Source organism: Oryctolagus cuniculus, chromosome 16 (genome assembly GCF_964237555.1).
Source record: "Oryctolagus cuniculus chromosome 16, mOryCun1.1, whole genome shotgun sequence".
Lineage (NCBI taxonomy): Eukaryota > Metazoa > Chordata > Mammalia > Lagomorpha > Leporidae > Oryctolagus > Oryctolagus cuniculus.
The window spans coordinates 34,715,707-34,787,795 of NC_091447.1; the positions used below are offsets into that span (position 1 = coordinate 34,715,707).

At 41.2% G+C, this 72,089-nt stretch overlaps 1 long non-coding RNA gene across 1 annotated transcript; it reads left to right on the forward strand.

Moving 5' to 3' along the window:
* The first annotated feature begins 13,113 nt into the window (after positions 1–13,113).
* LOC127492621 (uncharacterized) lies at positions 13,114–28,423 on the forward strand. The gene is made up of 3 exons (XR_011382988.1): positions 13,114–13,821; positions 16,247–16,363; positions 27,991–28,423. It is a non-coding gene; the product is annotated as an uncharacterized lncRNA (long non-coding RNA).
* Positions 28,424–72,089: the final 43,666 nt, after the last annotated feature.

Here is a 72,089-nt window from a genome sequence, read left to right on the forward strand (position 1 = left end):
CATGGGGGAAAGAACCACTGTATTCCTAAAGTTGTATTTATATAAAAATGCATTCATTAAATAAAAAAAGAAAAAATTATGGGATATGTACTCTATAGAATACTATACAGTAGTAAAAAAAATAAAATCAGGTCATTTGTAACAAAATGGAGGAATCTGGAAAACATCATGCTGAGTGAAATAAGCCAGTCCCAAAGGGACAAATATCATATGTTCTCCCTGATTGGTGACAACTAACTGAGCACCTAAAAGGAATCCTGTTGAAGTGAAATGGACACTATGAGACACAATGACTTGATCAGCCCTTGTCCTGACTGTTGAGGAACAACTTTTATTCCTTTTAGTATTTTTTGTTCTACTTAATATCATTGGTTGAACTCTTTAACACACAATTATTCTTAGTCATTTAAATTTAACTGAAAAGTGATCCTTGTTAAATATAAGAGTGGGAATAAGAGAGGGAAGAGAATACAGTTTGGAACATGCTCACTCGGACTTACCCCTAATGGTAGAGCTAGAAACGTGTCAGGGGATTCCAATTCAATCCCATCAAGGTGGCATGTACCAATGCCATCTCACTAGTCAAAGTGATCAGTTTCAGTTCATAATTGATCATAATGATAGGATTAAGTGTCAAAGGGATCACATAAACAAGACTAGTGTCTGTTAATAATAACTGATAGAATTAAAAAGGAGAGAACTATCCAACATGGGACGTGGGATACACAGCAGACCCATAGAATGGCAGATGTCCTAAACAGCACTCTGGCCTCAGAATCAGCTCTTAAAGCATTTGGATCTGGCAAAAAAGCCCATGAGAGTATTTCAGGCATGGAAAGCCAAGACACTCTGGGAAAAAAAAAAAAAAAAAAAAAAAAAAAAAGACGTAAATGAAAGATCTCTGTGAGTGAGATCCCAGCAGAAAGAACAGGCCATCAAAGAAGGAAGTACCTTTCTCTGAAGGGAGGAGAGAACTTGCACTTTGACTATGGCCTTGTCTAAATAAGATTGGAGTTTGTAAACTCAAGAGGCTCCCATAGCTTTGGCAGCTCATGACAAGAGCCTTGGGTGATTACTGACGTCATAAACAAGAGTGTCAATTGTTAAATCAACAACAGGAGTCACTGTGTACTTACTTCCCATGTAGGATCTCTGTCCTTAATGTGTTGTACTATGTGAAATAATGGTAAAACTACTACTCAAACAGTACTCTATACTTTGTGTCTGTGTGGGTGCAGTCTGTTGAAATCTTTACTTAATATATGATCTTCTGTACATAAAGATAATTGGAAATGAATCTTGATGAAGAATGGGATGGGAGAGGGAGTGGGAGTTGGGATGGTTGCGTGTGGGAGGGATGTTATGGGGGGAAAAGACGTTATAATCCAAAAGTTGTACTTCGGAAATTTATACTTATTAAATAAAAGTTGAAAAAAATTAAATGTCATATCAAAATTTAAAAAAAAGTTTGTTTCAATTAAATCAAAATTGAACCTTAGACAATTTGTAATACTATAAACCTATGTAAAGCAATGTAATGGAAGGGAATGTTTGATCTCACAAAATCAGTATTTGTTTGCTTAATTAAGTGCTCTGAACAAAAAAATCCAATGTTTCAGTTTCCTGATATTACTGTAACAAATTACCACAAACTTCATGGCTTGAAACAACACACAGTTATTCTCTCACAGTGCTGGACTTCAGCAATCTGAACTGGAACTGACATTGACATAGCAGTTAAGACATTGCTTCAGACTTCTTCATCCCATACGGGAATGCCTGGCTTTGAGTTCATGCTCCACTCCCAATTCTAGCTCCTACTAATGCATACCCTGTGAGGCAGCAGGTGATGGATCAGATTACTTGGGTCCCTGCCACCCACATCGGAGATTCAAGTCGAGTTCGAGGCTCTTGGCTTTGGCCTGGTCCATCCCCAGCTGTTGTGGGTTTGAGCAGTGAATCAGTGAATAAAATATTTCTCTGACTTTCAAATAAATAATAATAATAATAAAAGCCTGCTGCAACTTCTATTTAATATTACTAAGAGCCACCACACTTCTTCCTGACAAGGCTGTTTGCATAAAGGTTGAGAGAGAGAGAGCATGAGCCATGGGATTAATTTACCTCTGCCACCGTGATTGACTGCAGAGCAGCTGTCAGGCAACTCAAGTGTCTCCAATCTCCATCACAAATTACCCTAAATGGCTCTGAAGATAAACTTGCCAAGTCTGTTCTGCCTAGCAGCTCCGACAGGAAAACATGCAATTGACTTAAGTGAAAAACAAGAGGACCCATTTGGGGTCTTCAAAATGAAACTGCTTTGGCGCCTTTGTTGATGCTGACAATTCCCCGGATATATCAGGTGCATGAACCCTTTACGTGCACCGTTCTTACAGATTTCATGATTTGGCAATGCAAAGTTGAGTTTGCCTAATAACAGATTAAAGTACAGCCACAAAGAGATTCATAGTGTCAATAAAAAAAATGGATCACATGTTGGAGTGAATGACTTCTTTAAAAAAAATGTATTTGAAAGGCACAGTTACAGAGAGAAGGGGAAAGAGGGCAAGAGAAATCTTCCATCTACTGGTTCACTCCCCTAAATAGCTGCAATAGCCGGGACTGGGCCAGGTTGAAGCCTGGAGCCTGAAACTCTATCCGGGTCTCCCACATGGGTCCAGAGGCCCAAGCACTTGGGCCATCTTCCACTGCTTTCACAGGCATGTTAGCAGGGAGCCAGATGGGAAGTGGAGCAGCCAGTACTGGAAACTGTGTTCACATGGGATGCTGGTGTTGCAGGCAGTGGGTTCACCCACAGCACCACAAAGCTGGCCTCTGTCTATCATTCTTAATGCAAAGTTATCCCCAGAACTGGTGCCCCACTTTTCCAGAGAGGTGCATTGTGCGGCCACCCTAAGACAATGTATGAATGATGGTAGACAACATAATTGCCTGGACCATGAGGAAGTTGCATAATAAGCATTTTGAAGTTGGGGCAAAAGGCATAAAGAAAAATACCAATGGGGTGGAGCTTTTTCTGTTGCTTTTCATTTTTATTTTTAATTTATATGGCTGTGGGGGCTTGCTAAGAGTAGCCTTTCATTGCTGACTATCTGTAATGATTGACAGTGTAAAAGAAGAATAAGAATGCTTTGAAGAACTGGAAGGGAACATGTGTTAGCAGTAACCTGAGCTGTTTATATGAAGAGTGCTTTATTTCCTGTTTATTATTTTCAGCTACTTGAAAGAGGGAGAGAGAGCAAGCAATCTTTCATCTGCTGGTTCACTCCCCAAATGCCTTCAGCAGCCAAGGCTGGGCCAGGCTGAAGCCAACAGCCAGGAACCCTAACCTGGCCCCCATCGTGAGTGGCGGGCACCCAAGTACTTCAGCAATCATCCACTACCTCCCAAGCACCTCAGCAGGAAGCTGGATCAGAAGCAGAGCAGCCGGTACTCAGATATGGGAGGCAGGTGTCCCCAGCAGCGGCTTTGCCCTTTGTACCACATGCTGGCCCCAGCAAGAGGACTTCACATGCTACTGCCAGAGAATGTAAATGATCCCATGTGCAGCCCCTACCAGAAGGGTCCTGTGAATGGACAACAGCAGAACAGAAAGACACAGTCGATCCCAATAGTGCTTCTGTTGTCAAGCACTGCAGGTGGTGCTGGGGATAAAATGGACATGACAAGGTCTCTCCTCTAGAGAGCTCAGAGTGGAGCAGGAGAAGAATCCAGATAAAGTCAGTGTAGCAAGAGTCCTGCAGTTCATCCACAGCAAGGGTTAGAGGAAGTACTCTGGTTTAGAAGCTAATACCAGAAAAGAAGAAAGGATCACGGTCAGCGACCTCAACTGCAACCGAAAAGATAAAAAGTATAAACCTGAGTTCTCTTTTAAAAATGAAATAGAGCAAATATCAAAGTATTAAAAAAAGTATCAACAAGAGAAAATTATTTTAAAATATCAATTGATAAAAACCTACCCACAGTAGATTAAGAAAGGAAAACACAAATTCAGAATATCAGACATGAAAGAGGACCCTTCATTACAGATCCTTTAGACATTAAAATGAAGCTCCAGTCAGTGCCTTGGATGAAAACGCTAGATGCTCTCAGGCCCCAGTCTCCCACTGTCTCCCGGTCTCCCTAGCTTAACAGTTCTTTGCTCTGCTCCTGTGATTGGAAATCAGCCTCTTACTAAAATTAACTCAATAAATTGAGAGTGTGGCAGCTAGCTCCACAGTGTCCCAAAAGACTCAGGATATCTCCTATTTTCTCCTCTAGAGATAGTATCTTTAAAAAAAAAAAAAGTTTTATGTGCTTACTGGAAAGGCAGAATCATAGTGAGGGAAAGAGACAGAGAGAGCAATCTTCCATCCACTGGTTCACTCCCCAAATGGCTACAACAGCCAGGGCTGGGCCAGACTGAATCCAGTAGCCAGGAACTCTGTTCCAGTCCCCTACAAGGGTGGAAGGGGCCTAAACACTTGGGCCATCTTCTGCTGCCTTCCCAGGCACATTAGCAGGAAAGTGGGGCAGTGAGGACTTGACCTGGCACTCTGATACTGGATGCCAGTATCACAGGTTGCAGCTTATCCCACTGTACCACAACAGCAGCCCCTGGAGATAACATCTTAATGTTCAATCTTGAGGGTGTCCCTAGGAACCCCAGGCACTGAGAAAGAAGTAACTACCACCAGACTGACATCCATTTTTTCCATCAAAATTCTCCAAAAAAACACAGTATCATTTGTTGCGGTGGATTCGTTCTGAGAGGAGGAGCGTGGTGGGGGCAAGAGGCGCGGCGTCACCACCCAGACCCCAGGAGTCAGGTGAAAGTGGGCCAGAGGTGAGCAGCCTGCAGACTTGTTTATCTCAGTTGGTACAACAGCTAATATAGCCAAGGTAGCCAATCAGGTCAAGGGGCGGTCTATGCCCTAACCATTCACAGCCTTTTGCCAGACAGTATCCGAAGCCATCCAATCACAGCCTGTTGCCAGGCAGGCTTCATTTGCCATGTGGTTTCCAAAACCATCCAATCACAGGCTGTAGCCAGGCAGGTTCCGTTGCCAGGTGGGTTTCAAAGCCATTCCTGAGTAACTGGCTTGCTTGCCAGCGGCCATCTTGGCATGGCCTTCTCCTTCCACCACAATCATTAACCAGTGAGAGGGGGCCACAAGCACTTGCACCAGCCAGAGACCTGCATATGCACTATACACATTTCTACAAACCCCAGCTTCAACCTGAAGAGCTTTTAGCTGCAAGCCCTCAAGCAGTAACAGCCCAAATCCTTGCTGTGCGCTCTGCAGATAAAGCCTATCTTCTCTCTCCACCCAGTGTCAGGGATAGACTTGCTATGCAGCAGCTGAATGAATCCAGGTTTGGGGGTTCTAACACAGGATAATCTGGGGCACATTATGCCAATAAATTCAACAACCTAAACATAATTAATAAATTCATTGGAGAACAAATATTTTCAAAGTTTATGAAAAAGAAAGCATAAATATCCTCCATATATTAAAGAAATTGACTTCGTAATTTGAAATTTTTCCACAGAGAAAGTTGTTGGCTCAATGGCTTCACTGGTCAATTCTAACAAATATTTAAGGGAGAAGTAAGGCCTGTTTTATACTAACCCTTTCCAAAAATATGTGAGGATGCGACAAATTAAATTAATTGTAGCAGGTCAAATTAAACTGACATAAAAATCTAAAATAGGCCAGCGCCACAGCTCAATAGGCTAATCCTCCACCTGCGGCACCAGCACCCCGGGTTCTAGTCCCAGTTGGGGCGCCGGATTCTGTCCCGATTGCTCTTCTTCCAGTCCAGCTCTCTGCTGTGGCCTGGGAAGGCAGTGGAGGATGGCCCAAGTGCTTGGGCCCTGCAGCCACATGGGAAACCAGGAAGAAGCACCTGGCTCCTGGCTTCAGATTGGCGCAGCACGGCAGCCGTAGCAGCCATTTAGGGGGTGAACCAACGGAAGGAAGACCTTTCTCTCTGTCTCTCTCTCACTGTCTAACTCTGCCTGTCAAAAAAATAAATAGAAATTTAAAAAATCTAAAATAACATTAAAGCTGAAAATCATTATAGAACTCTCTCATAATGTGTATGTCAAGACCCTTAAAAGTATTGAGACTCAAATATTAATAGAAAAAGAACATGCCATGGACAAATCAGTAGTACTCCATCTACATAAGGTGTCAAGCAATATTTGGTTAATCAATATTATTTGGTTAATCAATGTAATACATCATACTGACCAAACTGGATATGTGTATTCATTATGTCCATTAAGCATTGTATTGGAGGTCTTAGATATAGCAGGAAGAAGAAAAATGAATAAACATTAGAAAGGAAAAAGAGCTGTCTCTATTTTCAGATAAAATTGCTTACATAGAAATTCCCTGGAATTTTAGCTGAACTACAAAAATAGTTGAATTTGACAAGGTCACAAGACACAAGGTCAATCATGAATTTAATTGTATTTCTACAAGAAAGAAACAAATAAAAGGATAATTAAATTTAATAACTATATCATTGATAGTAGCATCAAAATAAAATATTTAGGAATAAATTCAGTGAAACAAGAACTCTACACTGAAAATTGCAAACCCTTACTAAGGAAATTTTTTTTAACTTTTATTTAATAAATATAAACTTCCAAAGTACAGCTTATGGATTACAATGGCTTTTTCCCCCCAAAAGTTCCCTCCTAAGGAAATTTTTAAAAGACAAAAACATATGGACAGATATACTAGATGCATGGCTCAGAAAAAATCAGAATTACTTATTAAGGTATAAGTCCTGTCCAAATTGATATATTAAGTCAATGTAACATCAACTAAAAGCTTACAGGTTTAAGGGGCCGGCACTGTGGCTTAGTGGGTATAGTTGCCCCCTACAGTTCCAGCATCCCATATGGGCACCAGTTCAAGTCCCTGCTGTTCCACTTCCAATTGAGCTCTCTGCTATGGCCTGGGAAAGCGGTAGAAGATGGCCCCTACACCCACATGGGAGACCTCCAAGAAGCTCTTGGTTCCTGGCTTCAGATAAGTGCAGCTCCAGCCTTTGCAGCCAAATGGGGAGTGAACCATTGGATGGAAGACCTCTCCCTCTCCCTCTCTCTCCCTCTTCCTCTCCCTCTCTCTCTCCCTCTCTGCCTCTCCTTCTGTGTAACTTTGACTTTCAAATAAATAAATCTTTAAAATAATAGCTTATGGGTTTAAGAAACTGATCATAAAATCAAAATCATTATGAATAATAAAAATTTCACAGACTTATACTACTTGATTTCAAGACTTACTATAAGAATTTCAATGTGAACACTTATCTGAAATAAGTCTTGTCATTTTCTGACTGATATGTAACAAAGCTCTGATTTCCAGGGTACATAAACAACTCCTATAACTCAGTATGAAAAAGAGTGCCCAAATTAAAAATAAATGAACAAGGCCAGCGCCGCGGCTCAATAGGCTAATCCTCCACCTAGCGGCGCCGGCACACCGGGTTCTAGTCCCAGTCAGGGCTCCGGATTCTGTCCCAGTCGCCCCTCTTCCAGGCCAGCTCTCTGCTGTGGCCCAGGAAGGCAGTGGAGGATGGCCCAAGTGCTTGGGCCCCTGCACCCACATGGGAGACCAGGATAAGCACCTGGCTCCTGTCTTCGGATTAGCGCAGTGCGCCGGCCGCAGCGCACCAGCCGTGGCAGCCATTGGAGGGTGAACCAACAGAAGGAAGACCTTTCTCTCTGTCTCTCTCTCTCACTGTCCACTCTGCCTGTCAATAAATAAATAAATAAATAAATAAACAAACAAATGACAAGGATAAGCATCCACATAACGTTGATGGGATTGGAAAATGCAGTTCATCAACTTTGGAGACTATTTGAAGTCATTTCTACACAACAAATGTATCGACCTTACTTCCTAGCAATTCTTCCTTAGATTTTCCCCTAGAAAAACAGAAGTGCATGTATAAGATTTGCACAAGAATTCCCAGGGTAATTTGTTCATAACGCCAACACTGAAAGCATCTCAAGTGTCCATGGAAAGGGGAAAGGATACATGAATGCTGGCGTGTTTGCACAGTGGAATACTACTAAGATCTGTTTTAAAGGAACAATTTACTCATACATATACCAACATAGATGAATCTCAGAAACCTCTAAGCAAAAGAATCTAGAAACAAAAAGAATCTGTATGGTATGATTTCATTCATATAAAAATTTCAGGACAAGAAAAGCTAATCTATGGTGACAAACATCAGAATTGTTTCTGAAAGGGATTGGGATAGTGGTTAATATGTAAGGAGCATAAAGGAATTTTCTAGAATAAATAACTTGATAGGAGTGTGGGTTTATAGAAATGTGTATTTGTCATACCTAATTTGAATGTACCTTTAAGATTGGTGCATTACTCTGTATGCAAATTTTACATCAGCTTTAAAAGGTCTTAAGCAAAATGGGAAACTTTGCCGTTTGTCAAATACAAGTGGTGGGCACGTGTTTATTAATCTCTATTCTGCACTTTTCAAATATAGGACTTTGTAAATGAGAGAAATGAACTGATTTTCAACCAGACTTCTGACAACACATTTTGCAGATTATCCTGAGAGCCTTGAGCACGCACAGGGTACACAGGGGGCTGAGGTTTGGGGAGGTTGAATTCAAGTGGGTGGGAGGTTGGAGAAAGCACACTGCTATTTTACCTGTTTCCAAGGGACTTGTGACTTTGAGCTGACATCAGTCCCTGACTGCAGTAAATACACATCTTACATAAGGTTTCTAAACCTCAGAGTCAGTATTTGCAGGATGAATTAAACCCATTAAATAAATCGTTTGTTCAGTATCAGCTACAAGAAGTGCAGTCTCATGAACAAGATTAACCCCAAAAGTTATATTAATAGTTCTCTTGACATTATTGTGACTAAAACGATAGTAAAGGGGGCCGGCATTGTGGCGTAGTAGACTAAGCCTCCGCCTGCGGCACCTGCAACCCATATGGGCGCCAGTTCCTGTCCCTGCTGCTGCTCTTCTGATCAAGCTCTTTGTGGCCTAGAAAAGCAGCAGAAGATGGCTCAAGTGCTTGGACCCCTGCACCCACATGAGAGACCTGGAAGAAGCTCCTGGCTCCTGGCTCCAGATTGACCCAGCTCTGGCTATTGAGATCATTTGGGGAGTGAACCAGCAAATAGAAGACCTTTCTCTCTGTCTCTCCCTCTCTCTGCCTGTAACTCTGCCTCTCAAAAAATAAATAAATAAACAGAATAGTAAAATGTGAATCTGCATCAACATGACTCACAGGTGTACTACTATGCCTTACCAATGGGCATGGTCTTGAAATGGCAACCTGCTCAAGTTCATTCACCTGCCACTTTACTGAATAAGGGCTGAAGAAAACCACACAAATGCAAATAATTACATAATAAATGCAGTATCTGATAAAAGAATTCATTCTAATAAAGAAATGCTAATTAGTATTCTATGAGATATTTATATCTCTGTTTCATCAAATTAAAATACTATCACCAAGGATGAGATGAATGAGGCTTCCATACAATGAGAGTTATGTAAAAGGTAACTTTGCCATTTAAATCTAGAGCCTTGAAATGCATTTAAATCTTGAACCCTTAAACTTCAAGGGAATTCATCTGCAGGAAAGAAGATCAAATTATCACAAGTAAGGACAAGGTTGGGGCTCCAGGCAGCAGCACTTATGAGAGCAAAATATCTGGAAATAGCCTATATGTTTAGCTGTTAGGATTGCTTATGTTGATCTTGCATAGAATTATCAAAAAGTACTCATCGTTTTTTGAACGAGGTGGGGGGAAATGCTCAACTTGTAATATTAAGGTAATGAGAACCATACCAGTTAAAATTTTGTCCAAAAAAAGTGTAACTACATTATGCCAACAAACAAATTAAAACTGAAATGAAATACGTCAAAATGATACAAAGTGGTTATCTTTTGTAGAGAAGTATGTGTCTTTTTCATTTTTTAAATATTTCTGAATTTTCTCAAATTCTCTATAACCAACTAGTGCTGCTTTTACAACCAGGAAATATATTTCAAAAGTCACAGATTGATAATAAAACTATTAAATGTATCTTTTTATTCATCTATTCAGAGAAAGATGAGTGATAAACAAAACTATTTGATACTGCCTTAGACCTTAGGAACACCTGTGCATTCTCTTTCTCTTTCAAAAAGTATCCGTCATAGCTAAAATACCCCAACCTAACACATTTAATGAGGTTATTGATATTTTTAAAATGTTCTTTTTTCTAGGACAAAATGGCCTTTGATCTTTGATAGTCCCCAGAACATACACCTGCTGTTAATTTTGGGCTTTCTTCTAAGGTCATTTCTTCCATTAGTTTCACCATTATACTTTTCACAGCGACCATCAGAAAGCTAGCTTTGGTTACTCAGCTCTTCAGAAGCTCTGCAAAATTTAATAAAACAGAGAACATAGCTATGGATCCAGCAGCCATCTTACACAATTAAATACAATTTCCAGTTTTGTTACACAAATCCGCTAAGCTGGATCCCAGATACTGCTTTGAACTCTGATGAAAGGGGTAATTTCTACTCCAAGCAACCCTGGCTGAGGAGTTTAGATCTCTATTTAAAAAAAAAAAAAAAAAAAAAAAAAAAGTTGCTTTAACCAACTTATTCCAGTAGATGGCAGACTTGGGCTACTGTAGGTACCACGTTCACTGCGGCCTGTGACGGACTTGGGCTCCGGCCTCCCTGCCGGCCTGGCTGGGAGATGGTGCACACGCGCGACCGAGACGTGGGAGGGCGGAGACACAGCGCCAGGCTCGCAGGGCGTTTCCGGACCGCACACCGGGCCGGTCCGAGTCTCCTCACCCTCCCAGCTATGCTAACCGCCCCTTTCTATCAGAGAGAATGACTTTTTCGGCGCAGCTCACGGAGCTTTGTGCCGCGGAAGCTGGGAGCAGAGTGCGGCCCTGCACGGAGTTGAAGCGGACAGGGAGAGGCGCAGGCAGCGCGCACCTGCAGGGCCGCCCAGGCCGCTGTTCCGCTGGGACCCCGGCTGCTGTCAGTGCGAGTTCTGAAACGGACTGAAGTCGCTAGACGCCCGTCACGGGTCCTCATCCTTCCAAGAAGCTCACACCCAGAGACGCAGTGGCCCTGCAGAGACTCAGCAGACGTCCGCCGAGGGCACTCCTGCTGGCTCCGGGGCAGTGGCTTCACCACTTGATCCTCCTCCGGAGCGCTGCAGTGCTCCGTCTTCTGCCGAGTTCGTCTGGCACGGCTGTTGCAGTAATTCCTGGTAGTGCACCTACACTCTACAGATAAAGAGTGGTGGTGGGACTGCCTCATCGTGAATGCCTGGACTGGAATTCAGGACGCGAATGTTTAATTTTAACAAGTAGTCGATCGGTGTGATCAAAAATGTAGATAAACCTTAACTGTCGATTTTTTTTTATATAAAAAGGGCGTTGAATAAGCACATCATTACCGACAAAGCAGAATAGAATAGAAACATAAGCACCTAACCTATTATAAAAATGTAGTGATTATGTATTTTTACCTAGCCATTCTTTTTTTTTTTTATAAGATTTTATTCATTTGAAAGACAGAGTTGCTGGGGTGGGAGGAGGGGAATACAGAGAGAAAGAGAGAGACATCTTTCATCAGCTGGTTCATTCCCCAAATGGCTGCAACAGCCAAGGCTGGGCAGGGTGAAGCCAGGAGCTTCGTCTGGGTCTCCCACATAGATGCAGGGCTCTAAGGATGTGGGCCATCCTCTGCTGCTTTCCCAGGCACACTAGCAGGGAGCTGGATTGGAAGTGGAGCAGCTGGGACTTGAACCAGGGCCCATATGGGATGCAGGCACTGCAGGAAAAGTCTTATTTCTTTTATCATCTAAATCGTCCTTCTGTGAGGCACTAAATGTGCACCTGAGTTTCCATTTCAAGATCTCTGTGGGTTTTTAAGTGTACTATAAGCTAATTCTAATGTAAAATAAATCTGTAATATACTTATAATGAACAGAGTTGTCAATACAAGCTTATGTTGCTATATTATCAGTGGAATGAATGGAACTGTTGAATTGAGTTTGGATATAGAGAATACAGAACAGATTTTTTTTTAAACTCTAATTTATTTGAAAGGGACCAGATTCCATGCATTTCATGGACACAGTTTTAAGAACATACTGTCCATCCTCTCCTCCCTCCTACCTCCCCTCCTACCTTTCTTTGTTGCAATGACATGACTTCTTACTTTATTATCACAAGCTTCACCCTCCACTAAAGAAAGAATCCAACAAGTAGAAAAACACTGTTCCTCAGAGGTATAGACAAGTGCTGTAAACAATCCAATCTCAACATGGCAATTTCACTCGCGTACCACCAATCAGGGAAAACATATGATGTTTGTCTTTTTGGGTTCTTCTTGGGGACAGGAAAGGCCTAAAAGCTGTAGCAAGAAATACGAATTGTTTTGACAATATCCACATTTAAAATTTTGCATAGGGCAAAGGTTGTTAAAGTGTTACAAAAGGTGTCATAGCAAAATTAAAATATAATTTACAGGTTGAGTGAAAATATGTTATACAGATGAGACAAAGAGTAAGAATTCTAGATGTGTATATAAAGAATACAAATTGCCCTGTGGAAAACGGGTAAAAAATGCAGAGGGCGGCACCCAGGTATGGGGAGAGGGGTCTGAGTCCCTGCCCCTTCCTGAGTGACAGGACAGCGCAGGAGCCAGGGCTGAAGTGAGAGGAAGCTGAAGGCAGAGTGCGGATGGGGAAGACCCTTTCATTGCATTCCTGTCTTTAGCCGCTGGCTCCGTTTTCCATCAACTTTTATTTGCCTACTGGTTTTCCAACTTTTATATGTGAGTTTCACTTTAAAAATAAACCTGGGAAAGTCTGTAGTTGCCTATTTTACTCAGGGAGCCATAACCTCTTTTCACAATAAATAGGGGCTCAGAGACACCAAAGGCAGTAGGAGAGGAAGCCATTGGAGAAATGCACACTCTTCAGGGAAAGCTGTGTGCAGGATTTTTGTTCTTTAAGGAAAAATACAGAAATACACCTCGCTTTTAGGTGTAGACTTTTACAAATTTATTTTATTTATTTGAAATAAACAGAGACAGGTAAGAAGGACAGAGGGCTCCCATCTACTGGCTCACTCCCCAAATGCCTACAATAGAGAGGCCAAAGCCAGGAGCAGGGAACTCAATCCTATTCCCATCTCCCACGTGGGCAACAGGGACCCAGCTCTCTGAGTCATCAGCTGCTGCCTCCAGGATGCGCATTAGCAGGCAGCGGTATCAGAAACAGATCCGAGACTCTAACCCAGGTACTCCAGTGTGGGCTGTGGGAGTCCCGAGAGGCACCAACTTCTGCGCCCAGTGCCTGCCCCTTGGGTGCAGATTTGACCCTGGGCATCGAGCAAATGGGCAGAAAGTCACAGAGCATGGATGCCACCACACTGTTCAGATGCTGTTCTGAGATCATCATAAAATGAAGCGTTTCAAACTATGTGGTAATTTAAGGGGGGGTGGGAAGCAACTTCAGATAGGCTGCACGTGTCAGTACCTCAGATGTCCACAAGAGGGCAGCATGCATTCAGTTTTGAGAAGGGCGTTGGCAATGCTTTTTTTTCCCTTTTCTGTTAGAGAGTCCCTTTCTCAGGCCAAAGGCTGCTCAACACCAAAGCGTTTGGCTTTATCTGGGAACGCTGATGTGAGCATAATGCATCCTCCCCATGCAGGCACAGGTGCGAGTCTATTGGGCACATGCTCACCATGTGCAGGAACACAGACCTGACACCGCGTAAAGAACTTGGTAAGAGACAATAGGGGCGGAGAGAAGCTGTTTGAGATTGTGTAATCTACTCCGCACAAGCTGGTAGAATCTTCCTTTTAAACAAGCCTGGTCTACCTCCTGAAAACCTCGCTTCCTTTCTGGGGGGAGTCCATAGGCACTGGAACTACAGCGACATGTCCTGCTTACTGCTGCCAACCCTAAGAATAGTTTACAGGATGTCTGGGAACTTGCTTCCTGTGAGAGGATTGTATCACAGCATTTTAAGCTTTACTAACTACCAGGAGTGCTTATCTTCCCTAGGTGCTATGCAACCTTCTAGATACAAAGTAAGAACTCGGTTTTCATTAATTCTGTAATTTTAATACACAAAAAGAACCAGCACAATGTTTCAGTGGATGTCTTTTCCAAATGAGTGAAAGTCATTTTAATCTCACACATTAATGTGATAAGAACAGAAAGGTTTTATTGGCTGTAGACGACTGGGGCATTTTGTGATTTAAATAACGGACTTGAAGGAACAAAGAACTTAAAACCTTCTGGTTTAGTGTAGCCTCATGAACTAGGAGGCAGACTTGCTTTGTTGGAGTTTGCTTTCTTTTTAGCTTTTTCTGAAGCTTGGGTTGTTTTCCCAGAGTGGATTATTTACTAACACAGATAATCCTGAAAATAGCAGATTTCCCTTCAAACTGGTGGCATCCACCATTCATGACCCATGAATTCCGCTGTGCAGAGAAACTCCCCCACGCGTCCAGGAATGGATCACTGGCCCCACAGCTAACTCCACATCCGCACAAAGGCAACCGAGGGAGGGGCGCTGCCTTGTTCTTTAGACAATGGGTAGCAGAGACCGGCCCCTCTTTCTGCCCTGCCTGCTCGAGGGATGAAGATGGAAATTGAACGCAAAGCATCCTGGTCCTGGCTCATTACAATTCTGTGAAGCCCTGCCATTTAGGGAACGTGTCTCAATTTCCGTGGAGATGAGGCAGGAAGGTCAGCCTGAGCTTTAATCAAGCCATCTCCCCGCGGGGGTGGAGGATGCTTCCCTCACCTCCTGGATGTGGCTTTAATCTGGGTTGTGTTTTTTATTTTTATTTTTTTAAGGTGCCTGAGGCCATGTCAGTGGCTGGGCCCGGCAGTGGCTGCTGTTCACTTAATTCCCAGAGTTGGGCGAGTGCACTGATGTTGTCACTGACAATTTACACCTGCCGTATTTTTCTGCTGACCTGGGAAGGATTTTGTCACAGGTGCACGATCAAAAGTACATGAAGGGCCGGCGCCGCAGCTCACTAGGCTAATCCTCCGCCTTGCAGCGCCAGCATACCGGGTTCTAGTCCCGGTCTGGGCACCAGATTCTGTCCCGGTTGCGCCTCTTCCAGGCCAGCTCTCTGCTGTGGCTTGGGAGTGCAGTGGAGGATGGCCAAAGTGCTTGGGCCCTGCACCCCATGGGAGACCAGGAAAAGCACCTGGCTCCTGCCATCAGATCAGTGCGGTGCGCCGGCCGCAGCGCACCGGCCGCGGTGGCCATGGGAGGGTGAACCAACGGCAAAGGAAGACCTTTCTCTCTGTCTCTCTCACTGTCTACTCTGCCTGTCAAAAAAAAAAAAAAAAAAAAAAAAAGTACGTGAAGGACTCGCGCCGTACTAGGAGACAGCGTGTTAGGCGAGCTGGCATTCATGATGGCACCCTGGCATGAGCAAGGGGACCCTGGGGAGGCAACACGCTGCTGCAGCCCAGCCTTCTGCTGGGAGATGCTTGTGCCCGCAGTGCCATTGCCTTCAGGGGTCCCGCTTCCCCCACCCTTACTCAGTTTCCTCCCTTACCGCACCAGTCCTGCACTCCCACTCCTCAGGTGGACCCTGGCCCCCCCAGTCCCTCCTGTCACCTTGAACCCTTTGTTTCATAAATGAAATATCTTGGGTTTTAAAATTATCATTTGAGAGTCAGACATAAATGCAGGCAGAGAAGGTTCCCACCCACTGGTTCCCTCCCCTAGATGTCTGCACCGACCAGGGCTGGACTGCCCAAAGCTAGGTACAGAGGATGCAGAAGTCAGTCCAGGTCCCCTACTTGGGTGGCAGGAACCCAAACCCTTGAGCCATCACCACAGCCATAGGAAGCTGTAACTGGAGCTGGAGGTGAGTTCTGAGCTCAGGTGCAGTAATATCTGGCATATGGGACACGATACCTTAGCCAGTGTCTTAGCCACCAGGCCAAATGCCTACTTCCAACCCACATATTGCTTGACACAGAATTCCTTTTTCCCATCCACTTTAGAAGCCAAAATTGATTCAGCCTTTGGTGGAAACTGTTGAGTGCTTCCTGAGAAGTCAGAAGAGTTGATACACTGGGTAGTCTCAGGTTAGGACTGGGGTCACGCCTGGTAAGATATGTCTTTTCCCACACGATACTGGGCATACCATCTAAGTTTTTTCCTTTATTTTAGAAGTATCTCAAATGCCATGATTGATGTCTACTCAAAAAGTCTGAAAAGAATGCTGTAGGTTCCCATTCTGGTGCAGAACACAGATGTGACCATTGGGAATCGCACAGCAGACCCCAGGTGAGACCATGAGGCGGGGCATAGGGGCACGGTAGGGGGTCTGTCATTGCGCCATCCCCACACTCTCCAGCCACCTCACCTTCCTCTGCTGCCACCCCAGGGATCACTCAGATCAGCTGAAATGGGGGCCATTTCTAATGAACCTGGTGATTAAAAAGTGGGAATGAGACAGAGCTGCTTGGTGACCCTGGAAGACTGCTTACCCGTGTTCTGAATCAAGTCTGCCAAGCCTCCCTGAGGACGCCCAAGTTCAGGGACTTACAAGGGGACAAAAGCCTTCTCCATGCCCTCTTCTCCCTCTGCTTTAATAGCCTTTTCCTAATGAAATGCCTGTCCTTTTGCTAAAATACTTTGAACCATGGATTCTTCCAGAGATTAAGTAACAGGTCTTTAGGGAATAGAAAGAACGATTCTTTTAATGCCACAAATCTCTCCCTACTTTTTGTCCCAAATACCACCTGCTTTCACTCTACAACACCTAGACCTTTTAAAACCACTTACCAGAGCCCGAATATTACACTGACAAAGTATCCTGGAAGCTCTTTCTCTCCTACGCCCCAGTGGTCAGTCCTCTAGCCACCCCATGTCCAAAGTGGCCAACTCAATGTCAGATTCCTAGTGACAAGTCCTGACCTCTCTAACCGGAAACAGCCATGCTGTCTCTGTGTCTCTATCTTCTTGTAAAGACTGTTAACAGCAAAGAGTGTCAAAAACAGACTCAAGGGAAGGAAAGGGCATTTGTCAAGATATGAGGGTGTCCCATGGAAACCCAGGAGCAGCGGAGTGGCAGAGTGAGGGCAGGCACTCAGAGGGGCCTTAGGAATGGAACTAAGGCTCATGGTGGGGCTCCCACCCTTTCTCTGCTGTATGCTCCCTCTCCCTCTCCCTCCCCCTCTCCACTCTCCCTTCCCCCACCCTTCTTCTCTCTCTCCTTCTCTCTCCCTCTCTCCCCCCCTCCCTCTCCATGATTTTCTTGGTTCCTTCTGGCAGAGACCAAGTCACTATGTGGTCTGAATTTTACCCAGTATAAGCTCTGCCATCTGGACAAGGGCAGAATCATATTCCTCAGAACAAATGTTGACATGCGGGCAAATACTCTGGCCCACATAAGTTCTTACATCTTGGGGCATGAACCATATTCAGAAGACGGACTCGTGTGTCCCCACTCACTGTAACCAAGCAGCCAGGTGGAGGCCATGAGAAGAGCGAGCATTCGCAATAGGCTGAATAGTCACGCCCAGAGACAGCATGGCCCTCATCTCTGGCACCTGCAAGTTACATCATGTGGCCAAAGTGACTCTGCAAGTGTGAGTCAGTTAAGGATCCTGAGAGATGAAGAGGACGCTGGAGAACAGGGCGGGCCCCAGATGGAATCCCAAGTGTCGTAAGAGATGGACAGAAGGTTCAGGATTTAGATTTGGAGGAGATCAGTGCAGAGGTTGTAGTGGTTTGTTTTGAAGATGGAGCTCTAGACCCAAGTAAGGAGTCTGGGCAGCCACTCGGGAACCGGAATGCAGGAAACAGACTCTCCCTGGAGCCTACGAGGTTGCTCTGCCTGTGGGCACCTTGATTTCAGCCCTGTGAAAACCACTGCAGACTTCCTCCCCATAGCGCTGCACAAGCTTAAATTTGTGTTTTAACTCAGCAGTGTGTGGAATCTGATTACAGCAGCCATAGGACACTAGTAGAGTGGTTCATAAAATACCGGGAGCGGCAGCAGTGCCAAGAAGGGGATTCTCTGTGAGACTGTGAGCCCCCAGTGCAAAAGGCTGCGGGCACACAGATGAGACGGCACAGCCCAGGGAGGGGCCTCATCACCTCCTAGGGCCAGCCAGCTTCTGCCTTCCGATCAGTCCTCTGCAGAGGCATGCCAAGACAACACATGTTTGAAAATTCAAAGGATGTAGGACTGCATAGAAGTGGCCACATGGAAGTTCAAGAGAAACAAAGTGTAAGGAGAAAGACCTGAATAGGGAAGGGAAGAGAGGTAGGTGCAAGGGCCCACCAGGATCACTTAGCTGGAATTTAGGGCTCTTTTTCCATTGCCTGTGCTCTACTGACACCGTAGGGTAGGTGCTCTGACTTCCGGGCACCTTTAACACGGAGGGTTAAGTGACGTGGCCCTGCAGCTCTCTTCCAGTTCTTGGATTCTCTGGTGCTCAAACCTTTATCTAGATTGAGCCTAGATTGTGCAGTGCTAGCTCCCAGAGCTCTTCAAGTTTACATTCCTGTGCTATGATATGGTAGATAACTGATACAAAATCCTATATGATTAGAACAGAAACCTTCTAGCTGGTCATATAAAAAAAGACTCAAAGATTATTAAGAAAGAGCACAAGAGAAACTAAAGGCAAACCTTAGAGTCAGCTCAGAAACAATCTTCATCATAGACTAACAACTCCTTATAAAATGCTACGTGGACATTCCTCAAGGAAATTGAGACAGTTCCACAGAGTTGAAGGCAAAAAACAAATCCAGCAGCTGACTCGATGGAAAGACATTTCCTGGTGATAGCAGCACTTGTAGGTCACAGAAAAGATAGTACTTGTTTGTATATCAGGGAAATAAAGATAAGCAGTGATGCCTGCAATCAGCTCACCAAAGTTTTCTTTATTCTAAATTCCTCATTTGTGTGTTTGTAAGCTGAAGTCATAGCAACCCTGACAAAAGTTATCAATTAAACAGTTCTTGAACTGTTAAGTATGGTCACAAATTGTGCTTTAAATATCCTCAAATCATCCACTTAGTTCTGTCATCCATATGGAAATAGAATGATTTTTCTTCTGGTGTGAAACTAACAGAAAATAAGTTGCGGAGTTTTGAGCTTTTTATCACTAAAAAAAAAAAAAAAAACCTGGGAGAAGCTGCTAGTAAAAGAAGTATCTCAGTTCACATCTCAGGGGATCCTGAAGGTCAGGTGTCTGAAAGTGGCAGAACTACTGGAGAAGCAGGATCAGAAAGAGAACCAGGAAGCAGGGAGGCCTGGGGGCGTGCCCACTGTCCACCCTCTGTGGTCTCCCCTGAGAGAGCTACAGGCAGCTGCCACCCCAACAGCCTAATCCAATCTCATCACTTCCCAAGGCCTCACCTTCAGAAAGGATAATTGGATCAAGTTCCATCCTTAATCCCTTAACCTGAGACTCTAGGTATCAAACCCTTTAACACATGGTCTTCTGGGGGCTACCCAAACTAGTATAACAAGCTGTATGTACAACATGTAGTATAAAAAGATGTATGTATCAGTTTAGTATTGCTTTCTGTTAAGCACAACAGAACCCAACCTATACTGGTTTAATCGTAAAGGGATAAACTGGTTAGAATAAGTCAGTCATATGTGATCCCAGGTTAGCCCCAGGACTTCACAATGGCATCAAGATCTCAACTCCTCTCCTTCTGCAGTGTCGCCCTTAATAAGCTGTTTCCTTACATTGCTGATCCATGAGCACAAGAGAGCTGCCCCGATTTCAACTCCCTCTGCCCTCCAGGAAGGAAACAAAAGCAAATGCAAGAGGTTTATTATTGTCTTGCAAAAGTTTTTCTGAAAGCAACATGTACTTACATTACACTGACAGAATTGTCTTTCTCTAGCCATCTCTAGCTGTGAAAGAGACCGTATAATTTTTTTAGGCTAAATGCCTTACTCTTGAATATCAGATTTTCTTTTTAAAATAAAGTAGAAGAGACAAATATGATTGACAACAAAATTTTTCTAAACTCTTGAAAAATTATCAATTACTTCCTTTGCCTTCCTGAAAATGATCATGGGGATGTATCTTGTGGCTGTTTTTTTTTTTTTTTTTCAAGAGCATTTTAGTAGAGTGTTCATTAAGAATCATTTAGTTGCAAGCAACTAGAAAACAACTGACAACCTTATACAACAAAGACATGGGAAGTTTATCGGACATGAGCTAAGGTATTTCATAAAAGTCTGAAAAGCCTACTCTCAGGACAAAGGGAACTAGTGATGCTCTAGGGACATATTGGACTTTTATACAAATCTGTCAATACCAGGTACAGACTACATAGCACCTTTTACAAAACAGCACACTAAAATTGAGGAGTGATAACTGCCAGCTCGTGTCATGGTTGGGTTTTTATTAGGTCACTGAATCATCCTATAGGGCCAGCATTTTATGAATGATGGGATGCATGACAGTACCCATTAATCCCTTGGGTATCATCCTATCACTTTGCCATTTTTGCTATGAAGCGAATTTGGAGGTAATACGTTTACTCTGACAGTGTACATGACCTTCAGTAAACTCATAGTTGGTGATGCTGACAAATAAAAGGAAGAATAGGAAAACCCGAACCCAGAGAATGCATATCCATTCTAATAGTGAAAAATCCGATTCCTTTACTGAAGGCAGGGGCCCAGCTTCGTTGAACTAATTGACGGGTACCTAGAAGGCATCGTTGAGTTTTGATGCCACATTGTGGTTCATGACTGGATGTTTTTCTTGGAAAATTGGGCACTTATCAATAATAGTAGATAAGTAAGATCCAACAAATAGAAATGCATACATTTGAGCCACAGTAAACTTAGCATCTGTCTCTGCCACAATACCTGCTACAATGTTCCTGGCCCCAGAGCTTAAATGAAATACTGGCTGGTAAAGGAACATGACTGACATCTACGGGTCATTCCGTCTATCTGATTAGTAAGCCCCTCCTATATAATGAGAGCCTTCTGTCTTACAAGAGATAATGGTTCTCATCTTCTAAACCCATTCTGAGACATCATTCAGAGTAACTCATTCTTTAGCCTCCTTGTTACCAGTATTTTAATCTTACGCTTCCTCTGTGAGACCTTGACAATGACCACATCCTGGAAGGCAGTATAGACCACAGTTTCAGGCCAAGTCCCCTTTAAGGCCAAGTAAACCACAAACTGCTATGCTTGTTGTTCTGGCCATGAAGAGCCTTACTTTTCTCTGATCTCTTTCAGGACACTCTAGTCTGGAGCTGGAACATTGCAGACCACTTACTGTTTAATTTCCTGTTCCACATTTTATAGAAAACCAGGCATGAGTGTTGATCATATTTTGTCATTCTGTCAAGTGGTCATGGGAAACCATTGGGTTATCAATAGGCTTTTTACTAAGGAATGCTATATAAGCAATGGGAGTCTGTGTGACTCAATTGTGCAAATAGTTTGTAAGTTCAGGGTCTAGTTTCATGATAGAATAATACTTCTTAAAGATAGGTCTATCAAAACAGCTTTTGTCATTTATGAGTAGCTCAATACAGAAGGCTGGGTATTCTGTCTTCACCAAAGCTCATTCGAAAGCTGTTGTTTTTGCTGTTTTTTGTTTTTTTTTGTTTTGTTTTGTTTTGAGGGAGAGAGGGAGAGAGCAAGCTCCCATTTGCTGGTTCACTCCTCAGGCAACCACAACAGCTGGGCCAGGAACTCAAACCAGGTCTCCTATGTGAGTGGCAGGTAACCAATCCCCACTGCCTTCAAGAACCTGTTTTGTCCGGAATCTACAGACAAGAACAGGAGCTGGGAATCAAACCCAGTTACTCCAATATGGGCTGTCATCTTCTTAACTCCTTGGCCAAATGCCTGTTTCTGGGAGTTTATTCTAAAATAGAGTTACACGAACGCGGTTCTGTTCTCAAGCTCTGGAGACCTCCACTCAAATATCCCACTAGGGTTTATCATTGACTCCATAGCAAATGAAACTGCTGGGCCATAAGGGCTGAGTGAAAGCCCAGATGAAATATTCCTTCAAAGAGGTAGAGATGCTGACCTTGCTCTGGGAGAGTTTCAGGAGCCCAGAGTGACAGATGCAAGACTGTTCTCCTTTCTCTCTTTTTATGATTCACTGTGAACAGAGTGCATTTTCCTGTTCTTTACACTTTTGGGTTCAGCACTATGAGACTTGCTTTGATTAGTGAAATGTGGGTGGATACAGCAGTTCTCCAGTTTCTAAAGGAGACTTAAAGAGGTGATGTGTGTTTCCAATTGCCCTATTGCTCTCCTCATTCCACCAAAGAACATCACATCCCAAGTATGTAGGCCTCCTTCAATTTGGGCCCTGGAAATGAGAAGATACATCAACAAACCTGAACTCTGTCTGAAGCCTGCGTCAGAGCTGCAGGGACAAGGTACGATGTATAAGGAAGAAGTGAATGCTTCCTTTGGTAAACTACTGAGACTCCTGAATTATGGCAAAGCCTAATGGGGTCAGACAAAGATGACAAGCACAGAGATCAGAGTCATTGCACAACATGTGTCTCCAAATTTGGGATGAAAGCTGCCTCCATGGGTCAAAAAGAGCACCATGCCATGTGTTGTGTCTTCAGGGAAGCAGACACCAGGTACTGAAATTCTTTCTTCACTTTGGACATCATATCTCATCATACTCCACACCACTGAAGTCTTGTCAACTTCATAGTATCCAACTCCAGAATTTGTGTACAAGTTAGCTGCTACTCCTTAAACCAAAAAATGGTGGGGTACCTCTGATTTCCTATTCTTTTGGGTCCCTCAGTTTGACATCATCAGTATAATGAACCCATGGAGTACATACTCTTGGGAGCTTTCCCAAGCTGTGTGGCAGCCCCACCTCCTTTCAAGTCTTACCTGCTAAGGACTCACAACTGCAGCATTTTGCTCAAGGCTATAAGCAGGAAGAAACTTATTGAACAGGGTCCCCAGTGGCCAACTAAATACACCAGGCTGATAAGTTTATCCTAGAATATGCAGGGCTGAATGGGGGACATATGCAATCCAATGACCTATTCCAAACACCTAGCCTTCTATGGCAATCTCCCCAGTATGATGACTGTACTGGTTGAAGCGGAGACAATTGTGAGCAATAGAAATGAACTCTGGCTATCTTAATTCAACATCTTAATGGGTGGTTATAGGAGTAGCTCAAAAATAAATAATGAGAGTTGAAGAATGAACATTTGAGATGGAAAGAAACCCCAGAAGTTCCGGGGACACTGGCATCAGAGATTCAAGACCTTCACTTTCTCAAAGTGGTTCTCAGGTTTGATTGCATATTGCATGACAGTGTTAATTATCACACAAGAGTGGTAGAATCCTGTTACTGATACTCAACTCATAGCTGGGTGAGCAAAAGTGAAATCTTTTGAAATCACTGGTAGCCTTCAAAATCCCATAAGGTATTCCAGTTGACAGCCATGGTTGACATTGGAACTTCATTAGAGTCACCAGGACATCTTGTAAAACATGTTGCTGGGCTCCCCCTGCAAATATTTTATGTCTGGTTTACACAAAATCAGTTAAAAATGATTTGTATTGATAATAAATTTCTGGGTGCTGCTGAACCTGGGTCGTGGAATTCTGTATTCCTAAGAGGATGTCATAGGATCTGAGGCCATTGAGCCTCGAATCACATTTAGAGTAGCAAAGTTCTAGAGCAGGGGTCCCCAAACTTTAGCATACACAACAGGCATTGCAAACGTGAGAAAGCACACATTTTTGGACCTCATCACCAGATTGTGATTCAAGTGCTCCCAGGTGGTGCTGATGCTGCCAGCTCATCAACCACACTTTTTATGGCACCCATCAGAGCGATGGTTGGCACTGATCAGAGCGACAGCTCTGAAGCAGAAGCTAGCCTTCCTCCAAGGGGATATTTGGCAAGATATGGATATATTTTTCATCATTACACTGGGGCAATGTGGGAGGTGGATAGAAACAGAGTGCTACTGGCATGTAATGGGCAGTGGGCAGGGATGTAGCTAGACAGACTAAAATGTATGCAATATATTACATACACCACAAAGGATTATGCAATTTAAAATGTTGATGGTGCTAAGGTTAAAAAATCTTGCTCTACAGAGTGACTATTAAAATTCAGAAGCTCCTCCCCCAGAGTCTGTTTTGATATTACAAGCACTGTGAGAAAGAATAATACTGGTAAAGTGTGCATCCCAGGACCACTCAGCTCCGCCAAGGAGGCAGAGTCTTGTGGCACAGACATGACTGCTGGAGACCTGGCCTGTGGGGAGAAGCAAGGGTAGGCAAAGGCTGAGATTTCCTGAACTCAAGAGGAGGAGGGAAAGGTATCGATGAGTGATGGCAATCGTGTTCACAGGGGCAGGATGGCGTGCACAGTAGGCAGATCTTTGAGGGGTGAAATGCTTGCTGAGTCTGCGAATCCACAACAGTGGCTGCAGCACCTTCTGGGCCCTGAACAGCTGTGAGCCTCATTCCAGGCTCTTGAGGTCCAGCGTGGCTATGGCTGTATTGACTCACTGCTCATGTTTCCTTGATGTCACTGGGTCCTGTCTCTTCACCTCTCAGATTGATGTGCACATGCACACTGACAGGCTCATCTATGCACACCCCAGTGCTAGTGTTGCTTCAATGTCAGCTTTCAGTCTGCCCCCCACAGAAAATGGTGAAACACCCTACCAGTTGATGCTGAGGGAAATGCCTGACCATTCTCTCGGGATCACTGTTTATTTTAGTTGCTCAATACTGTGTCACAGCACTCACTTCTGCATACTGCCCAAGATGCTCTGAAATTGCTACTTTCTTGAAGACAGCAATGATAGTTACTTTCTACCAAGCACCCATTCCAACTCTGTACTGAATATCTATCCATCATATACACAAATATGAGGCTCATGAAAAACGGAGTTAAAATTTATTTCAATGGAAAAAAATTGAAATCTGTGCATACAAGTGAGTCTTCAAAAAGTTTATGAAATTATGCTATGAGGAGACTATGCATGGATTTCAAAAATTGTTTTTACCAAAATATATTATCTGTAATTCCATTTTCCTCAAACATTGTCAAGTCCCCTCATATACATATATTAAATCTTATAAGATTCTTATGAGGTAGTAGCATTATTATCAATGTAGTTTTAGTCTTCAAGAGGCTACATAACTTGCCTTCAGTAATATATTCCAGGAGCCAGCACTGGTGTAGTGGGTTAAGCTGCCACCAGCAACACTGGAATTCCCCACATGGGTGCTGGTTCAAGTCCCAGATGCTCTACTTCTGATCCAGTTCCCTGCTAACATGCCTGGGAAAGCAGCAGAGGATGGCTCAAGTGCTTGGGCTCTTGCACCCATATGGGAGACCTAGAAGAAAGTCCTGGCTTTGGCCTACCTTAGCCCTAGCTGTTGTGGCTATTTGGGGAGTAAACCAGTGGATGGAAGCTCACTCAGTCGCTCTCTCTCTCTCTCTCCCTCTATCAGCCCTTTGAATTAATTAATCTTCAATGAAAAGTAACCCATTTCAAAAGTAGTAGAACTAGGATACAAATGCAGAGCTATAAAACACCAAAACCTTGCCCTTAACCACTACTTTCTCCTTCTTCCCCCACGTTTCTTGCCTTCATCCTACCAACCATCTGTCTTAGGTACAGTAGTATAAGCTTTCATCATTTGATGCATAGCATTTTCATGTTACATGTTAGCTAGAATATAAATGCATGAGTGCACATCTTACCCACAGTCCTAGAGCAGAACCTGGCCAGAGAGCAAGTTCTCATTCCACAAATACTTTTAATTTTAGAATAGTTTTAGATTTGTAGAAAATCTACTAACAGTCCAGTTCCTGTATACTCCTCACCCAGTTTGCCCTTTTGTGATTTCAAACAGATGATAAAGTAAACTCAGAACTAGACATCCCTCATTGCAAACATTTTCTGAACAAAGACACCAGATAGGAGCTGTAGGTCGCCCAGCAACATGTTGTCAGATCGGCCCAGCTGGAATGAGACCTGGGTGTCAAAGAATGTACCAGGAATTTCCCAGTGCTTTGTCGATTTCAGCCCCAGTGCTTCCCTGGCTCTTGTATCAGAGGGTAAATGAGCAGAGAATGCATGACCATGCCAGCTTTCTCGGAAGGCTGTGTCTCACTTAGATCATCAGAACCCTTGGCCAGACATCCTGCCATCCCCTGTGCTTTGTACAATGCCAAGCAGAGTGCAGATGGTCTCCCAAGTGCTCAGCAGCCACAGTGCGAGCTTGCATGGGCTGCTCTCTGCAGCACAGTCATTCTTTCTACTCATTCTACTAACTGCCACTGTCTCAGCTTTTGGTGAGGAAGTGTTATGGGTGACAAGATAGACAGTTGTTTACAAGACATCCTCAGGAATACAACTCCTTGCTCCCAGCCATCTCAGACTCTTACAGCATTTGACTGTGACAAAGCATAAAAAGTTTTAGTGGCTTGTCCTTTATGCCAGTAGCAGGATTTACAACCACCTCTCCCACCTGCATCTTCTCTGAGACCCTATCTGTCTTTGAGGACTAATGTGACATAATTCTACTCAACTATAATAACGTAATGGTGAACAGGAATTTTCTGCTTGGAAGAGACCATCTCATTTCAATATGCTGTGACATCTTTTGGAAACCAATATCCTCTATAATGGGGAATGGCTGCAGATCAAGGGCAATCATTTCTGTGATTTATGAGCAGAGCAAGCAGATGGTTTTTTGAATATTTGGCCTTTTCCCAAAATCTCATGCAAGCTAAGCTGTTGTATCATATTGCATGAAAAACCTTTGCTTCCAGGTAAAAGGATGGGCTGACTCAGAATCTGTCTTTGTACTTGAAAACAGTAGCAGAAGAGGCTTTTGACCCAGAGAAAGCCAAAGAAACCATTCTTCCTACAGCTAGCAGCAATCAAGCTACAGAATCAAGCTGTGTCAGCCAAATAAGAGCGAGCCAGGTACCTGGTCTGGAAGGTGAAGATGTCTCACTTTGCCATGGTTATTAGATTATCAATTTTCTCCCCTCAAGACCTGTGCGATTCACAGGAACACTATTAGCCTGGCAAGAATTAATTACAGTCCTGATAAAGGTGACCTTCCAAACAAAAGCAAAAAAGGCAAACCAGTCTTCTGTGATACACCAGAGAGGTTAGGCGGTTTGGCTAGGGTTCTAAATTGAGAAAAACTGTCCAATTTAGTAGAAGCATGTTGTGTTGCTTCAAGTGGGAAACCAGAGTGAGGGTAAGTGTAGCATGAGGCATGACATGAGATACTAGTTATTGGTATTATCCAATATTTTGAAATGTGAAGACTTCCATTTCAATTCAGTTGCTCTTTTACAGGACAAAAATGTGTTTTTTTTTTTTCTTTAGACAAAGGATAGACAGCAGAGAGAGGTAGATCGTTTCATTTCAGCATCAAAAGACTTGGGATGTTGCACATTGTCCTAACATACTGCCATAAACCAGACAGCTGATACACAACAAGAATTTGTTTCTCACAGTTCTGAAGGCTTGGTAGCCCAGGATCCAGATGCTGGCAGATTCCGTGTGTGGGGAGGGATTGCTTTTTGGTTCATGGATGGAATGTCCTCCTCATATAGGTAGAAGGCACAAGGCAGCACTCCAGCTACTTTTTATCAAAAGTGCTAATCCCATTTATGGGGGTCCTGTCCTCACGGTCAAACCATCTTCCAAAGCCCTACCTCTAATTCCCTGATACTTTCACACTGGTGATTAGATTTCAACAGAGGAATTGGGGGGGGGGGGTGGTAGGCATTCAAACCACAGTATACATAGAAAGGAGGAAAGCCAGAGTACCTAAAAAAGACCCATACAAAGTGACTTTCTCTGCAGATAATAAGTCAAACAATGTATCCTTATAAGCTGTTTATTCTGTCTTTGTTCTCCAGAAAAAAATGGTAAAATGTGTCCAGTCATCAAAATGCATCTTCAAGGATCTATACTTTTTCCTGTAGCAATGAACTCTCTCTCCCCTAAGTTCTCAGCACCCAGGTAGGCAGCAACCTCCTACATAAAACTGCATTCAGGAAACAAAAACAAACTTTGAAGTGAATGTAACTCACTCTGTAACTACAAAGGTTTTATTCTGGAGTTGAACTGGAGGGATTTGGTGCCAGTTCAAAGGATTCCAAGGATAAAACAGTAAGAGAGGACTTTATGATTAGTGTTGTCTCTCGTTGCCACGCAGGCAATCATCTCTTCTGTGAAGAGTTTTACCCCCATCTAGAAAGGGGCAGTTGAACAGGCCATTCCCATCAGGGTGTTCTGAGATGGTACTTGACTCAGCTTCCAGCCCCCTCCATAAGCAGATGTTTGCACCAATCTGATCTGACCATCACAGCTCCAGGAGCCAATGGTATCATCTTAACAAGTTAGCCCTGGGCATCCCGAGAGTCCTAAAACTGTCAGTTTCATCGGTATTGTTTCTATTCAATTCTGGTTCTACTCATGTCCTTATTTAATCATTTCCATACCAATTTAACACACGCTGGTTAACTTCTCATCTTAGGCTCAGGAGATGGCCCCATGTTCACTGCTCCAAACAGAGTAGCAAAGGCCTGTGTGCTCTTAGACTTACATAAACTCACCTCGGAAACCCGGAAACGCATACCTCAGCTAAGAGTGCTTGAATTGGGGGCCTGGCTCTGATCCTAATTCCAGTTGCCTACCAATGCCCTAGAAGGCAGCAGGTGATGGCTCAAGTACTTGGGTCCCTGCCACCCATGTAGGAGACTCAGGTCGAGTTTTAGGCTCCTGGCTTCAGCCTGGCCCAGCTCATGTTATTGCGGGCATTTGGAGAATAAACCAGCAGGTGGGAGATCTCTGTCTCTGTCTCATTCCCTCTCTCTCAGCCTTTCAAATAAAAAAAAAAAAAAACCTGAGATTTAAAGTGTATGTAATGCTTATGTTATTTGATTTTACCTTTAATTATTTCTTGAGTTAATTCATTATATTTTTCTGAGTTAATTTTTTGAAGCAAAATACCTCTAACCATTTCATATTAAGCAAATATTAATGCAAACCAGTTTCTCAAAACCTCTTTCAGAGAAATTCAAAGCAGTTATTGGAAAATAATAGCAAGGAAAACATTAATTAACAGTACAATAGCAATCTGTACTGACAGACAAGTTCACAATTTTAAATTTGATGCTGCCACTGTTTCTTAGTCATTCTGATACATGTTTATTTGTTTCAAGAAAACCTGGTATATGAGACCCAGCTGCCAAGAATATAAGGGATGAGCTAGAAGAAAGGAGTAAACACAGGCAGGATATACAAAATGTCACTTATTAGGGAATTACAGACATGCAGTCACAAGGTAGGAGAAAAAAAGGCTTTGTAGAAAAGAGTGGCCTGGGGCTGGCCAAATGCACTTGTACTTTCTCAAGAACAGTTAACACACATAAGCACCTCCCTCACCCCAGGCATCTAAGACAAGACATTTCAGGCATCAGATGACAAAGGTATCTTAGCCTCATTCGAAATGTCCATCAGGAGGGCAAGATGGCGGTTACCATGGAGATGGGTGTGGTCATTTCAAGCTCCATCCCTAAAATAATTTCTTTAAATTTTCCTAATGTCTAGTGTTGAGAATCTTTTCACATGGGTCTTTTCCATCCACATATCATTTTCAGTGAAATGTTTCTTCCTGACTTTTGCCCATTTTCTAGTTGGAGTAGTTTTGTTTAACTGTTGGGTTTTGAGAATTCTTTGTATGAAAACATTCATTGTTATCAGACAAGTGGTTTCTAAATTTTTCTTCCAGCCAATACAAATGCACATCATCAATCCAACAACATAGTCTATTAAATCCAAACTGCTGGTGCCATAGTCAGAGATATTAGCATGGATCCATCAATTTAAGAGGAAAGCAAAGTTTCTGGTGGTCACAAATGTCTAGCCAGACTCCCAGGAATGAAAATGCCTCGGATTAAATGTTTCTCAAACCCGTGGTTTGATTGTCCCTCAGTTTTTTACGATGTACACATTCAGTTCTGATCCCACAAGACAAAGGTGATGGTACAAAGTAGAGGAGAGTGAACTTTTCTAGTAAGGGAAGATCTTAGTATTTTAGGCCTTACAAGCTGTACACTCACTATAGAAGCAGCTATAGTGGATGTATAAACAAATGGGCATGGCTATGCTACTACAAAGAAGTGGCAGACTTGACCTGGGTGGAAAGCTGTGGTCTCCTATCCCTTACATAAGCCAGGCAAGCTTTTATCACTTCACAAAGAACCCAATTGTACTTCAATTAACATATTCTTCAAAAATGTGAAAAATTTCATCAATAAATAAAATAGTAGGGGCAGGCTTGTGGTACAATGGGTTAAGCTGCCGCTTGAGATGGCCACGTCCCATGTTGGAATGCCTGGGATCCATCCCCAACTCCCCTTCCAATCCAGCTTCCTGCTGAGGCCCTGGTAGGCAGCAGATGATGACCTACGTGCCTAGGTTCCTGCCACCCATGCGGGAGACACAGTCTGAGTTCCGGGCTCCTGGCTTTGAGCTAGTCCAGCCTTGGTTGTTGCAGGCATCTGGAGTGTGAGTCAGCTATGGAAGATTTCCTTCTTCTCCCTCATTTTGTCTTTCAAACAAACAATAAAACTTTAGAAAATATATAGGTAAAATATTAGACTATCCAAAAATTTTCAAAAATTTTATTTGCTCTTAAGACTAGTTTTCTCCTCTTTATTTCCAGGAAAAAAAATAAGACTGGAAAATTACTCTAATTGATCATATTTATTTGTTTTCATCTCATAAAGCACTCCACATTAAACCTTAAATTCCATTCTCAAAAAATGAGATTGAAAGCACAAGGCCTGGACACCTATCATGAAAGTCCATCAACTTAAATACACTAAATTGAACGAAAGAAAAATACATTTGTTCAAAGGCAATCACATAACTAAACCAAAAAGTAGTCTCCTGGAGATAGCCTTATGTTAAAAGATTTTCATGTTTTCTTGAGAGCTTTTCATGCTGAAATTTCTAAGAGCCCACTGGTTACACACAGTGGCAAAATGCAACAGTGATTGAACAACCCCAGGCTAAACTACATAACAAAGCTGAGATATGAGGAAGTTAATTTCTTATCCAGTAGTAAAGTAATCTGCAATTGCACAAATCAGAATTTGGTCAGAGCCCAGATGCTAATTGCAATACCAGGCAGAATGTACTCATGGTTTAATTTATATCAAATAGAGAAGAAGCTTCTAGTACCAGGCATTGAACCCATGTTGGAATGCTTGCTTTTCCTAAAGCAAAATAACAACTACCAACATCATTGTTCATCAGCACCATAGGTATCTCTGTGGGAATTTTCTAACAAATGACTGCCAAGAGTTGGCTCTATTTAATCCATAATCACGAATGCCATCAGTGCCTATGGTTAGAGGCTGTAAAGCCAAAGAATAGCACACACTCGGGTCTTGTTCAGACTAAATTACTACAGAGCAAGGGCCAAATACCAAAATAACTGTGACTGTATCATTATATTGTCTTGAGGATTTAATGGAAAAATAAGCAATTCCTCTGAGGTTAGGAATATCTATTTTTCTGGTAAACAAATGTTTAAGTTCCCATCAAGTGACTATTTCTTTTTCTTATCACTCACACTTTCTATCAAAGAGTACAAAATAGTTCTGGGCATCTTCCTTAGATATTCTATAAAAGAATTGGTTTATCATGTATAGGTAGCTATACTATCTAGCCATAAAGTATTCAATATGAATAAGTTATATGGATTTGATCAGATGCATAAAGAACATACAAACCACTATCCAAAAGCTGAAGTAATTGGGAGGTGATAACAAATGACAGCAGCTAGGGGTGTGGGGAGCAAGACTCCCACAGACTTCCATTTCACCACAGAAACCTCCCAAGAGGGTGTTGTAGAAAGGAGTGCAACAGCACGGCTTGGAGAGCTGAGAGATAAAACCCAAAAGACGAAACAGAGGGGGAATTTCAATCTAAAAAAACACCTGTAAGACTGCTTGGGCATGACTTTCAGCTGAGTGACCAAAATTGTCTGAGCATTACAGAGGTAGTTAAATTGTTAATCTTTTCTACACGTGTTGCATTCAATAAATTAATCTGGACTGGAATGAGTTTCCAAAAGACGAGCATAGGAGGAATAAGTAGAGGATAAAAAAATTACAACAGCCCTAAAGAGACAGGATTGACATCAGCTAAGGCTGCTGTTAAGTGATGGGTAAGACATTAGGGATCAAAAGAAAGGGATCTGACCTGTCACTCACAGTGCTATACAAAGGATGCCATGTACACTGAGTTTATCCTGATAAAGGTCCTATGAAGTAGATATGTGAGAATTATCCTCTTTCCCAATAAAGAAGTGCAGGAGTGGTGAATGTAAGATAAAAATATAAAGTCAGGTCTTTTTGCTATCTACCTAGTGCTGCTTCCACTCTGTCACAGCACTCTTTTTATGAGTGCACAGTACATGCACTCCTGGACAGAAGGTGTTACAAGTTCAAAGTCAAGTTGAAATGCTTCACAGTTTCATAGGACTCTCTGCTTCCTCAGGCCTTGCCAGTCAGTGGCTGGCTGTGGGAGCAATCCATGGTGATGACCCAAATGTCACAGGTCCTACCCCGACTCACACCACACAGTCTCAGCCCTTGGGAAACCTCCCCACAGGCTTCCAGCAAGTTCTCGGGAACTTTTTCCTCACAGGCCACAGGCTGACTTTCCAGTGATGACCACAGCCTTGTAACCATTTGAGAGCAAGGCCTCCCAGTGCTACCATGACAGCTGTCTTCCATGAGAACAGTAATGTCTGACCCACACAGCCTTAATGACCCTTCAGCCTGACTAATTCCAGACAGGCTTCTTCCCAAATATAAACCCCCAGCATCCCTTTAGTAACAGCATTTACTGTAGAAAATTTAAGATGGCAAGTTACTTTTCTCTGAACCTTGGAAAGGTATATCTTCTCCCAGTCTCTTGCAGGTTGTACAACCTAAGAATGATTTTCTCCAGGATCTGGAATCTCCCCCTTTGAAATGCAATCAAGAAAGATGGCATCCGTACCTCCTGGTCCCTGAGGGGATGATAGGACCCAACCTTCCATCAGCGCTGGCTAGCAGAGACACAGGCCTGGCACATCGGCCAACACTTCCTTAACATCCGCTAGCTCCTTTCCACTGTGGACCCTATCTTTTAAAAATCCCCTGTTTCAGCAGAGTTGAATGTTCTCTCTCTTCCCGGTTGCAGGAGTCCGCAATGAAGTCTTCTTGCTTGCCCACCTCTACCAGGTACGATTTTTGCTGCCAAAAGTATCGTTGCCAAAAACTTTCCAGAGTCATAATCCCTCAGAGACTCAATGAGACTTCAGGGGGTGAAAATCTCCCTTCCTGAGCTGTGTACCCTGAGTGAAGCCAGAGCCTTCTGCCTTTTCCCGTATCTAACAGTCCTTCTTGGAGGAGGTGCTCTAATTTGTGGGTGAACTTCTACAAATATCTCAAGTGTGGACAGTGATGGGCAGATTCCATGCTGACCTGTGCATCTCCATCCTTCTTTAAGGAGCTGAAAAAACACTTTATGTGAAGCCCCTTCAAGAAAATTTTTTTAACTCAAAACTTCCTATCACTCACCTATCTCGATAGCAAACATCCCACACATAAGTGATTTCCAGTTTAGTATAAAACCGAGATCTCTATTTCACTTAGATGAATGAGATAGTATAATGGGGGTTCTTAAAATTAGGAGGAAAAACCAGAAGAGGAAATGAAGTATCCTCATTTTTGTCTTCACTACTTATGCACTTTTGAAAGATCCTATTCAAATGAACATTCATAAAGTTTCAATACTCATTTGCCTTATGCCACATGCTGCCTTTTCAACTCAATTTTAAATGCTATCCCAGTAAGTTTTGAGTAGCTTAACTCAAAGGAAAAAGAGGGTACTAACATAGGAGAAACCTAGTGGGTGTGGATTCCGGTTCAATATTAGGAGGAGCTGTAGCAATTACAATGGTCTCAGACCAAACTGGTTATTGTTTAAAAAAAGGTTTTGGTAGATGGGCGTTTGGCATAGCAATTGGAATGCGGCATACAATAACAGGTGTTTGAATTAAAGTCCTGGTTCTGCTTTGGTTTCCAGCAGTATCCTGCTAATGCATTGCCGGGATGCAGCAGATAATGGCTCAAGTGTTTGCATCCCCACCACTCACATGGGAGACCCAGATTGAGTTCCTGGCTCCAGACTTCCACCTGGTCCTGTTCCCAACCACTACAGTCAGCAGATGGGAGAGGTCTCTCTCTCTCTCTCTCCTCCCCCTACCTCTTTACTCTCAAATTTTCAAAAGTAAAACTTAGTTTTTGTCCATGTTGGGATCTGGGTAGAAGCTGGAGATAGTGCATTTGGGATGTTGTAGAGGGACATAAGGTAGAACACTGAAATCCAAGGACCTTTCAATTATGATACTATTTCATGATATTACTATTGATAAAATATTATTTTGAATTCCTTAATGAGATTTTCTTAATTTATATACACATCATTAACTAAATAGAAAATATTCTAAAAATATAGAACATTTGTTTCTGAAATAAGTATCCAATATCTGAAAGCTATTTTTAATCAGCACATCAACTAAAAGGCAGGGTAGGCAGTAGCATTATGTATTGTATTTAGTAGGATGCTGCATGCTGACACTGTCTTTGCATTTTGGCATTTTGTATGCCTGTGACACTCCTCATGGCAGTCTCCACACACTGGGCTTGACTTCCAGCTGAGTGACCCAAATTACCTGACCATTACAGACATAAGTAAATTGTACTTTCTCCTTTTCTACACGTGTTACATTCGACAGCTACCAGAACCTTGTGCAGACACACAGACGCATAAGAGAATCTCTTCTCTCAAGTGGCCTGTGCTAAAGGACAGAGGCAGAACACTCCACACCAGAGTTGGATGTTTCAGCTATTCCTTTCCTTGCCCAGGTTGGTGAGTGAGCAGCTGGGCTCAACCAATGCTGGAAACCAAGCCAGCTGGCCTGGCATCTTGGGCCTTGGCCCTGCTTTATTTCTGGAGGTCATCCAACCTTGTAAGTTTAGAAAACCCAATGATATTAATGCAACAAGCAGAGAGCACAGATTTTAGGGCACTGTAGTTTGGCCACTGGGTGTTCTAGACTTGTGGGTAAGTCATGTAACCTCTTCAACTCATGCAATAGCAAATCCATCTGCAAAATAGCAATAATGCCACACACTCTGATTACACTAAGATGTTATTCTGAGGATTTGAAGAAGAATTTTTTTTGTTTTTTATTTATTTATTTATTTATTTATTTATTTTGCCAGGCATAGTTAGACAGTGAGAGACAGAGAGAGAGTTATAGACAATGAGAGACAGACAGAGAGAAAAGTCTTCTTTCTGTGGTTCACTCCCCTAATGGTTGCTATGGCTGGCGCTGCGCCAATCCGAAGCCAGGAGCTGGGTACTTCCTCCCAATTTCCCATGCGGGTGCAGGGACCCAAGCACTTGGGCCATCCTCCACTGCTTTCTCAGGCCACAGCAGAGAGCTGGACTGGAAGAGGAGCAACTGGGACTAGTACCCGGCACCCCAACCAGGACTAGAACCTGGGGTGCCGGCAGCGCAAGCAGAGGATTAGCCAAGTGAGCCACAGTGCTGGCCTGAAGACAGAAATTTTAAGTATTGAAGAGTTATTTTTGAAGAAAAATTATTTATGCAGAAAAAGGCCACCTTGATGCTATTGTAGAAGGCCCCAAACTATGATTCCCATATGCCTGATGCCTAAGGCAGGAAGAAAAAAGACAGATAATAGGCTAAGGCAGCATTTCCTGATTGGCTCCAACAAAGTAGAATAACTTTATGAAATTCTAAATTTCCCCTCAATGTCAACTGCAAACCAGGATTCCAGATAGAGAATCATAAGAATTTTGTTCAGGGGCCAGCACTGTGGTGCAGCAGGCTAAGCCTCTGCTTGCAACTCTGGCATACCATACTGGTGCCTGTTTGAATCCAGGCTGCTCTGCTTCTGATGCAGCTCCCTGCTGATGTGCCTCAGAGGACAGTGGGAGATGGCCCAAGCTCTTGGCCCCCTGCCACCCATGCAGGAGACCTTGATGGAGTTCTGGGCTCCCAGCTTCAGCCTGGCCCAGCCCTGGCTGTTACAGCCGTTTGGGTAGTAAACTAGCAGATGGCAGATCTCTCTTTTCTCTCCCCTAACCTCTATCACTCTGCTTTTTAAATAAATAAAATATTTTAAAAAAGAATTTTGTTTATAATGAACATAAATGTTTGCTTCTTCATTCATAACTTAGTAAATAAAGTTCTTAGGTATGTGCTAAACATAAAACTTAAGTCCCTAAAGATTAACAACATTTATCCTGGTATAAAAAAACGTAATTTCCTTAAAAACTATTTGCTTTAAAGCTTTTAATTGTAATGGAATAGAATGCTGAAAATAACAGTGGCTTTTCTCCTTGGCTACAACCACTTCTGCTGTAACTACTATTATTTATCTCTCAGATTATGTTACCAAAAAGAGTAAAAGCCCATTACATAAGAAAACCATTTACAGAATTTATCGGTATTGTGTGAATTGCTCTACCCATCAAAACAAATGGAGAGCAAAGTTGTCTGTGATTGTTGGAACCCAACACTCTTGGAATTGCGTCAAGAAGACTATAAACAGGCAGACTCCCATCCACCAGGAGCTCATGTATATCCCTGGCTCAGAGAATATTCTCAGAGTCTGAAGGTTGCAGGAACTAACCAGCATCACACTATTCTGGTTTCTGTTCAAAATGAAACATTTGACTACTATTTTCTTCTGCAGTGACAATGCTATTTTTTCTGAAGGTGGGGGGGGGGACACTTAAATGGTATGAGTGAAAAGACGAATATTTTTTCCTTCAAGATATAGCCCCAAAGGGAATAATTCTGTTTCTTTTTTTCCTAGTCATTGCCTTCCTTTTATTTTTTATCCACAATATTTTAGGGAAGCTTCACTTTATCAAATATTACTTTGAAAGGTTCTGTGGTGCTTCCTGCTGCTCTAGTTAGAGCTCGGAGAATTATAGCCTGAGCCTATCTTTAAAATCGTGTGTTGGCGTAGAGTCTGGCCAGCTCTCACAAAAAGATGCTTTATGAATCGTGAATCAAGTGAATAGCATAATAAAAGCACATCTAGGGAAGTATCCAATCAATGCGTTTTGGAGGAAGAATGTCCAGCCTCTTCCTTCTGAAACTATGGAAGTAAAATAGAAAAGGTTTATATGTATCCAAATTTATACTTGTTTGCTTCCTTTTTAGGGGGCATTACTCATTTACAATGTGTTCTTCCTAGAGAAACCTGTGAAAGGTAACATCTTGTTTGGCCATCTTTCTCAAGAAAAGTGAGCACAAAACTTGGATTACCACAAGCCCCACGACCAAAGTACAAAAACAACAACTTTGATAACAATTTAAATCAAGAGTAATGGGAAACTCTCAAGCAGACACAGAGGTTAACAGCAGTGATGTCATCCCCAAAGTTGTCTATAATTTTAAGTACACTTATAGTGAGTAGTTGGTGGAAAACCTTGAATTCACTGCTATCTTTAGTTCAAGTACAACCTTATCTGAAAATTCCTGTTCATTTCCTTTCCATTCTCTCTCCAAATTCTATCATCTATGAAATTTTCCTTAAAAATAAATTTGGATCTATGAAGGATTCAAGAAGGGATGCTTAAAGATGGAAGAGATAGTCTGTAACATTTGTGCATGAAGAATGAATGGGAGGGCTGGCGCCGCGGCTCACTAGGCTAATCCTCTGCCTGCGGTGCCAGCACCCTGGGTTTTAGTCCCGGTTGGGGTGCCGGATTCTGTCCCGGTTGCCCCTCTTCCAGGCCAGCTCTCTGCTGTGGCTTGGGAGTGCAGTGGAGGATGGCCCATGTCCTTGGGCCCTGCACCCACATGGGAGACCAGGAGGAAGCACAGCGCGCCAGCCATAGTGGCCATTTAGGGGATGAACCAACAGAAGGAAGACCTTTCTCTCTGTCTCTCTCTCTCTCTCTCTCACTGTCTAACTCTGCCTGTCAGAAAGGAAGGAAGGAAGGAAGGAAGGAAGGAAGGAAGGAAGGAAGGAAGGAAGGAAGGAAGGAAGGGAGAAAGAGAGAAAGAGAGAAAGAGAGAAAGAGAGAAAGAGCAGGGCATGGAATCAGAAATTCTGTGCCCTGAAAAAAAAAATAAAAATAAATAAATAAATAAATAAGAATGAATGGGAAGATATTTTATTCCTGTTCAACTCAGCTCCAGGGTCAAAGCTATGAGTTTTCCATTCTATCTTGCCTGCATCTGCCCACCTTCTGCTCCTGGGGCTTTGTGTTTTTGTCCACTGAAAACACTAGTTCCAAAGGGGACATTTCAAGTAGTACATCTCCTAAGAACTATAAGGCAGGTGTCAATGGAAGACCCTTCCTGGATGCAGAAAGAAAAAAATTGTGATTCTCACACAGACTACGTGAAGCTCATGACACTGACATGGTGACATCCACTCAGCTTCAGTCTATGTGGTATCCTCAGCAAGGACTCACATTGCAGGGCTCACCAACCACCCTCTAATTGATTGATTTATTTTACACCTAAGCTTATATCTCCCTACCCCCAACCTGATACTTTTCTTTTCCAGGGGAAGCCCCATTTAATAAATAAAAACATACATACACGCATTTCTTACACTCCTGTGCAATAGGTATGGCAGAGTCAATGCTGGTTTTTAGCACTAGCACACTTCTGGGTGTGTTTTTTTTCTGTCTGGCTCATTGCCTCCTCTTTCTTTTCTGTCCTCCCAGAACATGAGATAGAGGACTGGAACAGCCATCCTGGTCACCCGGTCAATGAGAGCCAAAGAGATAGCTGCATAATGGACAAGACAGAGCCCCGGGTGTTGAAATAGCTGCTGTGCTAGCCAAGAATGGTTCCTTCTGAAGTAAGCAGGCATACAGGTTAAAATTGATTAGGTTTGTGAGCTAGAAGACCACACCTTCGCCATGCCCCTGTGTGACCTCATGCCCCTACCTGGCCACACCTGGGTGCCCACCAGCCAATCAGGTTAATTAACCACTCCCCTTGGAAGTGGGTTAAAAGCCTGGGACAAGGCGTGTCTGCCCTTCTCTTCCTTTCCCTGGCCTCTTGCCAGGAGGGGGCTGGCTGTAGCCCTGCGTCTCCAGGGCACGTGGCCTTCCTGGCCTAGATGCTCCTCCACGTGGCTGGTTCCTGGTGCTCGGTATGAACCCAGATTTACCCCTCTCTCTTAGATAAAGCTCTCATTCTCCTATGCATCTTTCTCACTAAATAACAGCTTAAAATGTACCATGCTGCCTTGTTTATTTATGCCGGTATTTAGAATTCTTCTCTAAATATTAGGCAAGAACCCTCTCAGGCTTATTCATATTGGGGATTTATTAATAAGCATATGGTGATATCATATGGCACCCCAAATTTTGATAGCATATGTGGCACCCCAGATGGCACTTCTGGGGAATTTTAAAGGGCCACATTTTGGCACATATTTTAGGGGGTTCATTTCCAATATCACTTCTGGACCTCTTTTTAATTAACTCATGGCTAGTTTAGTCATGTGTCGTTGGTTTCTGTTACATGCAACCAATCACTATTCCTTAATGATAACTCTGGTTACTCATCCATTGTCCTAGGGGTTGAAGTAGTTGGATCTTTATTGTTTTCTATTATCATACTCTTAGAATCTATGCCTGCTTCTTTAGAGTCTTCCAGTTTCAAGAGACTTGTTTTCAAACAACCACAAAGCTTACAAAGCAAAATCTTTGGCTTTTGAAAATACTGGTTTTGATTTGGCTTTCAAGAGCCTATTTTGGAAATCAAAAACTGAACAGCTACTGAATATTTACCTTTGCATTCTAATTTTAACAACCAGAGCTCTCCTCAAGACAATGTGGAAATCACTGGCTACCATGGGGATGATCATAAACTGGGAACTGTGGATAAGAAAATACAGATTTTTTCAAGATATTATAAATTAATAAGAAAGAGAAAACAGACTTATAAATTTTCCTTATATACAAACTCTTCAACAAGTCATTGGATATAGGTTTCCTGAAAGAGGTCATAAGCCTGGGCTAGATTTGGAAGATGAGACAATCCCAAAAACAGCTGACAGTTGAGTTGTCCATCAGCAGCATAGTCTGTGGTTGGATGAATAAATGCTTCATTCCTAATGAAGAATTTGAGCAATGAATCAACTTCTACATAAACACCTAAGTTCCAAATAAACACTCCACTATCTACTGCTTTCTACCTCAATATGACACTTTGGTCAGCTTTTCTTCTAATAGGTAATTTTCTCATCCCCTTCTTACAAATTCTACCTATCCTGTAAGTCTAACTCGATTGCACAACTGCTTCATCCAGCACAGCATTAAAGCGTACCTCAGCTGCTTCCTAAGTATGTAAAAACTGTCACAAAATCTATTAAATAAGGCTATAAAATACTTGAAGCTTCTACTACTCTTTTTATAGAGCTCTTAGAACAAAGTGCACTACCAAGACTTCTCTATAGCACTTTTCCAAATGTTTGTTTAATCGAGAGCAATTATCAACCACCACACACAAACAAGCATGTGGAGACGATTAGCTAGCAGAAATGTGAATGTTTCATATAGAAATATAATTCATTAATACCTTAAAAGATTGAATGAGAACTGAATAAAGTGGAAGTACATTAAAGAACAAAGAATGTACTAGAATTTCTTCCAACAGCACTAACTTAATGGCAGGAAATGAACATATATTCATTTCAGAATATGTTTTTCTAACAGTCCCTCAAAGTTTAACCACTACTTATTAGTCTTTCTGGATTTATCAATATTTACAATAATATCCTATTTTCATAACTTTTATGAAGACTACCATGTATTTCTGAAAAATGTTATAGAGTAATTTCTCATGTTTTAGGATAATGGGGCCCTTACCCATACTGGATGTCACAACATCTTAATGACTTAAGAGTTTTGTGACCTTTCCTTTCCATCAAGCATCATTTAAATGTGCTAGCAGCCTCCCAGATGCTGGATTCCTCGTCTCCAGGATTTGTTAAAATATGAAAAGAAAAAAAAAGACACTGCTGTAAATACTTTTGCTCAAAAAATTTGCCAATAACATGTTTCATAAATTCTCTTATTGAGGTATAACATATTTAAGAACATCAATGTTAAATATAATCACTACACAGATGAAAATCTAGAATGTTTCCAGCATCCAGGAAGACTCTATCACATACCCCTCCTAACAGCCCCACCCAGATGTTCACAAGATTATATGTGGTTAGGATCTTCTATATTCTCATAAGTGTCTGTTCATTCCATCAGTTAGTTAAAGTAAATATTAGTAGAAGACATAACTATGATTGTGAATTTGCCTGTTTTTTATTTTAATCTTGTCATCACTATATAATATATTTTTTATGTATCTTCTTTCATTCCCTCAATTGCTATCAATATCTTTAGCTCCATCTAGGGAACACATATTTGAATTTCATCTTTATTTAATTTTAAATGCCCTTAATCTAATCACAATATTTGCAATAACTCATGTGGTTGAATTTCAGAACATTTCAATAACTGTTCCATCTTCATTCTTTTTTTTTTCTTTTCCTTGCCTTCTTTGGAATTACAAAATATTTACACTCATTTCATCTTTCAGCTTTTTTTATACCTTTTTGATTATCTTTAGTGTGTGCCACAGAGATTCCCATATGTGTATCTGCATTCATACCATTCATCTAAAATTAGTACTATTATCACTTTCAAGCAATGAAAAAAAACTTAATTTAGCTCCAGTTACACGTTTCTTAACATTGATGTCATATTAGTCACATATTTTACATATACATGTTATAAACCCCAAAGTTATCTATATTTTTGTTTAAAATGATGTCCTGAAAATGACCCAGCAAAAGTGCACATGAAAATCCAAGATACATAAACAGGACTATTTATGGAAACATAGCAGGGCAAAGTCAATACTTAACAGTAGTCACACTGAATGTAAATGGTCTCAACTCCCCAGTTAAAGACACAGACTGGCTGAATGGATTAAAAAATAAAACACATCTATTTGCTGCCTACAAGAAACACATGTTACAAACAAAGATGCATGCAGACTGAAAATGAAAGGATAGAAAAAGATAATCCATTATAACAGAAACCAAAAAAGAGCTGGTGTGGCCATCCTAATATCAGGCAAAATATACTTTAACACAAAAACTATTAAGAGACAAAGAAGGACACTATATAATGATTAAAGGATCAATTCAAAAGGAAGATGTGACTATTATAAATGTATATGCACCTAATTACAGGGTACCTGCTATTTAAAAGAAATGTTAAGGGATTTAAAGGAAGATATAGACTCAAATTCAATAGTAATAGGGGATTTCAATACCCTACTTTAAGCAATGGTCAGATCAACAAGACAGAAAATCAACAAGGAAACAACAGAGTTAATCAATACCATAGACCAAATAGACCTAGCAGATATATAGAGCCTTTCACACTACAGCTACAGAGTACACATTTTTTTCTAAAGTACATGGAACTATGGAACTTTCTCTAGGATTTACTACATATTAGACCATAAAGCAAGTCTCAGCAAATTCAAAAAAATCTAAACATACCATGCATTTTCTCGGACCACAATGCAATGACTAGAAATCAACAATCCAAGAATCTCTACATCATATGCAAACATATGGAGACTGAACAACATGTTCCTGAATAAACTTTGGGTCATAGAAGAAATCAAAAGAGAAATAAAAAACTTTCTAGAAACAAATTAAGATGACAATACCACATACTAAAATTTGTGGGATACAACAAAAGCAGTTAAGAGGAAAGTTCATAGCAATTGGTGCCTACATCAAGAAACTAGAAAGGCACCAAATAAATGAACTACATATGCACCTCAAGCATCTAGAAAAACAACAGCAAACCAAACCCAAAACCAGTGGAATAAAAGAAATAATTTAAATTAGAGATGAAATAAAATAAATGGTACTAAAGAAACAATACAAAATATCAGCAAAAAAAAAAGAGCTGGCTTTTTGAAAAAATAAACAAAATTGACACAAAATTGGCCCAACTATCCAAAAAAAGGAAAGAGAAGAGCCAAATCAATCAAATTAGAGATGAAAAAGAAAATGTAACAACAGACACAACAGAAATAAAAAGAATCAGAAATTACTACAAAGAACTACATGCCAACAAAATGGGAAACCTAGAAGAAATGGATAGATTCCTAGACACATAAAACCTACATAAACTGAGTCACAGAGACACAGGAAACCTAAACAGACTGATAAACAAGACAAAATTTGAATCAGTAATAAAGACCTTCCCAATAAAGAAAAGCCCAGCACTGGATGTCTTCACTGCTGAATTCTACCAGATATTTAAAGAACAAACTCTAATTCTTCTCAAGTTATTCAAAACAATTGAAAGATAGGGAATCCTCCCAAATTCCTTCTATGAAGCCAGCATCACCTTAATTCCTAAACTTGGAAAAGATGCATCAGAGAAAGAAAATTACAGACCATAGATGCAAAAATACCAATCAAAATACCAAAGACATTCTTCTCAGATCTGGAAAAAATTATGCTGAAAGGAGACTTCGATTAGCTAAAGCCATCTTATACAACAAAAACAAAGCTGGAGGCATCACAATATCAGATTTCAAGACATACTACAGGGCAGTTATAATCAAAACAGCCTGGTACTGGTACAAAAACAGATGGATAGACCAATGGAACAGAATAGAAACACAAGAAATCAATCCAAACATCTACAGCTAACTTATATTTGATCAAGGATCCAAAACCAATCCCTGGAGTAAGGACAGTCTTTTCAATAAATGGTACTGGGAAAACTGGATTTCCGTATGCAAAATCATGAATCAAGACCCCTACCTTACACCTTACACAAAAATCCACTCAAACTGGATTAAAGATCTAAATCTATGACCTGATACCATCAAATTATTAGAGAACATCGAAGAAACCCTGCAAGATATTGGCACAAAGACTTCTTGGAAAAGACCCCAGAGGCACAGGCAGCCAAAGCCAAAATTAACAACTGGGATTACATCAAATTGAGAAGCTTCTGTACTGCAAAAGAAACACTCAGAAAATTAAAGAGGCAACCTACTGATTGGGAGAAATTACTTGCAAACCACGCAAGTGATAAAGGATTAGTAACCAGAATATATGAAGAGATGAAAAAACTCAACAACAGCAAAACAACCCAGTCAAGTAATGGTCAAAGGACTTAAACAGGAGTGTCAATTTGTAAAGTCAACAACAGGAGTCACTGTGCACTTACTCCTCATGTAGGATCTCTGTCCTTAATGTGCTGTACATTGAGATTTAATGCTATAACGAGTACTCAAACAGTATATTTCACTTTGTGTTTCTATGGGGGTGCAAACTGTTGAAATCTTTACTTAATGTATACTAAACTGATCTTCTGTAAAAAAAAAAAAAAAAAAAAAAAGAAATTATCAATTCCCAACTTGACTCTCACTGGGATTAAACATGACAATAGATCTGATCTGATTTCATCATTATTTAAAAAATCATCTATTATTTTTCACTTTATGTTTCTGTGTGGGAGCAAACTGTTGAAATCCTTACTTAATGTATGCTAAACTGATCTTCTGTATATAAAGAGAATCAAAAATGTATCCTCATGTGAATGGAAGGGGAGGGGAGAGGGAGTGGGAAAGGGGAGGGTTGCGAGTGGGAGGGACGTTATGGGGGGGAAGTCATTGTAATCCATAAGCTGTACTTTGGAAATTTATATTCATTAAATAAAAGTTAAAAAAAGGACTTAAACAGACATTTCTCAAAAGAAGACATTCAAATTGCCAACAGACACATGAAAAACATGCTCAGGATCACTAGCTATCAGGGAAATGCAAATCAAAACCACAATGAGGTCTCACCTCATCCCAGTTAGAATGGCTTTCATACAGAAATCAACAAACAAATGTTAGTGAGGATATGGGGGGAAAAGGTACCTTAATCCACTGTTGGTGGGAATGCAAACTGGTACAACCCTCTGAAAGACAGTTTGGAGATACCTCAGAAATCTGAATATAGTCCTACCATACCGACCCAGCCATCTCACTCCTTTGAATTTACCTAGGGGAAATGAAATCAGCAAATTAAAAAGTTATCTGCACCCCCATGTTTATTGCAGCTCAATTCACAATAGGTAAGATATGGAGTTAACCTAAATGTCTGTCAGTGGAAGACTGAATGAAGAAATTATGGGATATGTACTCTATAGAATACTACAAAGTAGTAAAATAAAAAGAAATCTAGTCATTTGCAACAAAATGATTGAATATGGAAAACATCATACTTAGTGAAATAAGCCAGTCCCAAAAGTACAAATACCATATGTTCTCCTTGATCTGTGAGAACTAATAGAGCACCTAAAAGGAAACCTGTAGAAGTGAAACTGACACTACGAGAAGCAAGGACTTGAACAGCCCTTGTCTTGACTGTTGAGGAACAATTTATTATTTTATTTTTAAAATTTTTTTCTACTTAATAACATAGGTTCAACTCTGTACTTAACATAGAATTAATCATAGGTGTAGAAAGTCATTTGAAAATAGATCCCAGTAAAAAATAAGAGAGGACTAGCAGTACAGTTCTGCATGCATTCCCACCAGACTTACACCTAAAGGTAAAGCTAAAAACTTGCCATGGGACTTAAAATCCCATTAAGCTGGGTGGTAATAATGCCTTTTTATGTGTTAAAGTGATCATATTAAGTGTGTAATTTATCATATAGATAGGATTAAATGTCAAAGGGATCATATAAATAAGACCAAGTGTCTGGTAATAGGAACAGATAGAATTATAAAGGAGAGAATGTTCCAATATGGGAAGCATTTCACACAGCAGACTCATAGAATGACAAATGCTCTAAACAGCACTCTGGCCTCAGATTCAACCCTTAAGGCATCAGGATCTGGCTGAAAAGCCCATGAGAGCATTTCAGGCATGGAAAGCCAAGATGCTGTGGCAAAAAATGTTCTACATGAAGGATCTCTGTGAGTGAGGCCCCAGTGGAAAGAAGGGTCCAAAGAAAGATGTACTTTTCTCTGAAGGGTAAGTGAGAATTCCACTTTGCTTATGGCCTTGTCTAAATACTGACAGAATTTGTGGACTCAAATAGCCTTGGCAGCTCATGTCAAGAGCCTCAGTGTTCACTGACATCATAAATAAGAGTGTTAATTATTAAATCAACAACAGGAGTCACTGTGCACTTACTCCCCAAGTAGGACCTCTGTCCTTAATGAGTTGTATTATTAGAATTAACTGTAAAACTTATTTTCAGACAGTACTTTATACTTTGTGTGTACGTGGGCACAAATTGTTGAAATCTTTACTTAGTATAGAGTTGTCTTCTGTATAAAAAGTTAATTAAAAATGAATCTTAATAAAGAATGTGATGGGAGAGGGGGTAGGAGGTGGGACAGGAGTGAGGGTGGGAGGGCGGGTATGGGGGGGGGAAGAACTATTATATTCCTAAAGCTGTACCTATGAAATTTGCATTCATTAAATAAGAGCTTTCTTTAAAAAATAAAAATAAAAAATAAAGTGATGTTCTTTCATGGTTACTCACGTGCATTTTCCATTGAACTTTATTTCTTCCTGTGACTTCAAACATCATCTGAGCTTATGTTCCTTTAGTATGAAGAATTTCCTTTAGCATACATATCCTATTGTCTACTAGCGACAAATGCTCTAAGCTGTGTTTATCTGAGAATTTCTTTATATTTTCTATCAATAAATTTTTTCTTTTCAAGTTCACATTTATATAAAAGTTGCAAACACAGTACTGAGAGTTTCTGTATAGCCTTTATGTCAGTATTTTATGTAACTGTTACACTTTCAAAACTAAAACGCTAACACTATTATTAATTAAACTATAGGTGTATTCATATTTCATCATATTTTTCTGCTGCAGGATATAATCTAAGATAATGCAATATGTCTAGCATTCTCACTTCTTAATACGCTTTAAAATTCTTTTTTGTTTTATTTGAAATGCAGAGACAGGCAGAGAGAGAGCTCCCATTCTCTGGTTCACTCCCCAAATCCCTACAACAGCCAAGACTGGGCCAAGCTAGAGTGCAGACCTAGGAACTCAGTTTGGGACTTCTATGTGGGTGGCAGGGACCCAACTACTTGAACCATCTCCTGCTGCCTCCGAAGGTGCGCATTAGCAGGGAGCTGGAATCTGTAGCAGAGCCAGGACTCAAACCAAGACACTCTGACAGGAGATGCAGGCATCCCAAGCAGCATCTTTCTAGTGAGCCAAACACCCACCCCTGAAGAATGTTGCTGCTGTGTGTAGAATTGTAGCCTGGTAATCAACTTCATGTTCAGCTTTAAGATACTCTACTGTTACAGATTGCATGGTTCCTCCTGGAAAGTTAGTCATCAGCCTATTGTTGACTCATTAAAAATCACGTGCTGTTTATTTTGCTTCTGGATTGTTTTCAATTAATTTTACAGGTTTTTCAACTATTTTATATATTTTGATATATTTTTCTTCGTATATATTTTGATTGGAGTTCACCGAGTTTCTTGTGCCTGTGGGTAGATGCCTCATTCAATTTTGGAAGATTTTCAGATGTTCTGTCTGCAAACATTGCTTCTGCCTGATTCTCTCTACACTCCTGAAACTCTAACTGTATATATGTTAAAAATTTTTGTGTCTTATATTTTTATGCTGATTTTTCTTGTAATTTCTCTTTTCTTCAATTTGCATAAGAAATCTATTAATCTGTTTTTAAGCTTACTAACAAGGTCTTCCATTGTACCCAGTTTTCTGTTAAGCCACCCAAGGTGTTCTTGATTTTAGATATTATAGTTTGAATGCCCAAATGTCAATTTTAATCTTTTATAGATTCTATTTTGGTTTCAAAATTCTATTTTTCATGAATTTTGTTCATGTTTTTATTTTTAATATGTTTAAAGTATTCAAAGTCAAAGTGAGTTATGTCCAGTGCATGGATTAACCAAGCATCTGGTTTCATTGCCTATTTTTGCTCTTATTACTTATTTCAATATTCTCATAATTTGAATTTCATGCTGGATATTGTGTAAGAAATCATTGTAAAACATATCTACAATGTTATTTTTCCCCAGAGAAATGTTATTCCTTCCCCTCTTAGGTAGATAAGTTGAAAAGTTGCTTATTTAAATTTAATCAGGGAATTAGGTGAATCACATCTTAACTGCAGTTTTAGTAGTTTTAATAGTTTTGCATTTTATTCAAAATGTTTCTTGGGTATAGGGTATTTTGCTTTGGACCCTAGAAGACTTTTCTTTATTCCTGAAAAGCCATGGGTGATTCAATTCTGTCCTTTACAGACTTTTGAGTTTAGCTCGGCAGTTTCCTGCTTCAAATATGTAACAGACATATTGATGTGTCAGATGTTTGGATGTGGAGACCAGGCACGCCACGCTTTCTCCCTCCAGCAGGACCTTGTTTCCGAGTCTGAAGAAATGGAAATTGATTTCACCCTGCCTTTAACGTCTTGATCTAGTCCTCAATGGGATGTCCTATGGGAAAAATGAACTGTGCTTTTGAGTCCTCTCTGAATTCAATCCATCACACTAGCCTGTTCAAGGATCAGAAGCCCCAGCTTGTCCTTCAGCAGGGTTCCTCTCTTTGGGCTAAGGCCGGTCTTCTTCCTGGACGGAGTAGGCAGGTGACCTCAGAGACTGCAATAGCTCGCAGTCAGGAGCCTGGGAAAGGCTCTACCCTTCTGGAATTTTAGTTCATCTATTTTCCTTATTACAGAGGAATATCTTTAAAATAGTTTTTGCAATTCATCTTGTATTTCAATTAGTTACAGTGTGGTTGTTGCCTTCCTGTGATTTATTGCACTGTACTTACGAGCAAAATTTCAATCCCATTACATTTAAACAAGCAAACTATGCTTAATTACTTGAGTTATGTTTTAAGAGAATTAAAAATCATTTTTAAAGTAAGTCTTTGCCTACAGAATTGAAAAAATCTGGAACAGTTATGATACTCAGAAAAATACAGCAGCATCACTCAACCATCATGCGTACATTCCACTCTACAAACCATGTCTGCAGAAATCAGTAGGTACAGGTATCATATCAGTTGTATTTATCTGGGGTGAATGTATGTTCAACTTTTCTCTAGACAGTCACAGTCTGTATTGACCATTATTTCATAACTACATTCAGTGCTTTCACATAGAAACCAGGAAACATAATAAATCCCAAGACCCCATTTCAGTTTATGTATTGATAGGAGGACTACAGAAAAAATGAGTTTTAAAAAATTGAATTTGAAAAGCTAGGGACAGGGAGGGAGAGAGGGAAGCAGGGGACTCTTCCGTCCACTGATTCACTGCCAAATGCTCACCACAGCTAGGACAGAGCCAGGCTGAAGCAAGCAGCCAGGAATTCCATTCGGGTGTCCCACATTGGCGACAGGAACCCAAATTGTGTGGGCCCTCTGCTGCTGCCTCCCAGGTTCATTACCAGAAAGCTGGATCAGAAGTCCCAGGAGCCAGGACTTGGGACTCAAATCAGGAGCTTCAGCTATGAGATGTGGGTGTTTCGAGCAGTAGCTTAACCTGCTGCACCCACAATGCCCTCCCGAAAAATATAACATTCTTATTTTCCTTGAACCTCTTCCCACATGCTTGTGTATATCACTAGATCTAGCCAACATACTACATTAGGATTTCTGAACTAAACCCCTCTTATATAATCTTTTCCCAAAAAAAAGAATAAAATAAATGAGTTTTAAATTTTCTTCAATAATTTATACTTGTAGGTTCATAATTTTCTATTATGTTCATTTTATTGCAGCTTTAAGAAAAGCACTAACAAAAAAGTTCGCTATTACTATAACCTGGCACTAACCTAGATAAAATTTAGTTCAGTCCCATTAAGCACTTCTATGTTTGAGCATAAAATGTCTTTTGTTCTAAGACATTTTGAAATGTACTCTTTGTCTTTAAGCAAAATATAATGGATACCTGAAAAATAGAGTCAAAAAATAACTTTGGAATTTTTATCATTTTTATAGGTAGCATATAAAATATGTCACATTCAATTCTCCATGGAGTAGAGTTTGGAGAAGAGACTGAATTATTTGCAGATGACAAATTTTAGATCCTAAAACATGTTCGGTACATTGGAGAAAATTTTGTTGGTTAAATCACTTGAGCCATCAAGTTTTTCTTAAAAGTGCCTTGATATGCTTTTGACTGATACCATCTGTTATCTGCTGAAAAAATTATTTTACCTTGGTAGGTATTCATCAAATTATAGGTGACATATTTGTTTGAGAATATAGTAGACCATCTGGTGCTATAAAAATATGTTTCTAAAAAATACTGCCATCCTATCTCAGCTATCCATCCGTATTTCTCAGAAGCTTTTTGTTACACTCCAAAAAAGAAACACAGTATTTTTGGCTCCTGGCTAAAGACACAAAGCAAAACATTTACAAAGAGATTTTTCTAAGCACCATGATAGTTTACAGCTATTTACTAAAAGAATAAGTAGCTGTCCAGAAGAATGGAGGGTAGAGAAGAAAGGAAGACGGCATGGAGTGCCTGATGAATATTTCATGCCCTGAACAGAAAACCGCTAAATCAAAGAGTGTCAGGAAAACCTCCCTGCATAAGAGTTTTGTAAAACACCAGGTATGTTAGCCTACTTGCAATCATGAAAATTAAGTTTTCAGTTTATAGGGCATACTCCCATTGCTATGTCTATCTTTTCCTAAGGGAGCTTTTCTATATATTAAAATAATACGCGAGTAACTCAAGAAGGTAATATCATCTCTGATTTTCTGTTTGATTTCAGTTATCCTGCCAAAGGACAAATGTTCTCTAATTATGATATGGGCAGTTTCTCATCAGAGGAAGATATCTCTAGATCAGGCCCCAGTTTCCTAAAGCTCTGAACTAAAGCAATGGCTATCAAACATTTACACTACACATCAGACTTTCCCAGTGCAGGTAAACCACTGTCAAAGAAAGGAGCTGCCACTTTCCCTGCTAAGATATCCACGTATCTCACTACATTTAAGTAGTACAGTATTCTTTTATTCATTTTTAAATGTCTGCTGAGTATTTACTCTGTGAGCAGTGCCACTAAGCGGTGAGGAGCCAACAACAAGCAAAAACACTTATGGTCTTCGCCCTAGAAAGTTTAAAGCCTATAAATTAGAAACTCACTAAACAAAGCAAATGTAAAATTGCAAGCGTAGCCATAGTTGTGGAGTGTCGCGGAGGAGCAGATCACATAACCAGGGAGCTGTGACTTTGTCGGGAAAGTCAAGGCAGCGGGGGCGGCGCACGTGCTGGGCAGTGTGACCAACTCAGTAAAGAGATGGCGAGAAAGCATCACAGGGGATGGGGGGAACGTGTCCCACAACTGCCTTGGCTTGGGCAAGAGTTCACAGTTCATGGGTCAAAAGAAATGAACATTATTAATAAACTGGAATTATTCTGATGCATTTTAATTAGTTTCAGTACCCTTTGGTGATGCGGGCCAGCCGCACCTGTTGAACGGAACCTGAAGGAGGGAGTGGGAATGAAAAGAGGGACAAGGGCGCAGAGAATGGAGCCAAGACAAAAGTCTGATCAAGGCTTGTTTATTCCAGCATCTCAGTGATATTTTATACATAACCAGCTGCAGCTCAAGGCAACACAGAAGTTAACAACACAGGCAAGCAACTTATCAGGCTTTCTGCAAAACAATCATAACATAGTCAATTTTAGCGGAGTGTTCTTGTTTGATCATTCTCCTAGAGCATGGGAATAGGTGACTTTTTTTCCTCCCAGGAATTCCACAAGCCAAGACTGACCTTGACTTGTCTATGACTTGTTTATGGGCTGCCTACACTTTGGGAAGCTTGTCAGTTGACCTTCAACCAGATATTCCTTTTTCTTTCTCTGAAGTCCATACATGATTTTTGAATGGCACTTCTTTCTATGAATATTACTACTGAGAGAAATCTCCATGATAGAAAACTAACACTGGGTTTTGCTATATAAAGACTCTGAAAATGAGGTCAGTTTCTCCACAACTCAGTACAAACTTCCAGTACTGATTCAGGCCACACAAAGGGTCTCAGCCATAGTTTTGTGTTACTGCCAAAGGGGCCCTGAGCTTGGAGTGTCAACAAACAATCAGCTGTTGTGGAGGCTGCTCAGAGTAAATGTTTATTGACTTGTAACAAGCAAGGGAGACAATGGGAAGGTATTGTTGGCAAAAAAGAAACTACCTCCACAGAAAGCATTGTAACAGGGCTTTTATAGAAATGCTTAGGGCAGAAGGCAGAACAGGAGGGCTCATACGTCTGTATACATTGTATAACTCAGACTCAGCAGTGCCAGCACCTCCTTACTGCTAAATCCTAATTTGTGGGGGAAAAACACAAATTAGCATCTAAAACAACACAGGTTTATTATTTTATTATTCTTCAGATTGGAAGTTCAGATACAGTGTGGCTCAGCCAGTCTCTTTGCCTAGGATCTTACAAGGAGTCAGCCGGGTTTCATTCCTTGCTGGAGATGCTGGGGATGAATATTCGAAGCTGATTTGGGTTGTTGGTTAAATTCCGTTCACTGTGGTCAGGGAACTGAGGTAACTGTTTCTTTGAAAGCTGTTGTTTCCGAACAGAACTTGGATCTGCTTGTCTAATGCGCAAGCAAGCCAGATGCTGAGCCTGGGTGTAGTGAAAGGAGGAGGTCCTTACTGCAAAGCACCAGGCCATGAGAAGAACATGTAACGAATTCTCAAGGTCCTGAGCTCCCCACTGGCTTACAAGCAAGGGTTCCTAAGGTCTAAGCACGGCCAAGTATCATGAGATGAGTGACCAGCTTGTGGACATTTTTCTGACTGGCCAGGGATGAAGTGGCAAGGAAATTCTTTAAAATTATTTTTTTATTTAATAAAATTTAATCATTAATCTTCTGGTTTCAACCTGTACATGGTCCACCCCTTCCAACTGGTGAGCTCTCCAGTCTTGCAGAACAATGCCAGGATATACACCAAAGCATTAATCTATTCTGTAGGCTTTATGGGGGAACTAAGGATACCAGGATCTGATGCATGGTTAAAATTGTTACTCAGGCTATTATTACTTTGGTTCAGTCTGTTTGCCTGTATCCTATCAGGTACTTACTTCCTTAATCATTATCTTGCTTGAGGGACTCCTGTTTTTTTGTTTTTTGAGTTGAAAAGCTGAAGAAGAGCAAGTGTGGTTCCTGTTCATCTCTACTGTCAGCAGATGGCTTCTCTTAGCTCTTCCATTCTACTTGTTCCCCTTTAATTCAGTTGCTTCCTCTGTCTTGAAACTGGCAACAGTAAAAGTCCTTCTCACCTCTCTCATCTCTCTGCATTCCCTTTCAGCCACATTGCTTCCATTTCCAAAGTTCTCTACATTTACTGGACAATGTGAGTATATCATCCAGATAATCCAGATAGCCTTTATTCTAATTGCTGAAACCTTAATTACATCTGCCAAGCCCCTTTTGCCAGACAACATTAAATGCATGGTCAGGTTCTAGGCACTGGGCTATGGGCACCTCTGGGAAGCCACTGTTCAGACGTTTTAAATGATGGCTGCTTTGGGACCTCTCTTCACCCAAGCTAACAGCTTGCAGAGGTACTCTAGGTCCAGGGTTTGGATGCTAACAGCAACCTCCTTCAGAGCAAGAACCTGATAGCCAAGGAGATCAGATTCCTCCAAAAAGGAGAACAGGATGATGGTCAATGCTTTGTGTTGAGCAATTCTAGGAACCTTTGAGGAATTCATGATTATAAATTGTCTTCTGCCTGTAGGGTTTCACTTTTGACACATTTGTGCCTGCCTTTTCACCTAGAATCTGGTGTCTGATTCAGGTTTTGCATGTTCCTACCTTTTTACAAAGCTGCTTGCAAGCCGTGGTCTGTTCTCAGTGTCTCCAGGGACCTTGTAGATACGCAGCTGCCAATTTACTTGAGGCAGCAATTCTCAAACCTTTGGTTTTAGCATTACTTTATATTCTCAAAAATTTGTGGAGGGCCAGGTACAGGGGATTAAGCCATCGCTTGGGAGTCTTGCATCCTGTGATATTGCAGGAATTCTGGTGTCAGTGTTGCAGGAGTGGTGACAGGAGGAGCCTACAGCTTCAGTCACTCAGGTCTGTGTCTCAGTCCCAGGAAACGTGGCAGATTCTTGTCTCTACCAGATTCTTAGGAACAGCACAATTCCTGTGTTAGAGCTGCAACACAAAGAGTGATTGGTATTACAGCCTCTCCTCCCCTGTTGGGTTGCATCTTCTCTGCCAGGTCCATCGAGGAATACAATCTTCTGTGTTAGCGCTTCTCTTCTCTGCCAGGTCTGTGTCTCGTGACCATGAAGAATGAGGCACGTGAACAAGGAGGAGTGAGCCATATGACAAAGGTTCATTGAAAGAAGCAGAGGGGCCAGTGCTGTGGTGTAGTAGGTTAAGCATTGGCCTGCAATGCTGGCATCCCATATGGGCACCACTTTGAGTCCTGGCTTCTCCACTTCCAATCCAGCTCTCTACTATAGTCTGGAAAAGCAGTAGAGAATGGCCCAAGTGCTTGGGCCCCTGCACCTGCATGGGAGACCTGGAAGAAGCTCCTGGCATCAGATTGGCTCATCTCTGGCCATTGCAGCCATTTGGGGAGTGAGCCAGCAGATGGAAGATTGATCTCTCTCTCTCTCTCTCTCTCTCTCTTTGCAGTTCTGCCTTTCAAATAAAAGAAAGAAAGAAAAGGGGGTGGGGGCAGAGGGAAGAGGGAAGGGGGACGGGGAAAGGAAGGAAGGGAGGAAGGGAGGAAGGGGGAAGGGAGGGGAATGGAGGAAGGGAGTAAGGGAGGAAGGGGAAAGGAGGGAGGGAGGGAGGGGAAGAGGGGAAGGGAGGGAGGGAGGGAAGGAAGGGAGGGAGCAAAGAAAGCACTCTGGTAGCTGGAAGAACTGCCCCCAAAAGGGCCTGCTGCTCTGGACTGCCTGGCTTGGCTTTTTATGGGTTTCTAAGGGAGGAAGTTCACTTGATTGATTGAGGTGGATGCTAATAATATTCTATGTGAACCAATCAGGGAGTCAGCAGAGCCTTCATGTGATTGATTTGGCCAAGAACCAATCAACAGTGGCCTAACATGGTGCTCACGTTACATAGGGAAGTTCAGGGTATGCTAAAACAGGTCCAGGGTGGGCTGTGCCTAGCGAGAAGCAGGAAACAGCAGCGGCCAGGAGGAACTCGCAGTTGCAGAACACAGCATAGTCATCAGATTGCCAAAGTTCTGGACCCCTAGGCTGGGTGTCTGGGGCCCTCTGGAAACTCCCAACAGGGGTCCTCCGTATCAACATCTAGTTCCAGGTCAAGTCCCGACTACTCAGCTCCTGACCCAGCTCTCTGCTAATGTGCCTGCGAAGCAGCACATGGTGGTTCAAGTACTTGAGCTACTGCCACCTTTATGGGAGACCTGGCTTCAGCATGGGCCAGCCTCAGCTGTTGCAGGCATTTGGTGAGTGCACCAGTGGATGGAAGATCTCTCTGCCTCTATCAATCTACTTTCCAAATAAGTAAATCTTAAATATTGCAGACATGGACAGCCTTGTTATGGGGGTCATATCCACCAATTTTGAATATATTATATTTTATTAAAGCAATTGTTCTATTTTAATGTTAATATAAGTACCATACTTTATGAAAAATAAAATTTAACAAACCAAAATATGTTTAGTGAAAAGAATGGCATTGTTTTGTCTTTTGGAAAAACCCTTTAACAAGTTAATAAAAGATATTTTTAAGTGTTTTTTTTATTTTTTTATTTGACAGGTAGAGTTACAGACAGTGAGAGAGAGAGACAGAGAGAAAGGTCTTCTTTCTGTTGGTTCACTCCCCACATGGCCACTACAGCTGGCGCTGCGCGAACCCGAAACCGGGGAGCCAGGTGCTTCTTCCTGGTCTCCCTCGTGGGTGCAGGGGCCCACGCACTTGGGCCATCCTCCAGTGCCTTCCTGGGCCACAGCAGAGAGCTGGACTGGAAGAGGAGCAACCGGGACAGAACCCAGTGCCCATATGGGATGCTGGCGCCGCAGGCAGAGGATTAACCTAGCGCACCACTGCGCTGGCCCCAATAAGTATACTTTTATACTTGCTTTTGCCCGCATTCAATCTGCTGTGATTTTTTTCTTTGGTTTAAGTAATGAAGAAAAATCTGCTCTTACAGTATATATAATGAAGGTATTCCAGAAAGTTCTAAGAAAATGAATTAAGAGTATTTTTGTGCAAGAACTTTTTAAATTCATGCATAGTTTTTCATAATACATATTTTCCATAAACTTCTTGAAGACCTTTAATAATTATATATGTCTTTGTATGTGGAAAATAATAAAGCACATAAGATTAAAATGTTAACTTTTGCAGCATCTTTGTGAAGATTATATAGAGAATTTTTATAATATTTACAGGTTTTCTGAATAGGAAACAATTTCAAAAGAAAGGTTAGGTGAAACAAATATTACTTTGCTTAAAGATTCCATGTTATTTTCCTACAAATTAAACTATGAATATGTACATAAAATTTTGGAGAGATGGTAATAAATTATCAAGTCTGGCGGCATCAGTTATTTGTATAACATTCTGGTATCAAAGATACAAATATAATAACAGAATTTTAGTTGCTATTTTTTCATGGACTAAATTCTGAAATTTGAAGCTTCATGAAAAACTAATCAAAGAGCTACTTTGGATGAGATTCAGGCTAAACCAAAATAGTGCCAACATAAATTTTAAAGAACAATAAGAAATCTGTAAAAAAAAAAATGTGTTGGTTTGAGAAATATACCAAGCTTAAAAACTCTATGCAAATATGGAGATCTCAGAGTTGCCTAAATTAGTCAAAATTCATTTAAAATTTCCCAATAAAATGGCAGGCACTTTACATATTTTGCAAAGAGATAGATCATTGGAAAAGTAAATGCCTAAATAGATATTACAATCCCCACATTAATTGTGTTCCTGGAAGGTTTTCCATAGTTGGTTCTACAAGTAATTACATGTCCCTTTCAGAAAGAGAAGTCGTCAAAGAGGGAACAACTGAATTTCAGTTAATGATGGTGTCTTGCTCACCGTGATTAATGAAAAGAAGAACTAAAGGAACAATAAGGTACCAGGTCACCCTTAAACCTTTCTGCTTTGGGATTTTACCATTATTTTAAGAATTTTTTAAAATGATTTACTTATTTAAAAGGCAGAGCAACCACAGGAAGAAACAGATCTTCCATGTGCTGGTTCACACCCCAAATGGTTGCAACTGCTTTTGCTCCAGGTTGAAGCCAAGAACTCTATCTAGTCTCCTACATGGGTGGCAGGGGCCCAGGCCCTTGGACCACCTTTCATTGCTTTCCCAGTTGCATTAGCGGGGAGCTGAATCAGAAGCAGAGCAACCAGAATCTCTCTCATATGCGATGCAGTGTCGCAGGTGATGGCTTAACCCACACTACTCTGGCCCCAGAATTTTTTATTACTTGGTCAAATTAAATATTACTGAAGTGTGGGAAAATTATAGACATTTAGTTCATGCATCACTTTTATTTATATTCTTGCAGAGAACCTAAACAACTGGAAGATTATATTTATCTTATAGATGATTATACTATAATCTTGGAGATGTAAACATGTATATAAAATTATACTGCGCTAATACCTTTAAACCTTCTTTCTGAACAGGTCTTCAAAGAGGGAGGTGCCTTTCTCTGAAGGGAGGAGAGAACCTCCACTTTGACTATGACCATGTCTAAACAAGATAAGAGTCGGAGAACTCAAGGGGCTTCCATAGCCTTGGAAACTCATAACTGGTGCATGGGGAGATTACTGATGCCATAAACAGGAGTGTCAATTTGTAAAGTCAACAGCAGGAGTCACTGTGCACTTACTCCTCATGTAGGATCTCTGTCCTTAACGTGCTGTACACTGAGGCTTAATGCTATAATGAGTACTCAAACAGTATATTTCACTTTGTGTTTCTATGGGGGTGCAAACGATTGAAATCTTTACTTAATGTACACTAAACTGATCTTCTGTAAAAAAAAAAAAAAAAAAAGAAATTATCAATTCCCAACTTGACTCTCACTGGGATTAAACATGACAATAGGTCTGATCTGATCTCATCATCATTTAAAAAAAATCATCTATTATTTTTCACTTTATGTTTCTGTGTGGGAGCAAACTGTTGAAATACTTACTTAAGGTATACTAAGCTGATCTTCTGTATATTAAGATAATCGAAAATGAATCTTGATGTGAATGAAAGGGGAGAGGGAGTGGGAAAGGGGAGGGTTGTGGGTGGGAGGGACGGTATGGGGGGGAAGCCATTGTAACACATGAGTCGTACTTTGGAAATTTATATTCATTAAATAAAAGATTAAAAAAAAAAAAAAAGAAAGCCAAAGCTGTAACAAAAAAAAAAAAAAAAAAACACCTTCTTTCTATAAACTTCAAGCAATGCCACAAATTACCTGAACTGACAGTTACCTTATTTGCATTATCTGTGTAAAATTTGAAGTACAAGTGCTTAGTATTAAGTAGATCTATTTTTCTTTAATGTCAACTCAAATTGTATTCTAAGACCCTTAATTAACTTTAAGACTTCAGACTTAATTAACTTTACGACCTAAAGCTTGGAAATGTTCAAGTAAAATAAATACGAACTGCTCCTTGTAACAGGACATGGCACATAAATAGTTGTAACACTATACAAGCATCAGAGAAAAATATTCAGTCACCACACTAATTTTTACTAATATACTCTTGTTTATTATGAATACGTTTGTTTCTCAATATTCATCTTTATAAAATATTATTTATTTGAAGGGCAGAATTACAGAGAGGCAGATGCTAAGAGAGGTTTTCCATCCACTGGTTCACTTCCCAATGGGCTGCAAATGGCCAGAGCTGCCCCGATCTGAAGTCAGGAGCCAGGAGCTTCTTCTGGGTCTCCTTTACAGGTGCAGGGGCCCAAGGACTTGGGCCATCTTGCACTGCCTTCCCAGACCACAGCAGAGAGCTGGATGGGAAGTGGAGCAGCTGGGACTTGAACTGGCACCCATATGGGATGCCAGCAGTGCAGGCAGCAGCTTTACCTGCTAAGCCACAGCACAGGTCCCCTCAATATTCATTTTAAGAGGATAAAATTAATAGAGCAAAAACATATCTTTAAAATATACTGGGTAAAGGCCCAGTGTTGTGGTGCCAGTTTGAGTTCTGGCTGCTCTATTTCCAATCCAGCTCCCCGATAATTTGGAAAAACAGAAGATGGCCTAGGTGCCCCTGTGCCCACCTGGAAGTCCCAGATGGAGCTCTAGTTTCCTGACTGTAGCCATCTGGGGAGTGAACCAGCAGTTTGAGCTCTCCCTCCTTCTGCTAACTCTGCCTTCAAACAATTCTTTGATAAAAATATTTGATAAGTTCAAACTTTAAAACTAATGATTTGGAGCCAGGGCTGTGGTGTAGCAAGTAAAGCTGCTGCCTGCAGTGCCAGAATCCCATGTGGGCGCTGGTTTGAGTCCCTGCTGTTCATCTTCTGATCCAGCTCTCTGCTCTGGCCTGGGAAAGCAGTAGAAGATGGCCCAAGTCCTTGGGCCCCTGCACCCCTGTGGGAGACCTGGAAGAAGCTCCTGGCTTCAGATCAGCCCAGCTCCGACCATTGCAGCCACTGGGGGAGTGAACCAGCAGATGGAAGATCAATCAATTGATCTCTGTCTCTCTCTCTCTCTCTCTCTCTCTCTCTCTCTCTCTCTGCTTCTCTGTAACTCTACCTTTCAACTAAATAAGTAAGTCTTTTCTAAAAATTAATGATTTAAGTTTAAATTGTATCATTGTTGGCCGGCGCCGCGGCTCAATAGGCTAATCCTCCGCCTTGCGGCGCCGGCACACTGGGTTCTAGTCCTGGTCGGGGTGCCAGATTCTGTCCCGGTTGCCCCTCTTCCAGGCCAGCTCTCTGCTGTGGCCAGGGAGTGCAGTGGAGGATGGCTCAAGTGCTTGGGCCCTACACCCTATGGGAGACCAGGAGAAGCACCTGGCTCCTGCCATCGGATCAGCGCGGTGCGCCGGCCGCAGCGTGACAGCCAGGGCGGCCATGGGAGGGTGAACCAACGGCAAAGGAAGACCTTTCTCTGTCTCTCTCTCTCTCACTATCCACTCTGCCTGTCAAAAAAAAAAAAATTATATCATTGTTAAGTAGTAGGCATCTATATATTTAAAATAAAAACACTTAAGGAATTAAATTTTAAAATATGCTATGTGTAATAGAAAAGCTCCAGTAGCTCATAGAGATAAAGGGTGGTTAGTATACAGCCTTTTTAATATGAGGTTGTACAAAAATACTATCACTTTCTTCATAGTTCTACCCAATGGCATAGGGTGTTTACTAACTATTGCATATGTGTACCGTTCAAATGATTTGATTTGGGGACAGCTTTCAACTATTGCATTACTACAAACAATTCTAAGCAAACAAGAAAAAGAATCTCACTTCTATAAAGCTAGCATTCCTAGAGTAACTAAGGAATTATCCCTCTGAGTTGTAACACAACCAGTGCTGTGGCTATTTGTTATTCTTGGACACAAGCTTTTTTTTATAGAAAACTTTTACTTAATAAATATAAATTTCATAAGTACAACTTTTGGATTATAGCAGTTCTTCCCCCCACACCCACCTTCCTACCCCCAAACCATCCCACCTCCTACTCCCTCTCCCATGCCATTCTTCACTAAGATTCATTTTTAATTATCTTTATATACAGAAGATCAACTCTATTCTAAGTAAAGATTTCAACAGTTTGCACCCACACACAAAGTATAAAGTACTGCTTGAAGACTAGTTTTACTGTTAATTTTCATAGTACAACACATTAAAGACAGGTTCTACATGGGGAGCAAGTGCACAGTGACTCCTGTTGTTGATTTAACAATTGACATTCTTATTTAAGATGTCAGTGATCACCCAACGCTCTTGTCATGAGCTTCCAAGGCTATGGAAACCTCTTGAGTCCACAAACTCTGACATTATTTAGATAGGGCCATAATCAAAGTAGAAGTTCTCTCTTCCCTTCAGAGAAAGGTACCTCCTTTGAAGGAGACACAAGCTTTTTTAAAATTTTTGTTAACTATCTGAGGCACAGAGAGACAGATCTCCCATGCTTTGATTCACTCGCAAAAGCCTGCAACAGTTGGGGCTAGGCCAGGCCAAAGCCAGAATCCAGGAACTCCATCCAGGTCTCTCTCGAGGGTGGCAGGGGCCCAAGTACTTGAGCCATCACTTGCTGCCTCCCAGGGTGTGCAGTATCAGAAAGTTAGAATTAGGAGTGCAGGTGGGACTCAAAGCCAGAAGCAGCTTCTTAAGAAGCACCCTAACCACTGGGCCAAATGCCAGCCCTGACACCTGTGATTTATCCAAAACCATCTCACTATTGCTCTGACCCAGGATAAGAGCTAATTCAGAACAATAAAGCTGACCACTGTCATTGTTGGTGTTTTAACATTAAGACAATTCCTGGGACACTGCTGATGCACAGGCTCCCTCTTAGAACAGAGGATGCAGCTTTGGAAAGGAGGCATGCTAGCAACGGTGAAGACAGATGAGATACAGAGGCTCAGTATCTTCTTAATTAAGTGAGGAAAAGCTCCCCAACCAAATCTAGATTAATTTCCTTAACATGAATATAATTCAGAGAATTTATGACGTTTCAAGGTAACTAGAAGCTTATTCATGTTCATGAAGATGGACTGACACAAGCTGACTTCCAGGAAAAGTTCATCCCTAGATTTAAATTGCCTGGCTAGAAACTTTTGCTTTTAGACAAAATGGAGGAACAAGGACTGGATTTTCCCTTCTGCCTAAAACCACCAGAAGGATTTTCAAGGCATTGGATATCAGGTAAGAAAAGGCAATGATCCTTGAGAGAGAGAGAGAGAAAAATGAATGAGGGTTGGAGCCCCATGGCTACCTGGCTAACAATCTTGATAGAGATTCCAGGCCATGGTACAGAGAGAAAACAACAAATTTAACAACTCAGATGAAATGGATGAATTATTTGAAAGGCACAAATTACCAAGCTCCCTCATAACATCAGAAGCCCTCTATTAAATAAATAGAACTTGTAGTTAAAACCCTGATACTGGCCAGAATTGTGGTGTAGTGGGTAAAGCCACCTTATGACACCAACATCCCTATGGATGCCGATGAGTCCCAGCTGCTCCACTTCCAATCCACCTCCTTGTTAATGGGCCTGGAAAAAGCAGCAAAAGATGACCCAAGTGCTTGGGCTCCTGCTACTCACATGGGAGATCTGGACAAAGCTTCTAGCTTTGGCCTGACCTAGAGGTGGCCATTATGGCCGTCTGAGGAATGAACCAGCAGACAGACAGTCACAACTGTCCATCTTGCAAGTTATTACTGTTATTTAAAAGTTGAAGATTAATTACATTGCTGTAGCTTAAGAAAATATACCCTGGTTTAGGGATGAGGGAGACAGAGATAATTTCAGTCCCATGAGTAACAACAGGAGTGACATGGGACAGACGCCTGGACAAGGGAGAGAAGGAGAACATAATTCCTGTTGAGCAGGGGAAATTAAGAGAAATGAGAAATATATAAGGTGCCTACAAGAATTAACTATCACAAACAGATTATGAGTGAGTGGAAAAGTGGTCAGGAGACGGCTTGTTGCATGAACATAGGGTTGAGAGAGGGTAGAAATCATTCTCAGTAAGATGGAATGAAAGAACTGATGTGCTCTACTCCCTCTTCTACAGTACATAGATTGTGATTTGAAGGCCTTAATCATTCCATAAACATTTACAAAGTATTGAGCAACCATGGTCCTATTTAGGGAACTTAAAAATCTACTTAGACATTAACTAAAATAACTCCATCTATTTTCAATTAATAGAAATTGACAGAGAATCCAGATTCTGCCCCTCCCCTCCAACACAGACAGACACATTCACAATTTCTTTTAAATTCTAGTCTGTCCAAGAGCAGACAACTCATATCATATAAAACAATTAGAGAATGTTGGCGGGAGCAATAGACTGTTTAACTGAAGTATAAAAAAAAAAAGTCAAGGGCTATTTAAGGCACAGACAAAACATACTGATATTTGAAGAAAATTTCAAATCCTGTCCCCAAGGGATTGAGAGATGGGAACAGTTCCCACCCCGCCATGCTGTGCTAAGTCTTCAGTCTTTGTCTCTTCCAAACCATGGAAAGAAAAGCAGCAGAGAGGTTTTCACAGATACTTGGGGAAGCCAGGAGTAGAAAGGAAGGTCAAAAAGAATATGAGAAATCTGGTTTTTCCTGGTAATCTACACAGTCAAGGCACAGCTACTGTTAACCTAAATAGAGTTGGCTGTCAGCTCGAGATCACTCATATAACCCTGTCAACAGGATAATTTTGACAAGTCCTTAGTGTAGCTGTGTCCTGAATGAGCATACCAGAGCTCTGACCCAGCATCAAAGTATTATATATTCATTAAGGAGACAAATCAGTCATAGGAGAGAATCCATTCAGGAATCCACTTTGCACAAAGTGTGTGCTCAGGGAATTCAAAATCTCTTTACAATAGAAAATCAAACTGTAAGAACTTTAAGTCCCAGATCTCTACCCTGCTCTGAGAAGTTTCCTCCTTCTTCGAGTCCCTTCATTCCCTGGCCTAAGGAAAAGAAAACTCAAACCAGGTCTGAGGAAAATGTCATGGGGTCAACACTCAAATCTCAATGTCGCTGTTCTAGGGCTCTACTGGAAATGCTGTATGTATCATTGAACTTGACTGATTTCACTAAAGTTCCTCTTTATACAGAATGGGCTTGAGACAGATACTAAGTTCATTATAATACAATAAAGTGATGTATTTCTCAGTATCTGAGAATGTAGAAATTTTTTTCACAAGCTTTGTTTTCCTGTTCCTATTCAAGTTTGCCTTCTAAACTAACGACTTGTTTCCCCTCTCCTATTTAGTGTGTGTTTGGGACACATACTATCCTTGGACTCCAGAATTGAGTCCAACTTCCCATCCTAATTGGATGTGTGGTTTACCACATACATCCAGCAACTGACATTGCAAAAAAGTTGTAAGATAAAGAAGTTAGCTACATACTTCTTACAAACCCAACCTGATCTGCTTTGAAATCTACTACCTTCCATTTGCCTTCAACTTCAGGTGTGATTTTTGGTATTGATCTGGCTTTAATAATTTAAACCCAATGCATAGCTGCACAGGTCATAGAGCAGAGGTGAAGAGAAAGTTTGTTTAACAAGAATACTCAATTCTTTAAGCTGAGTTATATACCAAAAAAATGCATATCATTTTTACTTGATTTCACTATAAGGAAAGACCAATTGCAATTAACTAGAAACAGCATGAATTTCAAGACTACTTGGGTACCTAGACATTAGAGCATTTCACTTTCTGAATTTGATTACTAACATTTCCAGTTGAATCTTTTTAGTGACCCCAAATTTTGACACTTTAGAGTGGTGTGCTACGAAGATAAGGAGAAAATAGTCCCTATACCACTTACAGCAGAGCCTATTATCAAAGGGGAATTGGAAAAGCACTGGAACGATGGATTCTCAAGCAGATCAACTATGGGAAAGAGTACATAATAGATGCTGGACTGGAATCAGATTTCTCTCAAAACTGCCAGTGTTTATGTTCCCCTGGGAGTTTTTGGTCTCTATTTGAAGATCAATACTACTTATCATTCTAAAGCCAGGTATAAAATAGTGAGTAAGATCTCACAGAAATTTTATTCGAGTCTGAGGACACAGATTTTGATACAAGAAGTAAGTACGTGATCAAGGAAGAACACTTCAAGTAGAAGTACTGTAACATCTCAAAGCAGTGACAGATGGGCCATGTGAAATGTTCTGCAAGGATGACTTTTGAACCAAGACTTACAGGACAGAGGCTCAAACGTCTGAGAAAGTTCCAGAAAGAAACAAGTCGGTGAAGGTCCTGGGTCAGAAGAGAACATGATCAGAGGGGGGGCGGGGAACAATAACAATCAAGCAGCAGTAATGGACTTCTAGGCTATACTCAAGAGGAACAATTTCATTCTAAGTAACTTCAGAAGCCATTGAAGTTTCCACGCATCAAAGTGATGTGATCCAATTGTTTTTACAGACTGCTTTGTGAAGAAGGAATTATGGAGGGGGTGATTAGCATGCTATTGCATCACTCTGGGTATGAAATTGTGGTTTAATGGATCATAGTGGCCATGAGGAAAAAGACGTATACGGCTTTGAGATAAAGGAGTTCCATCTACTATTTTACTTCTCAAATGGCTGCAATGGCCAGGCCAGGCCAGGCTGAAGCCAGGAGCTTCCTCTAGGTCTTCCATGTGGGTGCAGAGTCCCAAACATGTGGGCCATCTTCTGCTGCTTTCCCATTAGCATTAGCAGGGAGCTAGATCAGAAGTGGAGCAGGAGGGACTCTATACAGCACCCATGTGGGATGCTGGCACTTCAGGTGGAGGCTTAGCCTTCCACGCCAGCTCCTTAACTCATTCTTGGTTTAAAAAGAAAATTAAGGGGCCAGCACTGTGGTGCAGTAGGTTAACGCCCTAGCCTGAAGTGCTGGCATCCAATATGGGTGCCGGTTTGAGTCCCGGCTGCTCCTCTTCCGATCCAGCTCTCTGCTGAGGCCTGGGAAAACAGTAGAAGATGGCCCAAGTCCTTGGGCCCCTGTACCCACGTGGGAGACCTGGAAGAAGCTCCTGGCTCCTGGCTTCGGATCGGTGCAGCTCCAGCCATTGCGGCCAACTTGGGGGTGAACCATCGGATGGACGACCTCTCTCTCCCTCTCTCTCTGCCTCTCTTCTGTGAAACTCTGACTTTCAAATAAATAAATAAATCTTAAAAAGAATAAAAAAAGAAAAATCAAAACAGTCACCATAAGACTCAACAGGGTGTCTTGAGTCTTTTAGGACAGGGTGTTACAAAAGCATATAATAAAATTCAATACTTATTCCAACTGTTGATAAAATATGTTTGTTGTAATCTTAGAAAAATGAAGATGTTATTTTATGTGACAAGGAGTATCAAATAAAACCTCAGAGATTATACTGTATATGAAACAGTAAAAACAGGGAAAAAGGAAAGTATGCCTATGACCATTCACATACAATGTTGTATTAGAAGTTCAAGCTGTCAAGAAAATTCTAAAATTACCCTTTTCAAAACAACATGATTACCTATCTAGAAAATTCAAGAGTATCAATTTTTTTAAATATTTCATTTTTTAAATTTTTTATTATTATTTATTTATTTGACAGGTAGAGATACAGATAGTGAGAGAGAGAGAGACAGAGAGAAAGGTCTTCCTTCCGTTGGTTCACCCCTCAAATGGCCACTACGGCCAGCGCTGCGCTGATCCGAAGCCAGGAGCCAGGTGCTTCTTCCTGGTCTCCCATGTGGGTGAAAGGGCCCACCTCCACTGCCCTCCTGGGCCACAGCGGAGAGCTGGAATGGAAGAGGAGCAACCGGGACTAGAACCCGGCACCCATATGGGATGCTGGCGCCGCAGGTGGAGGATTAACCAAGTGAGCCATGGCGCCGGCCCTAAGATTATCAATTTTAAAGCATAAGAGAGTGAGTTGTTTAGTAGGGTATACAGATCAAAACACAAAGCAGTTTACTATATTAGCAATAGCATTTTGAAAGGTAACCCCAAAACTTTTCCATTCACAACCTGAAGAGTCTACTAGAAGATTAACACCTAGATGAAGAAAATATTAAAATATAAATAAATGTCTAGATAAAAGACTTAGGTCATAGAGACAACTTGCTTAACTTCAAAAAAACGAATCTGAAACTGAAGCCCCAATTTTACAGTAGGGGCTTAATTGGAGGTGTTTAGTTCATGAGTATCCACCCTCATGAACTGATTAATGCCAACAGAAAAGTACTGAGGCAAATAAATAAAAGGACTCAGGCTGCTGGTTCTCTCTCTCTCTGTTCCCAGCTCCTTTTGTCTTTTTGCCATAGATGACGCAGCAAAAAGGTCCTTAAGAGATAATGCTCCCTCGATCTTGGGCCTCTAAGTTCCAGAACTGTGAGAAATAAATTTATTTATTATAAAATTACCCAGTTCCAAGTATCTTGTTCTAGCAACATAAAACAGACTAAGACACCAATATTCAAAAAATAATTGGATCTTTTTAAGGTTTTTATAGCATGAGAAGAATAAAGGTGCAGTTTAATGCTATAGTTATGCCCAAGACAAGTATTGATGATGGATACTTCTTGAGAACAGTGTATTACATATATTGGCCACTTGTACATTTAGCACAATCTGCAAAGAGGCACTGAAAGAAATAGGGTGGACATTGTAGCACAATGGGTAAAGCTGTCACTTGGGACACCCACATCTCTTATCAGAGAGCCTGGTTCAAATCCTGGGTTACTCTTAACTTTGGATACAGCTTCCTGCTCATGGGGGCTGGGAGGTGGCAAATGATGGTCCACATATTTGGGTTCCTACTACCCACATGGGAGACCTGGGTGGAGTCCCTGACTCCTGGCCTAGCCTTTTGTGGAGTGAACCAGCAGATGGAATCTCTTTCAAATAAATAAATAAATAAATAGATCTTTAAAAAGAAACAGAGATAGTTAATACAAGATAAGATGGTAAATTAAGATAAATAGTCCTTGGGTCTTATAGAGGAAGTTTGACTTCCATAATTCCCTCATCTATAAATAAAGAAATTTGCATTTAACAATCCCCTTCAGCTTTAACTTTCTATGAACTATGACATGTTTTATGTTTCAAAAATCAAAACTGAGGCATTGCATTTCATTTTTCTATTAAAATTATTTCTCTGTCTACTTACATTCACTGCTTATAAAAAGATGATAAATATTTAAAAATAAATTTGAGGTTAGGCTTTCAGTTCAGCTGTTAGAATATTGCTTGTGATACCCCTATTCTATGCTGGAGGCTGAATTCAAGTCTTATCTCTGCTTCCAGTTCTAGCTTCTTACTAATGTGTACCCTGGAAGGCAGCAAGTGATGGCTCAAGTTCTTGGGTCGCTGCCACTCATGTGGGAGACCCAGACTGAGGTCCAGACTCTGCCTCAACATGTAGGCTCCCCGTCCCTATGCTGCAGGCATCTGGGGAATGAACCAGTGAATGGAAGATGTATTTCTCTTCTCTCACTCTCCCTCCCTCCCTTTTCTTCTGCCTTTCAAATAAATGATTTAAAAAATAAATCTATACACAATAGTCATCATAACACAAGGAAGGAGTAGATGTAGGTTACCGCTAAACTTAAAGTTGCAATTGTTAAAGAGGTTAAATTGAATAGCAAGGAGTAAGGGATGAACATGAAGTGAAAAGAAAAAAAATCATTTAAGTGCATAAAATCTTTTATTGAAGTCCAATTCTTAATTCATGCTGAGTAAATATAATAGAACCAAGTTCTACAAGCAGCAACAAGGAATGAAACTATTTTGTTGTCATATGAATTTACAATTTCCAGGTAAAACAGATGCAGAAAATATAAGGCAAGCTGAATAGGAGTTCTGAAAATGCTATGCATGATTTCTAAACAATCAAACATACTTCTGAGAGAGAGGAAAGGAAAAGCAAATCTATTTAAAAACAATTTCATGACACAGAACCATTGAAATAGTTGACTTTCAAATGCAGGCATGGACCTTACAATTTCACATCTCACTCAACATGAAGCAAGTGTACACAAAGATCTACTTTTGGGTGTATAATCAGGCCAATGTGGGACATGTGCCTAGTAAGGAACCCCAAACACCTTGCAATCTATTCCTGTAGCATGTGGACTTCAAAGTGAATCACAGGAAGGAATAGAAAAAAAAAAATGCTGACCAAAAATAAGAGGCTAAAAAAGGTGATTTTCCATATTTACATATCTGCACCAGTGACCCAAAGATGATTAAGTCTAATCATGCCAAAACCTGAACTCACTCCATACCCCTATTTTCTCTCTCTGGCCCTTGTTTGATGACAGCCCACCCAACCACAAGCCTTGGAGTCATCCTTGAATCTTACTTCTCTCCATCTTTTACCAATTTCATGGATTCCACCTTTAAAATCCAGGAAGTCCCTGCAGTCAGTATGCTGATAATGAGGCAGAGATGCATCCACCTCTTGACGTCAGTGTAACAATGTCTGAATTGATCTGCTCCTCTGCAGTGTTTCTATCTGCGAATGTGCTCACCACATGAATGTCAAAATAAGCATTCTAAAATGCCAATATGATCATATTTGTGCCTTGATGAATATTCTTTAGAAGTTTCTTGTAACCAGTTGGGTTAAAACACAGACTCCTCAGTATGGCATATAAAGCCCTTGATTGGCCTGACTTTCATCTTTTGCCTTCCCTCTCCCTACCTATTAATTCCCTGAAATATATATATTATCCTTCAAGACTGATCTCCTTTGGAAATTCATCTGTGCTACCCTTATCAGAAATGAGATGCTAAACACGCACCTTACAGTTCCCTGTGCTTTAGCATTTATCTGAACCTTTAGTGCAATGGTATTTAGGAGGTGTGGTCTTTGGGAGGTAGTTAGGTCATGAGGATAGAAACCTAATGAATGAGATTAGTACCCTTATGAAAGAGACTCCAGAGAGCCCTCTTGCCCTCTTTCTATAACTTGAAAATACAATGAGAAGTTGGCAGTCTGCAACCTACAAGAGGGCCCTCACCAAAATGCAGCCTTGCTGGCATTTTGATCTTGGATGTTCAGACTCCAGCATTGTGGGAAATAAGCTCTTGTTGCTCATAAGCTCCCTCCGTCTATAGTCTTTGTTGAACCAGCCCAAACTGCCCAAGACAGCATGGTAAGAGTGAAATCATCACAACTGGTAAAAAAGTGAGACCATGATGCTTTGCTGTGCATTTCCCCCATCTGAGAGCGATACTAAGGAAAGAAGTCTCCTCACCAAGTGGAAACCTCACGGCTGCATGAGACATCCACATAAGTGGATGGTTCCGTGGTGACATGAAGGAAGGTGCAAGGACCCAGAAGGACAGAAATGTTAACTAAATTCCTATCTCTCAGTCTCTGGGGGTTCTGAGGCTGTTCTCAGTGACTGAAGGATAGTGGACCCCAATCAGCCAGGAGATGCCCGACCTCATACGCTCAGTAGGTAAAGTTGTCAACACAGGTGTTAGCTTCAGTGGAGTCCACACAAAAGCTCTGAATTTCTCTTTCTTCTAAAAGACTCATGATTATGCATAAGCATACCCAGAGAGTGTTAGAACTAGCTAGTAAACTGGGTGAGGGTTTCAAGTTGTTGAAATTTGGTCATAAATACAAATGCAATTTCATTTTATCCACAAGCTTGTGAGCACAGGGGACATTTGGTAACAAAAATATCAAAATACAGAAGATAAATTTCAAAGGAAGAGTTTACAGCTTGTCCTCTCCAGGACAGACTATCTATGATGCTCTTTCATCACAGCAAGTTCAATGAAGGCCCTGGCAGGGCAATGACTCAGAGATAACAAAACAAAGTCGTAACATCAATATCCTCAAATGTTGGGAGATATATTTGAGAACATAAATATTAGATGTTGAAAAAAAGGATTCAACCTGCCCTTCAAGTCCAGCCAGCTGGCTGGCCTCCACCAAGCAGTGTCCTCTAAGATTACCCCCAATGAAAACACAAAACTTTCAAGGTACAATGGTTGCAGTGCTTTGCAACAGGGTAGTGAGCTAGAGGTTTTATTGCCATTGTTGTCTTGTTTAATCTTATTTAATTTTTATTAGGAAAAATTACTTGTTCTAACTCCATAAGAGCAGATTCTTCACCCAAGGTCAGTGTGACAGTACAAGGGGTCTGAGCACTTCTAACCAATGAAAGCTTCTAGCATCTGTCCAGAGTTCTGACAGACAAATTTCTTCAATTCTTTTTGAAAGAAAGTCTTGTTTCATAGATACACAACATTCAAGGTCTATTGGCTCAGCATCTTAAAATAGCCTTGTTTATGACTTGTTCCAATATGGTAGCTAAGGAGAGCTGCCTGGAATAATGAAAGTTGTGAGAAGCCATGAATGTGGTAGACAGACTTCACTGTTACCTGAATGTCCATAGAAAAGACAATGGCAGACAAGGAGGTGAGACGCCTACAGAGGCAAATGTCACAGATGTACATCGGGGTCACAATGCCAGTGTTAAAATAAAAATTCCTCTCTGAATATGGAAGCATACCTCTCTCAGGGGTGGGGGACCTTTTTCTGACAGGCCGTTTGAATATTTATAACATCATTCACAAGCCATACAAAATTATCAGCTTCAGAATTAGCCTGCTATAGGTGTTTGCTATAAATTCCTTTATAGAATGAATTCTGATTCCCACCTGCATCTACCTTGCCAGGGCCACACCAGATGATTTTGTGGGCCTTTGACGGCCACAGACTGGATGTTTCCCAACCCTAATAGATAGCCACCTGGGAAAATTTCTGAGCCTGACTTGCCTATGCACTATTTGACAGAAGTATACAATGCCATCTCAATATATGAAACTGAAAAGCTCCAAGAAATAAAAAGTTGATGAGGTAAATATTCTCTTAGCATGATTAACACTTCTGACTACTTAAATTCAAAGAGCTAATATTAGAAAATTGTAGCACTGTGCAGTTAAGTGTGGCAGATGGCATATAGGAGTGAGTGGTGTGCAATTTACAGTAAACAAATTCTTTATCTTTGACGGGTCATGGGGAGAACTAAAACAGTCTCCAATTCTATCGGGGAATACACTAGAAAACATTGACGTGCAGATTCACTAATTATAGTGAAATGTGTTAAAAAGCTGCAATTATCCCAATGG